General features: G+C 39.0%; 1 protein-coding gene across 1 annotated transcript; it reads right to left on the minus strand.

Moving 5' to 3' along the window:
* Positions 1-3458: 3458 nt before the first annotated feature.
* Positions 3459-44474, minus strand: LOC120537308 (coagulation factor IX-like). Its single transcript, XM_039766161.1, has 8 exons — positions 44284-44474; positions 18971-19140; positions 16417-16441; positions 15380-15493; positions 14538-14672; positions 10037-10260; positions 6658-6778; positions 3459-4156 (listed from the first exon to the last, which is right to left on the minus strand). The coding sequence occupies exons 1-8, from the start codon at positions 44471-44473 to the stop codon at positions 3609-3611; spliced, it is 1527 nt and encodes a 508-aa protein (XP_039622095.1). The 5' UTR covers position 44474; the 3' UTR covers positions 3459-3608.
* Between the last annotated feature and the right edge of the window lie 27615 nt (positions 44475-72089).

Consider the following 72089-nt stretch of genomic DNA (forward strand, 5'->3'; position numbering starts at 1 on the left):
GAAAAGTTCACGTAGATTAAAGAAAGGGGATTTCCAGAAGTTGAGTATGTCAGGAGATTTCCAGCCAGACTGGTTAAAAATGCCAGCTGTGACAAAGCTCTACTCATAGAATCATTAAGAAAGAGCAAGAGCTGCTTATGTCTTTCCAATGATGTACTGTAGGTTGTGGAGGAAGCTCAGACAGTGACCCTATGTGTGTCCAATAGGGCCTTTCTTAGATGAAATAGTTCAGATCAGTGGGAAACTCTGGAACTATGTAATGGGATTGTAAGTGGCAGTGTGACACCACAAGATGCTATGCTCACCAATGATTATGAACAAAAGATTTGCTTTTCAGCTGCAGTCGTTTCCCGTTTTCAACCCTGAATGCCCTCTACAGGATGCTCTTCACTGCACAGCCAATAATCTTTTAGTATAACCTGTCAATTTGTAAGGTCTTGAAGAGATTGGCCCAAGTGCATCTGACCTGCGTTGGAGTTTATATCCGCCCCACGGTTATTGCATCATCTAACTCCAAAGGAATGGCCGACTTGCAGCATTTCATGTTAACTTGCCTCCAGTTAATCGTTAGGAGAGACTTCTTGAATAAATTCTCATCTGCTGCAGGATTCATCATATAGTATTTATTCCATTCCAAGAACGACTCTGAAAACTTAATCAGTGTGCATCCGTAAGAAGTGGGTATTATGTCTGTATAATATGGCTTTGCCATGTAAAATTGATGTCTGTATTTATATATATATATATATATATATATATATCCATCCATCCATTTTCTAACCCGCTGAATCCGAATACAGGGTCACGGGGGTCTGCTGACTCAGATAGCTGTACTTTTAAACTTATTGTTCTTAGTAATAAGTGTGGCCACCAGAGGGCACTCTGGATACCCAACCCTAACACAGACAGACACAAGACACAAGTGCAACACTCACGCTTTTATTTTTTATTTTTTTCTCGTGGGAAATGCCTTTTCCCATTTCCCACCTGTACAGCACAGTTCAAAGTACTACGCAAAACCACAATTCTCTTCTTTCTTTTTTTTTCTTCTGTTGCTGGCAAGCTTCATCCTCTTCCATCCAATTCTTGCTCCCTGAAGATAGTGAGGCGGCCCCTCCACGACCTTCTTCTGGCAGCACTTCCGGGTGTGCCAGAAGTGCTGCAAAAAAGGGCTCAGCAATCGTCCAGCTGCCCCCTGGAAGTGGCCACAGACCCAGCAAGGTTGAGCTTCCATGCTCCAAGCCAGGGTGGGCTGCCCTATAGCGTTCCAAGGGAGGTAATGTCCTGAATATGTTCGCTCCTCCAGTCCTTCCATTATAGGTGTGTCCTGGTCATCCGCCACACCAGTAATACTTATGCTTAAATGTTACAATTCATGAATTGCGCGTCTCGTAATGTTTAAATTGTGTCATTACTTTCAAGCTTGTATAATGACAGAATCGTGTTTTAAGTACCAAATAGCATTTTTTTTTTCATTATTACCCTTTGTGGTATGTGACTGCTGGAATTCAGTTCTTCTCTTTGTAAATTAATTTTGTAATACTTGATAGAACAACCATCAGTAATAACATCTCCAGCACTGTTATGCTGAGCACTGGTGCCCCTCTAGGATGCTTGCTCGGACCACTTATGTTTGCCTTGCTAACTCATGACTGTACAGCTCCAACAACCTTATCAGGTTTGCTGATGACACCATGGTAGAAGGTCTTCTCGTCAGTGATGGTGAGACAAATCACAAATGGAAATGGAGCAGCTAGTAGACTGATGCAAGTGCAACAACCCTGTCTCTAAACTTTGATAATACTTAAGAGAAGATCATGAACTTTGGTATGACCCACTATGACCACACTCCACTTTACATCAAGAGCTCTGTGGTAGAGTGGAAAGCACCAAATGTCTTGGTGTGCACCTGGGGGAGAAGCCCATGTGGTCCATCACTACATCCTCTTTGACCAAAGAAGCACAGATCCCCACTTCTCATTTGGCTGAAGACATTAAGCCTTCCAATGCCATATCCTCACCACCATTGAAAGCATCCTGACTAGATACATCACTGTCTAGTATGGTAACTGTCAATGTACTGTAACTGTACAATGGATAGTGCAAACTTCAGAGACCATCGTCAGGATTTCTTTCTCTTTGATCTTGGACCTGTTTACGAAGTGCTGCTTTGTGGAGGATCCCTCCCACTACTCCAACAATCTTTTTTTCCTGTTTCTGTCCAGCTTAAGGTATTGGAGTGTGGAGACCAACACTGTCTGATTGAACAACAGTTTCTTCTCGTAAGCAGTTGAGCCACTGTACACACTGTTACTCCTGTCCCTACGTGTGCCCCCTCATCATAGGCTCATATCTAGTTACTGTTCTGTTCTGCATTCGTTTATGTTCCTTGTCCATTGTACACCTTCTATGATCACTGATCATGGTTTGTTGATACAATTAATTTTTTTTACAGATGCTGTTCCTTGTTCTACATTCCTTGAGAATCATAGTGCCTATTAAATTAGGACAGCAGGAACATGCATATCAGAGTGAGTAAGTGGACCAGCTACCCATTGGGATATGTAGGTCCTATTATAATAAAACCCAAAGGCTTTCATTTTCTTGTGCTCTTCACATGGTGCTCTATATCCTGTTGTTATCTCTTTATTTAATACACTGCCTTGGTTAGGAAGAACAGGAAGATAAATGTTTGGATCATTTTCTCTAAATCAGTAACAGTGATAATACTGCCTTCACCTTAGAGATAATTTTAAGTCAAAAAATCTACCCTTGTTTTTAATATTTGAGGTCCAGATCAAAAATCACTCCAAGATTTGTAACCTGCAAAACTGTGGCGAGTGCTATAGGTTTTTATAGAACCTCACAATACTTTTAGGCAAACCAAACAGGACTGAGCCTACTTTACTTTCATTCAGCTGGAGAAAATGATTCACCAACCAGCCTTTAATCCCCCCAAAATATTCAAAAAGGTCTTCAAAGAGCAGATATCGTTAGGACACACAGGCAAGTAAAGCTGATTATCATCAGCACAGAAGTGAAAGGAAATATCGTGTTTCCTAATGATCTGCCCTAAAGATAGTATATACATTGAAAAGACAACAGGGCCTAAAAGAGAGCCCTGAGAGATTCCATATAAAACAACAATAGATGAAGAGAACTGATCTCCAGTACTGACAGAAAAGGTCCTGTGAATTAAGGTGGGAGGCAAACGAGTCCAGTGCTGTACCCCGGATACCAACTCAATTTTTTATTTATTATGATTTACCATATCAAAGGCAGCACTTAAATCCAGAAGAATCAAAATGGCACAATCGCCAGAATCAACACTAAAGAGCTGCAATGTAAACTAAAGTGTGTATACTTGAACAAAGGTCAGCAGAGCTGTGAGGCAGCCCTGTCAAAGACTCCACCACTGTGCCATCTTCTTTATCAGACAGTTCCATTAAGCTATTAGATTAGTGGGAAAAATGCAATTTAATCAGATTTATTCATAAATTTCAGTTGAAAAAAAAGAAAAAACAAATGACAGCTGCTTTAAAGCAGGGAGTCACATTTTCTTTGGGAACTTTTGTTTTTTTGAGGAGAAGTGTTGAAGAACAGAGTCTTTATTTCTTGGTAGTGCTGCTAATCCAGTTGTAGAAACGGGACACTCGTGTGTAGATCCCGTACTTTCCATGGACAGCACATCCCTCTCCCCAGCTGACGATACCAGTCAGGAAATGTGTATCCTTGTACTTGGTGGTGTGCGGCCCGCCACTGTCTCCTTGACATGCATCCTTCCTTTCATCAGCAAAACCGGCACAGAACATGGTGCTTAGAATCTCTTCATTGCTTGAGACCTTGCAGGCTAAGCGATCAACATAAGGTACCTCTACTTTCTGGAGGACTGAGGACTGCCGGCCTCCTTGAATGAGACGTCCCCAGCCACTCACCTGTGCCATGTAGCCTGACTGCATCAGATTTTCCGTGAAGTCTTTGGGCCCCAGACAAATGGGCACAACAAACTCAGTGAATAAAATAGGTTTCTTGAGGTACAACAAGGCTATGTCACTATTGTAACGGCTTCTAGTGTAATTATAGCGAGGATGAAGGAAAACCTGCTGGATGTCATACCGGCTTTCTGTTCCTTCCTTCTTGCTGAGGTCAGTTTCCCCTGCAAATGAATATGGTTATAGTTATTAGAAGGGTCTCAGTTATACATTGTAACGTGTATATAACATGTACATACAGTACACAGCTTTCTATGAAACATTAAATGAACCAAACATGGACACCACAGGTCTGCTGCTAAAGTTGTAATGCAACTGGTGATCATAGCAATGAGCCTAACATGTTTCCTGCACTACTACTGTGCTGGAGTGGCATGGTGGTGTGTTGATTAGCACTGCTGCCTCACAGCTCTAGAGTCCAGCATTTGCACCCAGGCCTGTTCCTTGTCTGGGTTGTATTCCCAGTGTCTGATCCCCGTTTTTTAACATTAAATTGACCTGCCATCACTTAGAGTGTGGATGGAGTCATACTCCATAATTCATTGGTGCCCACTACTGATAGTTTCTATCTTCTGCTCAGTGCTACCAGGTAGTGGTGCCAATGTTTTTGTTGGGGGATGAGAACATTTGCCCTGAGCTCTGGGATGGTGGGGGACCCAGGACAGTCTGTGTACAAATTCATTGTTCTTATAACGGCACAGCCAGTAACAATAAACTGTGATTTGATGATAGCTTCTGACTGTCACCTGAAGTGTCTGAAAAAGGTATAATGTGCCACATTTAAACTTGAGCAGACCCCTCTAGAATTTCTTAATGCCGTACACAGAATAAAGCTTTGTATATTTAATCCAGATGTGTGTGTTGCACTGGATATGTTTATATGTTAGAAGTCACTGTGGCTGTTTTAATGAAGTGAAACTCAACGTTGTACCCAGAAAGACTGAACCACCTTGTGTTCCCATCCATCAGATAAGAACTTTGTGATATAGCGAGCCCGCGGCTCAGAAGGAAAGGACAGTTTTCAATAAATAATCACCACACTCGCGGCTTAAAGAGGCGGCATGGTAGTGTGGCCAGAGCAGTTCCCGGGCGCGATGTGGGCTTGGGTGTATCTGAACTGAAGTGCACAGTGTGTATCGTCTATGTCTGCAATTGATGCCGAGAGCTGCTAATCGGCGTACCTGTGCCACGGCCTCATTATAAATAGTAGGAGCGTGAGTGTGGACGCAGAGAGATAACAAGAGAAGGACGGAGGTTAAGAGGAAGAAAAGGAGACAGTAGGCAAAAAAGCCGGAGCAGGAGCGAGCAAGTGCAGGCTTGCTGTAATAATTACAGGCAACTGGGAAGTGAGCCATAGCGGGGTGTTTGGCCGGCACTCGGGGCGGATGGATTGGGTCACACCTGCTGAGTTTCCCAGAGTGACCACGATCGAGGACGGCTTGCCGCATAAGGCCACGGAAGGTGGAGGCTTGAGGGACTGAAGCATCAGCGTGAGCGCCCTGGTCGCTGGGGAACCTGAGTCTCGGTCTGGAGGGAGCCATACGGAGCCAAGGCTTGGAAAGCTACCAGACCAGTAGGAGAAGGTCAGCTGCAGGTAGGGCGACTCCCAGAACTGGGGGAGCCACCAACTAAAGAAGGCATCACGTTTTTTTAAAGGACTTCTTCCAGCCATTATTGATTTTTAACCTCATTTTTAAATGGAATATTTATTGGATTATTTTAACCTCCACATTTCACTCTGATTTTAATGGATTATTTATATATTGACTTTTTGCAGCACTGCACTTTCTTTTGAACACTGTTTGGATTTGTTTTATTTGTTTTTAATAAAAACACTTCTGCACTTTGCACCTTCCCCTTGCTTTGTTTGATGTTCTCGTTGTCCATCTCATCCGATTACTTTACCGACGGTGTTGGGTTCAAGGGCTCCCATCGTCACAATCTTGCGCATCAAATGAATTTTGTGGATGTTATTAATAATTTTGCAATAGCAAAAACTCAGAGATAAATTTTACAGTCATTTACTAGATTTATTTTATGTGATGTTCCAAGGATATTTTGTAGTTTTTTTTTTTTTTTGTAGTGTTACAAAATAAGTGCTGAATCTTTTAAATTTGGCTTGAAATGTAAAAAAAAAAAAAATAAGCGCTGGCAATTTTTTGCATTTGGCTTGAAATGCTGCAAAATATGCATTGATAATGTTCTTTACATCACAGTTTTGTTAAATTGTAATGACACTGAGGTGGGTCCCATTAGGACATTTGTGACCCAGGGCCTGACATGCGTAAAGCTGGCCAAGATACACTGTAACTTGATGTAGCACAGAAACACTGGACATAAAACGGGAAGAAATCCTGAATGGTACAGCACTTTTTGCTGAGCACCCTCACAAACATATCAATATATTCACCCAGACCACCAGTGAAGATTACCTCTGTGTGTTTGAGATACTCGGCACTCAACAACCCAAACTACCCAAAGAAAAGACACAGTGAGAGCATGCAGACCCTGTGCTGTCACACTGAACCCAGATCTCAGTAGCCATGAAACAGCAGTGATATAAAGTAGCTCTTTTTAAATAGTACCAGATGTGTTTTTCAGAAGGAAATAAGTATAGATATTTATGATTTATTTGTTCATGTTTTTCCTAGTATAGTTTTCTTACCCACTGCAATTTCGGTGGGGACTATCTTTACAAAGCAGTGAGCTGCTGTCACAATCCAATTTTCATTGATAATAGAACCTCCACAGAAACACTCCCCAGTGTTTTTATTGATTATGGCAACCTGCAGAGTGGAAAAGAAAGAACATTAGAAATATTTGGATGAAGACATGCCGTTCAGCCCGACAAAGCTTACCAATCCTATCAACCTAATTCCTATAAAATAACAATGAGTCAAGTTTTGAATGTCCCTACAGTCCTACTTATGTACCAAGCTTATTAGCAATTTATTCCATCAATGGTCCCCTGTGTGACGGAAAACATCCTAATGTTTGTTTGAAATTTACTCTTGCTCTTCATTCTTGTTGAACTCATTTTAAATTAACAACATGGATCCACGGCACTAATTATATACATAGTTTTCATGTTACCTCTTAATCTCTGTTTTCTTTAACTGAATAGGTTCAACTCCTTTAATCTTTCCTCATATCAGTCAGTCCTTTAGTCAGACTAGTCACTCTACTCTGGACTTTCTCTAGCCCTACTGTATCTTTTCTTGTAGCCTGGACACCAAAACTGCACACAGTACTCAAAGTGAGGCCTTAGCAGTGTGTTATAAAGATTAAGCATAACCTTTGTGAGGGACGGCTGGGGCCCATGCCCGGTCGGGAGGCCCCTGCTGCATATGTTCTGGGGGAGCCACCATGGGGAGCTCAATACCTCCCCCAGGACACTTGGTGGCAGCCTCCCTGGCCGACATTGATTCCCCGGTCTCCCACACGGCTCCATGGGACAGGGAGTCCTCCACAGCTTGAATGGCAGCTGGGGTGGCCACTAGGGGGTGCTGCCGGGACTGAAGAACTCAGCTGGATGAGTCATCAGTCCCACCCGGAGGTGCAATTGGGACCAGGTGGTCAAGCACCTGGAACACTTGGGCTATAAAACGGGAAGGCCTCCACCACTTGACAGCCAGAATAAGGAGGAAGAGGATGAGGTTGCCTGGAGGAGTGGTGGTGTAAGGTGGAAGTGTTGTTGGTATTGTGTGTACGTGCTTTTGGGACTGTGTATTGCCTGTGGGGTTCACGGGGAAGACGTGCCCCACAGGTGAAGAAAAATAAAAAGTGTGCTGGTTTTTACACGTGCCTCTGCGTCAGTCTGTGCCGGGTCGGGTGCTATATAGCGCCTTTTACACCTTCTTTGACTTGCACTCTCCACATCTTGCTTTCTAACGTAACATTCTACTAGCCTCCTTAATGGCTTCTGTGCAATGTCTGGGAGTTGATAGTTTTGAGTCCACTACAACTCCAAGGTCCATTTCATTAAGGATATGTTCAATTTTTAGACCTCCCTTTATGTAGTCAAATCTAACATTTTTATTTCCTACATGTAATACATTAAACTTTCAACTGCCACAAAACTACCCAAGCTTGCATTCTGTTCAAGGTGATTCTAGATAATCTGCCAGTCCACCTAGCTTGGAATCATCTACAAACTTAACCAGCTTTTTATTTATATTCCTACACAATTCATTTATATGTACAGTGGTGCCTCGTATTTTGAACAATTCTAACTGCGAACATTCCAGAGTTCAAATGCTAAATTCAAGAGAAATTTGATGTGGAGTTAAAAAATATGTTTATATGTTCGAACTGTGAGTGCAGTGAAAAGATGCAGCAACAGATGTCGCTTACACAGTGAGAGTAAACGTCATCTATTGTGCACCCAAGTCATCTCTCGCTCTCGCTGTGAAAGCACCTCTTGCATTATGCTCATATGTTTTCAATGCTTTTTTTGCTTTATTTTTGGTGTGTTTGGTTGTATATATAATTCCTATCTATTAACCATGGCATTCAAGAAGAATGTTGAAACAATGAAGCCTAACAGGAAGGTTGTAGTATCGATGATTGAGGTGAAAAGGAACTTATCCTGAAGCATGTTTATGGAAGGTGACTCCCATTCCAAACAGTAACCTTTCTCTTCCTCTCCACCAACCACACAGGACTTCAACACTCTTCACTAAGGTACAATAAATACAATTTTCATTTTATGATACAGTATTTACATATTTTATTTATTGTTTTCATGTTTTAATTTATTATTTAGGGAATTTTATTGTGTTACTTTTACATTAAATTATGTGCATTTGCTGTTTAAGTTTGTTCGAAATGGGTATTGTTCAGGGTCTGGGAATAGATTAATTCACCTTCCATTATTTATAATGGGGAAAACTGATTCAGACTTCGCACAATTCAGAATTCAAATGGTCTCCTGAAACAAATTAAGTTCGAAGTACGAGGCACCACTGTATTAAAAATATCAGCGGCCCTAACACTAACCCCTGTGGGATACCATTCCTAACTTCACCAAGTTCTGATAAGGTTCTTTGCACCATAACCCTTGTTTTTCCTGTGTCTTAGCTAATTCTGCACCCATCTACACACTACACCCTGAACTCCCACCTCTTTTAGTTTGGTGCCCAACCTCTCATGTGGCACCTTATCAAAAGTTTTCTGAAAGTCCAGATAAATAATATCATATGCACCACTCTGATTGTATCCTTTTGTTGTTTCCTCATTGAATTTCCAGTATGTTAGTAAATGACAAACTCCCTCATCTAAACTCAGGTTGACTCTTCCCTAAAACTCCTGTTCTTCCCATGTGTCGCTTATCTGTGATGTATGTTAAGCTTACTGAACTAGAGTTACTTTTATCTGAATGATCAACCTTATAATATAATGAAATAATATGTGTTATTTTTTATTCCTTTGGAATTTTCCCAGTATGCAGTGTCTTTAGAAAAAATTGCAGGAAGTGTTTATATACAGTATGTACTCACTAACATAATAGAAGATATATGTAATCTGATCCCAGTGATTTGTTATATTTCAGCCTATTTAATTTGAGCAGTACTTCTAAAAAATTTCCAAATTATTCAGTACCCCCTTAGTAGTCCCTGTTGCCGCTGGGAGGTTATCTATTTTCTCAAATGTGAAGATCTCAGAAAAAATTCAAGTTTACAGCATCTGCTATTTCACTGTCTGTATATTTTAGTTCCCCCTACTGCTCCTGATTTACTTCACCTCCTCCTTGACTTTTCTATTACTACTAAAATCCTTTTTATTTCTTATGCTCCCTGCAATATTTGAAGCAAGTTGTTGATTCTTTTAGGATTTCTTTTAGGTGGAGGTCAATTATTTTATTTACTTCAACCTCTAGAACATTTTTCTTGGTGTAAAAATGAAAATTGAACAAAATCATAAGTTACACACATTACAATAAATAGGAAGCCACCATGTTTTAAGCTTATACTTCATACCATTCATACTGTTACTAGCGTTTGTGACCATTAGTCACACAATAGAAAAAGATAAAAGTTCCTTACCTGCCAAGGGATTTCTCCATGAGCACAGCTGGTCCCACCTACAATGCGGTCGTCTTCGTTGACTTGTGGCTCACTTGTGGCTTGGAGTAGGCTGCTGTTTGTACTGTTTACTAGCTCAAAGGCCAAAGAGTTATTACCCGGGCTAATTTCTTCCTCGTCGATTAGTGTCCGCACATTGAGACGTTTACTCACGGTCTCCCCTAGTCTCCCACAGGGAAATGGAACTGGCATCACATGAATCAAATAAAAGAGCAAGTGAATAATCTCCAATGTTCTTATGGTAACAGAAACTAAACTGTAGGTAAGTTATTTAAATGTGTTTTAGTTATTTGCTTGTGCCAGGTCAATTGGTTACCTATGCATACAATTGTTTGGCACATCAGAAGAACACACATTGGAACATGAGTAAAACATTCAGCCTTCTGCTGTTCATGCATGGATGACCCAACTATCATAAAACTGTTTCCTAGTGCAGCGTTTCTCAACCTTTAAGTATCTGCGACCCGAGTTTTCATAACAGTTTTAGTCGTGTCCCCCCCCCAACATTTATTTGAAATGCAGATGCATATTTAATTATACCTACTAAACTTTTATCGACATTTATCTAACTCAATATTTATTGTTTTAGTATCAGAATGTAGTTTAAGTTAATTTGTTTTGGTTTCAACAGATTTTTTTTTTCATATTTTTGATTCTTGTTTTCTTTTTTTCACATCTTCACGCCCCCCTTTTTGTTACTTTGCTCCCCCCTGGGGGAACCTGTCCCACAGGTTGAGAACCACTGTCCTAGTGGGATAATTGAAAAATAAGAAATCTTCCACAAAAGGATATATCATCGATGGTTACTGATATCATCCTAAGATCTAAATGAGTACAAAAATGAGGGTCTGCCTCCAGTATTGCTCTTTTAGCAAATAAAAATATTCTATCCATTTTCTAAGACTCCTAATTACATTTTTGGGGCACAATGAAGAGGTAACTTATCTCCGCACCATTGCAAGGCAGGAACATACTGTACCTTGGATGGGAATGCCACAGTACTGCACGACCCACTCCGTCACACAGGGCCAGATTAGAGTTACAGTTTAGCCTAACACACATCTCTGAGTTGTAGACATGGACAGCTGATGAATGTACACAATTTGTGTGTGATAAGTCTAGGATTCACATGGGCAAGTTAACAACTGGTGCCCTGTAAAGGACTGTTTCCTGCCCTAACGCCAGCCATTGCGGCTTAATTTCTTGTTAGCATGTAATAGGAAAAAGGAACAGATGGATTGCTGTATCGACGATGGTGCTAAGCAAAAGTCAAAATTGTACAAATATCAAAACAGACCACATGGTTGAGGATTTAAAAAGGTCTGAACAGAGTCATTTTGGTATAATCAGAACATGGAGGTTGGAGCCTATCCCTGCAGAAATGGCTGCAAGGCTGGAACCAGAACTGGACTGAGAGCCAGTTCATCGCAGAACTATAGGAATTATTTTCTGTAAAATGTCTTCCCATGTTACTCTTTTAGGCCTTAAAATATATCTATTATCTGTGGCCTCAAAAACGTTCTGCTCAGAGGATCCCTTCAGGCCAACACAACTCACAACTGCTGTCCATGTTATGAATCCAAAATAAAACCAAGACAAGATCTGAAAGTCCTCAATGTTTTGCTTTCTGTTCACTGCTGTGTAAATATTTATATTTACCTGTGTGAAGAAATACAAGTATTTTTTAAAATTTTGTTAACATTTACACTTCATCAGCTGCCATCTTTAATTCCACAAATATGACATATCAAAGAAACAATTAAGATTAACATTAACCACAATTTGTAATGATGTGGACTTTATTTTGTTTTTTCAGTTTTTTGTTTTGGATTCATTTAATGGTCAGGTTGGTTATCTGATTTAGAACTTTTAAAAGAGCTTCACTTGCCATCCCCTGGGCGGGCGCTACGTGCTAACCACTTCACGGCTCTGTCGCTTGTGTTTGGGGAAGCAGATGTACAATTTAGACAGATTGTTATTTTAATGGGAATTGTTACATATGCATAATAGAACTAAGTATTTTACATTACAGCGAGTAATCAACCATAGTAAAAAAAAATAGTCAAATGTAATAAATTGAAAGAAAATTATGTTTCATGTTGCGTTAGAGGTATTCATTGCGTTAAATGTTTTTGTTCCATTTGGCTTTGAAATTAACACGTAAATACTTTTTAAACTTACACTTTTACTGTAAAACTTATAAAACAATATTTGGAATTAACTGTTTGTCAATATCACATTGAATTTTGATTCTGTGTTTGGATTTACATTGTGACAATGCAACGTATAACTTCCCGTGAGTGAATATCGTTTCTTTCTCTCTAATAAATAAACAGTTTTTTTTCAAATGTTTGTCCCTGTGATTTGTTAATTGTCATAGCAAAAGCTATTCTTATGGAAAACTGTAAAGTTTTAATACAAATGGCATATCAGGATCTCCTTTTGGCGTCTAATGTTATCCGCAGAAGATGTATTACATTACCTTTCTTGATGACTGCTAAAATTTTACGTCAGAATTGTTCAACCAATTTAGAATACAACTAATCTTTTCCATTAGGTAATTTTCACATTAATTCGTTTGACTTCATCGTTTCTTGGTGCTAGGATTTCCTGTCTGGTCATTTCTTCCGTTGATAACAGTTCGGGATGAAAGTTTTCAATAAGATTTGGACATAATACGTCTTCTTTCTCTGGGAACTTAAAGTGAGGAAAACGTAAAAATTTTTAAGAGCTGAGAGCGCAGGAACTGTGTCAAAAGCATTACACGAATGAGAGGTGAGAGGACTGTGGGCATGGGCTATTAACTGGAAATGGTTGAGAGGAGTTCGGGACTTGAAAAAATCTCTTGGCAATACTGTAGTCTCATCTCATCTCAAGATTATCTTTTATGATAGAGTGATGTTATTTTCAAAACATGTCTTGATGCTGCGCCATTTTGTTTTTATTATGGATGCCACCATTATTTGCTGTTTGTGATGAAGAGTGGCCAGGCTGTTGCTAGGCAGGATGACCAGGCATGTGCGACACATGATGTCATTACCGCGACTGCATAGAGGTCAGCATCATACGCTTTCTGACTGTCCACGTGTGGGGATTAATCAAAACTTAAAAAAACTTTGTGTTATTATTCTTTAAGTTCTTCCTGGTTATAAAGTCTTTTCTCTTCTTTGACTTTGATTTACATCTTGCATTTTGGCTTTGGCTGTGTGAAATATTCTGCTTTCTAACTCTTTGGCTAGATTATTATAATCTTCAGTTTTGTCTCACATCCTGACCTTTGTTTATTTAATTTCTGCGTTCGCAGTTATGACCTTGGCTAGTTATTACTCATACGGTCCATCTTCTGATTCCATCTTACTTTAAACTTCTGCTGCCCTGTGCATTCAGTGCTTGAAACTCCACACTTGTATCCAGTACAGAGAGCCATATGATACGTAAAAGCCATATTATAGTTATTCATTTTAATAAAGACACCATAAATTATAATGATACATAGGCAGGAGAAATTTGAAGTACAATGGACATGTAGCTTCTCAACTTATTCCTTTCTAAATTATAATGTCTTCTCTTGTTTTCCTCTTATTTGATTTTCAGGTTTGCTCTAACTTGATGAACTGCAAACACTTCAAATAATGTTTGTCTTGTATGCAGTCCCTTAAAAACCACACATGGTAAACTGTTACTTTATTGGGTTCTATTTTTACCCTGACGGTTCTATTTTTTTTTATTGTATTTTTACCAGGCTGCTGAGATACTGATTAGCTTTACAAGTAAGAATTTCACTAGACTGTACATGTGACAATGAAACGAAATGCCAAGGCCTGTGTTATGAAGGACAGTGTTACAGTGGTTAGCAGTGCTTCTTTGATGTTCAGAAGTGTATGGAGTGTCCATGTTGCCCCTGTGTTTTACTCTGAGCCGTCTAGTTTCCTGTTCACATCTCAGAGGCATGCATTTTAGTTTAACTGCTGTTTCAAAAATGGCCCCATGACATCGTGTATGGGTATATGCATCAGTTTGTCCTGTGCTGGACTGAAACCGCATCCGAGGTTAAGAAAGGGCTCAAGTCTCCCATTGCCCAGTAATCAGATTAAGCATGGAATATGGATGATAGGCTGGAAAAAATGTCACAAGCTGCACTGTTGTGAATTATTTATGATATATTGAAAGTGATAGATATAAAGAAAACATGGCAAACAATGGATGAAGTGCAGAAATATTTACAATCATCTGGGGACTAGCACAGTATACTTGCTATATTATCTTCCATATTCAAGCTAAGAGTAAAAGTGTTAAATTGTCATTGTCGATAAACACTTTGGACACACAATTGCAGACTTTCTCACCAATCAGTAATCAGCATCTTCATTCAGAATACAGCTGTGCTTGCTAAATTGACAATGACTTTTGAATTAAAACTACAAATATAAACAGCCAAAAAAGCAAAGTGTGTTCATACTACCTTCAGATGTGCATGTCTTCCCATCCTCCTCAAGTTTGTAACCCATGGCACAAGAGCAATTGACTTGTGTCTGGGAAACAGCGGTGCAGAAATGCATGCAACCTCCATTGTCCAAATTGCACCTTTTAATATTCTCTGCAGTGCAAAACAGACCAAAATTCATTAGCACAATATTCTCTCTCTCTCTCTATATATATATATATATGTGTGTGTGTGTGTGTGTGTGTGTGCGCGTAGTTCAACAAGGCTTACACCTGAAAGGGCAAACGAATTTACAGAGCAGCTGTTAAAAATTCAGCTCATCAAAATAAAAAGTCATTTGAGCAAATGGAGCTACTCAAAGGACATTCATGTGAATCCTTAAGTGGCAAAAGAGAAAGAAAAATACATTCTTAAAACATATGAATTGGCTAAAAAATAACTGTCTATGTTTCTGCTTCCAGTGAATATTCACAAAATGTCATTTACTAAACACTTGTTGTTATGTTACCGACTGTGCTCCCCGTCTTTCAGAGGAGCAATACAATCAGGTTCCCAGAGCACATCTAATGTGCTAATGTAAAGTACTGCAGTAGTGTCACTTTTTAGCCGCTTTGCTTCTCTTCTCTTTTCTCTCTCTCTCATTGTCTGGCTCTGAACCCCTAATTAACTGGAAATACTGATGTGAGTTTCTTCATCTTTTTCACGTGGAATCATATTGTAAAAACAGAGCCCTGACCCACTGCAGGCTAATGACACTGAGCTGCTACAGTACATTTTACTTAGGCATGCTAATGGGAATGGGAAAAAGGAAAACAGGACTGCACGTACTGTATGTATCCAACTTATGAATCCTGCCTTACCTAGTTCACAGTTTTTCCCTTGATATCCAGTAGGACACCAACATATATAAGATGCAATGTCATCTTTACAGCTGCCACCATTGTGACATGGTGATGACTGGCACTGATCTCCATCTGAAACACAGAAACCAAAAGAAAAAACTGATCATGGCTGGTGCATCTCCCGGCAGAGCCTCTGAAAGAAAATTGCATTTAAGAACCTCTGCAGACATGCAGCCCTTACGGCTTTGAACTGACAAGCAGGTTGTGGCTCGTTTAAAAGGATTCCATGATTGGTGCATCTTATTTTGTTGATATTATTGATTTTATTTAAAATCAAATAGCATTCCATACAAATAACTCAAGTTTTACAAAAATAGGTTAGAAACAAATCAACCTCCACCCCTGAGAAAGAGAGCTGGGCCAGCAGAGTAAAACTTTAAGCTAGTAAAAATAAGTAAATAGACAAATTAATAAATGAAGATAAGTGATAGGGACTGAATACTTTCTGAATCCACTTTACAGTACATATGCATGTGGATGTATGAGTATACCTCATAACCTGGGGTCAAAATTAGGTCTCTGACCCTCTAGCGTGTCATTAAGGGGCAAGTAAAGGTGGTTAGCAGAGCCACCAAATCTGGGCGAACCTGGAAAATGTCTGCTAACCCTTAGAGAAATATGCAGTATAGGTGTGTATTTGTTTGTACATATTTCATGGTGCATTGATGTTTTAAGGTGTACTTTTTTCTGTGCTGTTTACCTATATTTTTTACAATATTATGAACGATATTACTCTATAAAAGTGTTGTTCATATGTTCTTTATTCACAAATTGATTAGCTGGTAGCTGATCAATTAATTGGAGGAACTGGTCTCCTCTTTTGAATTTACTATACCTATTTCAGCTAAAGTCCATGTAAACTTATAAAAGATGTGACAGACAGATCAGGGAAGAAATTCAAATCTGTTTGAATGAACTAATATCAATGCAGACTACTGCCACTTGTAGTATTTTTGATTGATTAACGTGTTTTGTAAGGAATAAAGATTGCTTACCAACATAGCGATACCAGAAGTCTAGCTAGAAAAAAAAAAAACAAGTCAAAATGAGATGACAGCTAAATCCATATTATACTTTAGCATTAAGACTACTGAATAAACTTAGCAGAAACATGTATCATCTAGAGCCGGCCTCTTCAAATGGCGGCCCGTGGGCCACAAGAGGCCCTGAAGCAATCTCTGAGTAGCCCACTGGCCCAGCCTATGGTCCCATCAGAAATGCAGAGTAAAAGCAAGAAAAACACATTTTGCGAGCCTTCAGAAATTTTTACATAAATTCCTACAGTAGTACAGATAATGAATGTAACACACCACATAGCTTGGCAACATTCAACCTACAATGCAGCACATTGGTGTGTGTCTAGAAGTGGTGGTAGTAGTCTATGAGTGCTTTTTCTGTAAAAGTACTTTGGCCACGACAGCTGGCCATGGCATCGACTACTTATTAAATGATTCTGTAATCAATTGTGTGATGTGTCTTAATTATATCATAGTTTCACCAAGTGAGTGTGAACATGGGTTTTCACAAATGAGTCGAATTGTTAGTTCAGTGAGAGCCTCGTTACTGACAAGCACTGTCTCCGCACCTTCTCATACAATTTGTTGGCTGTCCAATCACACGCTTCAATCCTGGGGATTCATGGCCGTTACGAGGATGAAAATCAGTTATTGGTGCTCAAAGCAAAGAACAAGTTAGAAAGACTGCATTTGATGAAAACAGGCAGCAAGTTTGGAATGTTCTTTAAAACTCAATCAAATGAAGCACTGATTGCTTTGTGGGACTACATAACTTTTTTTGTAGAATACAGAGCTCTTTTTTATCATGCAGTTAATATTCTTCAATTTCTGAAATTCTGTGTTTGTAATTTTAAACTATCAAGCAAAATATTATGCAGTACAACGCTTCTATGCTATGCAAGTGGCATATTGGTAGTCCCGGGTCTTCCTGGTGGGAATTTGCAAAGCATTTTGAATAGTGAGTAAAGCATTTTATAAATATAAAGAATTGTTATTATACTTGATGATTTTTCAATTTCAAATTTTAAATGTTATGTTTTTATAACAAATAAACAAAAATATAGCGCTAGGATTCTTGGCCTCTATATACCTCTATATGATCTAAATGCACTATATACGTACCGTCACCTTTTTGTTTTTTAAAAAAGAAACCCACTGCTGATCACACATGTGGTGACATAAGACGAGCCTGTGTCCCCTCAGCGTGCAGCAGACATCATATTCACGTGTGTTACTCACTGTTACCACTTGTGATGGGTTTGACAGCATTGATAGTTCTTTTTTATTGTGTTATACTGTATATTGTGTTATATATGACCAACATATTTCTTTTATTTCAAAAAGTAAACAAATGTTACTGCTAGTACTGTGCACTTTATTTGATTTTAGGAACTTTGTGATGTGCCTGAGTCATATATGACCAAAATATTTATTTTATTTCAAAAGGGAAACAAATGTCATTGCTAATACTGTGCACTATTTTCTTTTATGTACTTTGAGATGACCAAAATGTTTATTATTGCTACTACCTCAGATTCTGTTCAGTTATAACTTTTTCCTGCTCTCCTGGCCATCAGACCTTACTTTATTCTTTGTTATTTAGTATTGCCTAATCTTATTTTTATATTTTTAATTTTAAAAATCTTTCTTTCTTCATCTTGTAAAGCACGTTGAGCTACATCATTCGTATGGAAATGTGTTATATAAATAAATGTTGTTGTTGTCTTTTATTGCTTTTTTGTTCACTTTTTGATGAACCAATGTGTTCAACTTTAAAAGGGAAACAATGAGTAAACATTACCTGTTTTCCAATACAATGGTTTAAAATGTTCTTACCTGCTGCTTGCCGGCTGCTACAAATGTCTGGCTCGGCTAGATTTCTTGGTTTGAAAATCTGACTCAAATGAATTTCTAATTGAATTGCCCTGATCTAGAGCATTTGTTTAAAATGTTAGGCCAACTTTTAAGAAAACAACTGTACTTCATTAATGCTAATCAGCTGCACAACAATTGTGATCATGTGGTCAAAATACAACTGTAATAAAACTTACTTTTTAAATAATAAACCAATTGTGAAACTGACATTTAAAATAAAAAGAACACATATAGAATCCAAATACTAGATGACACAGCCACACAGGTGTCAACCATATACAGTACATTATATTAAATGTCAATTACTTAATAAAGTACTCTGATGTGTGCTGAAAACTTCTGGGCTTTATTTTCTTGTCATCTTCTAATGTCTAAGAAGACATTCTCTATACATGACTAAACATCTTCTTAAGTTACAAAGTGTGCCATCGGTGTGTGGTTAAGTTTTCATGACCAGCCTCTGCTACACAAAATGTGAAATAGTGGTATCATTTTTTTTTTTTTGTCTTAACATTTTTAAATCATACTGTAGTTGTCGTCTTTCTACACAAGATGTTTATGTGTATATTTGTTGTTTCCCTCCTGTTTTCTCCACTAAGATTACCATGTTTCTACTGTAGTCATTGCTCACAAAGTCGACACTGATTTGCTACATAACTGCTTTGCCTTTGTCCTCGAAGATTTCTCTGGCCTCCTCAAAGGTGCATCTCTCCTCAAGGCACTCTCTCTCCAGATTTCCTGGCTTCAGTTCCTCAAACAGCCCTGTGTTGTACCTTCTGGTCCTTGAAAGAATGGACTGGGCAGATTTAGAGGAGAGAAAAATGCTGGCTGAAAAAAATAAAAGTCACTTTAATTAGTTTGTGTAGCTTTTTTTACTGTCGCTTTACTTTACCTGGCAACCTAGAAAGGTTCATGGTATTAAAAAACTAAATTAAACTCCCGTTTGTTATAAATAATGACCAGGGTCTCCTGGGAAATTCCTTGTTGATCTAATAAAGATGAGGAATGAAGTCCCTGTGGTGTTCAATGTGCAGATGCTTTAATTGTTGTGCTCAATGCCCAGCCTCACTACTCATTTTTTTTTCTTCTTAACAGACTTGTCTGATCCTCACTCTGTCACTTGGGTAGAACCTCACAAACCTGCAGAAGAGCAATACGTTTCCTGCAGCTACCTGCCATTTCATTCTTTTTAGGTTCTATTTAAACTTCATTATGAAAAATGAGAAAGGGGCAGTTACAGGACAAATAAAGTGCACTAAGTGACCAGGAGATGGAAAGGAAGTCAAAAGATGTGCTCAAAATTAGTAGCAAAGGATCAAAACTAGGAGGACAACAAGAACCGAGTGAGCAGAGACAAAACAAAGCACAAGTCAAAGACAAAATGTCAGTCATACCACAAATTAGAAACTAAAGGGATAAAATCACATCTCGTGACACCCTGAGCACGACAAATATGATCACTTGAGCAAAGTCATGTTGGCACTGCATACTGTAAATAAATTTCAGGTGTTACTTTGAAAATGAAAAGTACACTTATAAATGACCCAAAACAAGTAACAAATACTATTTATGACAAGGGTTATAAATTGTATGGACTGTTAATTCCAGCGATACCACTAACATTACCTGTGCTGTATAGATTCCAATCCAAAATAGTCCAGAGAGAGTTTGGGTTCATTTTGGTTCTCTTAGTATTAGACACAAAAAAAGAACTTAATATGATGCATGTAATTTGCAAGCACTGAAATATTAAAATCCAGCAACCCAGGGCACTACAAAGTTGGACTTCCTCTTCAACTCCAGCTGGCCTGTACGCTCGATGGCTGATTTATGCTGAATTTGGAATTCTCCACACACAAAAACAGATGTGACTAAAGTTGGTTTCAAGAAACCACAGGAGAAACAGATAGTTACATACAGCCACAGAGTTCATGGGTGTCTATGGATGCTTTTCATGCTCCCTTCCTGAGTGGCCAAAGTTCATCAATGTAAATCTGGCCTGTGTAGCAACAAAATTTGTTTCAAATGCCTGTTCTGCCATTGAGGACATAGAGATAAATCCCCATTCTAAACCTGCTGTCCATGGTTACCAGACTCTAAACAACATAGTGATAGATAGATAGATAGATAGATAGATAGATAGATAGATAGATAGATAGATAGATAGATAGATAGAGGATCGGATTTGTCCAGATGACCATTTAAATGCATTTACATTTGAATACAGCAGGTCCAGCTTGTTGTGTCTACAAAAGGAACATGCCATAAGAAGTTTGTTCCATCCAAATTTCCCTTCCCGAAGACACCAGCATTCAGGAATCATCAACTCTGGCAATCCATCAAACTGTACCAAGATCTGATTTGACCTAACTAATCACTGACTGGTAAAGAGCATTGAGTTCAGCAACTCTGTTTACCGATGTGTTCAGAATACTTGGATCCAATGGCGCAACTAAAACACTGTTCATTGTACTTTTGCAAAAAAGTGCTCTGATACCAGGAACATTTAGAGCATACGTACATTAGACCTGGGTGCGTATTGTACTGTGGACAGTGTGTTGTTAGCATAGATAAACAACAGCAGTAGGTGGCATCCTTTTCAGCAGCACACTTGTCTTGTACAAGAATATCTAAATATTTAGAAACAGAAATGATCACCTTAAAGGTTCATAAATGTACATTGACTATATTGGGGGTCATTTGATAGGTCCCTAGTTTTAGGGTCAAATCTTGCACTGGACCTTGTCTATAAGAAATGTAAGTACTTTAGTTGTTGATATCTTATCCCAAAAACATTAAGGTTAAGTTGTATGGTGACCCTAACACTGGCGCGAGTATGTCTGCGTGTGAATGTGTTTAGCATGAGGTAGATTTACACTTTTTCCATGGCTAGGTCCTGATTTAAGCCTATTTCTGATAAGATCCTGTGCTTTATAATATAATATTTTACATGGGTAAAATTAGTTAAATTATCTTTCAGATGTATCTTGGAAATTTTTTCTTAATGTTCAGTAACACTGATTTTGGGTTCTTTTAATGTTTTTGTGGGTTTGGTTTTGCCCACCACCATGAGTGATGTTGCTTATGCATATGCCCTTGTGACCCAGGCTAGAGAACAAAAGAAAAAATTTGAATACATCCAGGTATAGTGACTTTCTGTTAGCTGTAGTCGAAGCTGTGTTCATACAACTTCCAAAAGTAAATGCAGAAAACAGAGTACTTTCAATAAGTGAATGTGTCTGATTCTCACTATATTATACACAACCTCACTTGATACAATTCAGGGTCGTGGAGGGGGCAGAGCCTTTGCTGGCAGTATTGCAGGGACTAACCCCAGATGGTGTACTAGTCCATCGCAGCACTCATTTAAACACACATCCAAATGCACAGGGAGACAATTTAGGGTATCCAATAAACCCCTCAAACAGGCCTTGGGGACATGGACGGAAAACTGAAAACTCTGGAAAACAAACCATACTAACAGATGGAAAATGTGCAAACTCAACGCAAACAGAAACTGGCCATTTGATGCAAACCTGGGCCACTAAATTTGTGAGACAGCGGCACTGTGCCACCGGGTCATTCCTCTCAACATTCTAAATCGTAAACTTTACAATCCATATTTACAACTGGAAGGAAAGATGCTCTGAAATATCACCACCCTACTACTCCAGTAATACTGTATCAATGAATCCATTTTCTAACCTGCTTATCCATAATATGCAGTAAATTCAAAACAAGAATATGTGTTAAGAGTACAATGTGTAACACTCTCACTTATGAGATCTTACATATTGACTGAACTGGTAACAAAATTAAATGACATTTTGTTTTTCTTTTATTTCAGAGTACCTCACCAGTCTATAATGGGCTGATGACTTATTCACACTGGAATGTATGTTGTGTCTCTTAGTGGCACTCCTGTGGCATCCTTTTGAGATCAACTGAGATGTGTGGGTGGTAAAAATGAATAGATCAATAGATAGATCGGCAAATACTTCAGAGTAACATATACATGTTCATATACATACTGTACAGTATATGTATATATATTAGGGGGCTTCGCTTGGCCACCCCCAGGTTTGGTTAACCAGATATACAATTTTAAGAGACTTTTATTTTCATGGGAATTGTTACATGTGTATTATTTTCACTTTTACTTTAAAACTTTAGTAAAATCAATATTTGGAATGAACTTTTCTTCAAGATCGCATTGAATTTTGATTCCGTGTTTGGACTCACATCGTGACAACGCAACGTATAACTACCGGTGAGTGAATATCGTTGCTTTCTCTCTAATAAATAAAATGACTTTTTTGAATGTTTGTCCTTGCTCTTTCTTCTTTGCTTCGTCATTGATGTGTCATCTAAAATGTATAAAATTGTTGTCCTGATAAAATTTATTAGAGCTGAGAGCACAGGAACTGTGTCTGACAAAAGCATTCACACGACTGAGGTTAGATGACTATGGTCTTGTCTGAAAATAATTGTAAGTAGGGCATGGCTTGAAAGAATCTCATGTTAAAAGTCTCCATCTCAAGAGACTTCATACCGCACCAACATTTTTGGAATCTTTTAATTCTCACTGGCAACATGAATTAGACGATCTACAAGTCTCCGACTTAAAGTTTAAATCCAAACAATATATTTGATCTCTTTTTGCTGTTTTGTTATTTCGCCAAGTAACAATTTCTGTTTGTTTGCACTAATGCGATCTTTACTATCCATTTTTGGAGACTTATGAATTTTCACACTTCCTTTATCTCTAACCTGCTCTGCATGTGTATGGCGCCAACATTGTTTAAATCTTTACAATGTTCTACTTTGTCATCTACTCTTTGTCTTTTACTTTCAGCCCCAGGCATGGACTCGTCTCACGGGACATATAGTTTAGGTGCATTGGTGATTCTAAATTGTCCCTAGTGTGTGCTTGGTGTGTGTGTGTGTGTGTGTGTGTGTGCGCGCCCTGTGGTGGGATGGCGCCCTGCCCGGGGTTTGTTTCCTGCCTTGAGCCCTGTGTTGGCTGGGATAGGCTCCAACTATATCTGTAGTTAGGATATAGCAGGTTGGATAATGGAAGGATATATATATATATATATATATATATATATATATATATATATATATATATATATATATATATATATATATAAGAGAGAGAGAGAGTAATGACTGTCCACAATACATGTTTATGGGTAAATTGTTCCTACTTTACTACTAGCTCAATTTGTGAACATACACTGCACTGCACAACTCCCGACAGAACCATATATGTTTCCTTCCCCTATCTAAGCTTTTCCTGCTTCCAATAAAAATCTATATACAGTATACATACAGTATATACTGTACTATAATATATATATAGGAAAAAGGGGTATTGTAAACAAAGACATTCATTTATTATAAAAATTTCTGACATACATTAACAATATGTAAATACTATTTAACTAACTACTAAATACTTTCATTCCGGGATGAAAACTGAGATGATAATGTTGATTATAAATCTTAAAACTTTATATAGTAAGGTGAATTACTAAGTACTTTTTAAACACTCAATTATGTAGAAACAAGTCATATTTTTAGCAAAGCTATTAATTGACATTAGTACTTTAAAATACTTTATGTTTCTCTGCCAAATGCTTCAGCTCAAATGTTTTAGTTAATTCGTTAAACCAATCTTTTTCTTACTGGACAATTTTTCAAGGTGTGCAGAAAAAAAACTTCAAGAAATTATAAAAGAACGTATTATACCGTAAATAAAAGGCAAAATGGTTTGTGGGTCTTCTTTGGGGGAAAGCAGGTGTAACAAATTGCCAAAAATGAACTTCAAAATGAAACGTTTGCACCATCTAAGCTTTTTATATTATTTGCAGATTACCTTTCGAGCCACTAGAGGGGTGTCGTCCTATTCTAACAAGCTTAAGCCTCGTATCTACAAATCCATTGACGTTTTATTTTCTGTTATTGAGTATATGTTCATACAGTATATCTGATCATAAATTCAAACACCATTCAAGCTTTACTTCGGAAACTGGAAGTTATAACACTTGCAACTTTATACTGAAACGAACTCTTTAAAGAGTACAAGGCATACAGTATGTGGCCGGGGAGCTGAAGCTAAATGATTGTTCAGACACGTGTTTTTGGCTCGCTTGACACCCACCAATTCTTTTATCAACATGAACTGCAGTCTGCCACTTCTGTGCTGACAGTACAGTACACTGCGTCTAATAGACTGCAGTTTCTCACACTTGCAGCACGATTTTTTTTCCTGGCTACTTTACGTAATCAAACCAATTTGCTTGCTTCTCAGTTTAACGGCTTCGTCTTTCGCCATTTCGTGTAAAAGGAGGATGCACAACTCCGCCCCTCCTGTCCCGTCCAGTCCTTCATCGCACCGACGCTCACGTTCCTATATCATTAAAGTCCTGGGCTTTTCCTCATTTTTGTACGCTTAATTTAAGTTCACTCTCAGGTTCCAGCTTAAACCAATTTAGGGGAACTGGGGGCACTGCGGCCGCAAGAAACGGGGTGCCAGTCCATCACAGGACCTCGTCGCGCGCACACACACACTGGGACAGTTTACAATAAACCACACTTGCACGTGTCAGCGAATGTGACCAGAAGACACTGAAAATGCCTGCAAACTTCAGGCACACGACTTCAAGACTCGGGGCGCTGGGGTCGCAGTGCCACGTGCAGTCACCATGTCGACCTCACTTTGCAGGTATAATTTACATTAGCAGTTTTTTTCTTCTTCAATCCTTAAAATGTGGCACCCTGTAAAGAAACTTTTTTAAGGTTTTCCGAATAATAGGCTACAGTTCGGAGCATTCGACGCCGGCCAGGTGGCATCAGTCATTGTTTTAATACTTTGGATAGGAAAAGCTTCCAGTTTTAGTTGTACATTTTTATGTATTTTTAATTTAAATCAATCACTCAATAAAGCAGATTGCGTACATTGTTAAGTAATTCAACGACACTCGTGCCGCCTTCCTTCTCTTTCGTGTGTTACGATCCTAGACGAACTTTCACTCCAAGATTTCGCCTTGGCTTGGCTCGAGACGAATGAATCCGCCGACGTCTTATGGGATTGTTTGACAAAGCGGCTTTTGTTAAACGTGCTCATACTTTTCTCAGGTAAAGTTCCAAATTTTGCGAAACGAGCTCGTTTTTTTGGGGTGGCATTCGTTGGACTTGTTCATATGGGTCCAAGGTGGCACTTAAGCATTGGCCATTAGGGCAGTTGGGTAATGCCCGGTGGGCCGCGGTCTTTGGTCTGGTCATGGGCCGTCCGTTTCATGAAATAAATTTGATGTACTGGTTACTGTTTGACTTTAAAATTAAGTTTCTAAACAACTAAACTACTGAACATTATCTGTCTGGTACTGCGATTTATTTAGTTCTATATAATATACTGCTGCGGTGGGCTGGCGCCCTGTCCGGGGTTTGTTTCCTGCCTTGCGCCCAGTGTTGGCAGGGATTGGCTCCAGCAGATCCCCGTGACCCTGTAGCTAGGGTATAACGGGTTGGATAATGGATGCCTGGATGGATAATACTGTATTACGTCAATCAAGTTGTGTTAGTTGTCAGTACACAAGTTTGCTGCAAAAAATTTGGTCAAACCTGCCTTTTGCCGATTTCTGTTTCGATATAAGGGGCTGGGGCCATCGTCCGCATCCGCAAGGATAGATGACACTGTTGGAGTAGGGGAGCCGTACACTATTGACCAATTGAGGCAGTTACAGGCGAGCGATCAAGCACTAGAAAAGGTAAAGGGCTGGTTGGAGACACAAGAACGTCCCGACTGGCAAACCGTGTCGTCACAGGGGCCTGAACTCAAAATACTCCACTCTCAGTTGGGCAACTTGGAGTTGCACGATGGCGTAATCTACAGGCGGTGGCACGCACCCGGGGGAGGAATTGACCGGCTACAACTACTGGTTCCCCAGGCTTTGCGCCGAGGTCCTCCGATGGGTCCACGGAGCGGCTGGATCCGGACATTACGGACGCTAAGACAGTGCGTCGACTACGGCAGCGGTTTTATTGGCCCGGGGGTCGGCAAGACGCAGAGCTACACGTCCACTGCTGTGACGTCTGCACTGCACAAAAGGACCTGGTCAAGCGTTCTCGCGCGCCATTGCAGCGATACCTGGTCGGGCACCCTGGCGTGGACATACTGGGTCCTTTTCCTGTAACGGAAGCGGAAATCGCTACGTTTTGGTAGCAATGGACTACTTTACCAAATGGCCAGAGGCGTATGCAGTTCGGATCAGAGTGCCCCACAGCTGCCCAAAACTCGTGGATGAAATGTTCACTCGATTTGGAGTTCGGACGAGCTCCACAGCGATCAGGGCGGAACTTTGAGAGCCGTTTGTTCAGAGAGGTGTGTCAGCGACTGGGGTGAAAAGACCGGACCACCCCTTCACCCACAAAGTGATGGATTGGTCGGCGATTTAATGCACCCTGGCCACTCAACTGGCAATTCTGACCAGTCAACACCAGCGGGACTGGGACCAACATCTGCCTTTGGTCCTATGGGCATATCGGACAGCAGTGCAGGAGTCGAGCCAATGCACGCCAGCGGGGCTGATGTTTGGAAGGGAACTTGCACGCCGGTGGATTTAGTGTTTGGCTCACCCCCTGAGCCTGAGATTATTGGTGGGCCCGAAATGGATTATTTTAGACGGCTAAAAGAGCGGCTGGACACCGTTCATCGACTGGCCAGGGAGGCCCTGGAGGGAGCTGGAGCACGCCAAAAACGACTACTGCTGCGGTGGGCTGGCGCCCACCTGTGGACAAAATATCGGAGGTAGTTTTCCGAGTTTGTTTCCTGCCTACCACCCACTGCGCCCATGGCTGAGCCCGACACCAGGACCACTACATTTCTGTTTTGATACCACTACATTTCGATACCACTACATTTCGGCTAGCATATACATTATTGCAATTTATTTTACCTCATATCAAGTATTTCAATTATTCGGTAATTAAGTTGTTTAGATTATGTATTATGCATTTTATTGTTCTCTGGTCGTCGACGTGAGTGATAATTAGTTGTTTTCAGCTGTGATTATTAGTATGATGAAATAAAGTTATAAAGCTCAGGATAGGAATTTTTCATATTAGGCCGGAACATTTATAGTTTATCGTTAAGGAACATTTCAATCATGTGAGTTTTTCATTGTAACTTCGGTTATAATTTATTCCATTGTAAATGAGCAGTTTGATTATCGAGTAGAGTTCATGTCATAGGCTCATAGCAAGTAGAGAGCCACGTACTCATCGCAAATTTTAAGAAAATTACAATGAATAATGGGCTGAGTGGGTCGACCTCGTCACCTCAATCGTTGAAGGATGCCCGGGCCGGTTTTGAGACCCAGTCCGCTCCTGCACTTGAGTTTTGTATATTGAGTGTTCCAGAAACCCCAAACGTATGTCGTGACTGGCACTGATGTCTGTGCCACACTTGACTAAGTAGGAATATCGCAGACAAAAGGAAATTAATAAATACATACTCATATAGATAAAATAACTGTTAATTGTGCCACTAAATACATACCATCCTGAAAGGAGAAACAATGTAATGTATAACAAAATATATTTTGTTACTTATTCCTTTATTTACTTATTAATTTATTTAGGTCTTCCTTTATTTATTTCAGCGACATGACACCGGCCTGAAATGAAAACTGTCACTTTCACTCATCAAAGTTGAGTGAGCAGGTTTTAGTGAGCACAGATTTATTTGGTGACATATTTAATTATTTACACTAATTTTTGCATTGTTATTTATTTATTGTCACATTTCACAGTACTTTTATTTGTTGTGCATTTATTTAATTTTTGTCCAAAATATTCCAGCATACACAGGAGGTGAAATACACCTTGAAATGAAAACTGCCATTTTCACCCATCAAAGTTTAGAGGGCGGGTTGTAGTGAGTTGTGTGTTTTGATTGGTGGATTGTCGGTGCTTAAAGTTGTGATTGTGCGCATCTGTAGAGGACACGAGTGCAAGACAAAGTTGCCCAGCGTCACTGCCTTAAGGAACTTCAACAATTCCGAAAATCCTGAATTTATCATCCTTTCAGGAGTCTGCATCTAATGTGTGGTGTCTGTCTATAAATGTAGCACTGGATGGCCAAGGATTTCTGTATGTTCTACCGACAAAGCACCAATCAAAGCACACTACCTCCTGGAGTCTGCCCTCTCAACTTTGTCCAGTGGAAATGACAGCTTTCAATTCATTGTGCATTTCAAGTTGTCTGCGGTGTAACTGAAATCAATAAATGAAATAATCAGATACATACATAAATAAATATGCAACAAAAAGAACATTTCATGATGCATTTGGTTATTTATGCTCTCCTGTCATTGCGCTTTGACTTATTTATTGTCACATTTCACAAAGCATTTCTTTATGTGCGTACTTCTTTATTTATTTATTTATTTGATTTTGTCTAAAACATTCCTCGCTAGACTTCTACAGTGTGTTCCCTTTTTGGACTCTGCAGTGTTTCACTTGCCATCTTGTTGAGGTTGGGCACTTGGCAACACTGGGCAGTGAGAGGTGCAGGCGGGTTGTAAGGTCTGTGAGTTAGGAGGTAACAGGTTGGAGCTGGAGATGAGAGTGGAAAAGAATTGGGCAGCAGTAGAATCTAAATCAGTGAAACAGCAAAAGAAACTTCGTACAGGGATATTTTGAAGGACGCATTGGCTTAAAAAAAGAAAAGAATTTAAGATTTTTTAAACTACAATAATGCAATACATCAAGTTAAATTAACAAAAGAAGTAAAATCTGCATTTGCATATATTTATAGCACTCGAATCTTGAGAGGTGGATTTTTTTTTTCATATTTTCTTAAAAAAAAAACTGTGAAAAAAACTTTTGAAAAACAGACAGCAAAGAAACAGACTGAGATCAAAAAGGTTTGGTTGGAAAAATAGAGGTCTTGCTACCAAATGAAAATAAATGTTTTAAGGGGTAATGAGTGTCATTCCTCTGGAGTTTTTAAATGAACAAATTAAATTCTAGATAAATGGAAATATTAATTTTGGTTGCGTATTGTTTGCTTTTTTTCTCTGTAAAATGACATGGATTCACTGTTTTGCAGACTTGCGTCAATACTTGACATATTCAGTAAGTTTTAAGGCTTTAGTTTTTACGTTTGGATCCTAGCTCCATCACCACCATTTAAAATGCATGCACATGCTAGTTTCTTTTTTATTATTGTGCAATGTGTATAAAAAAAAAACTCCACACTTTAGAACCCAATGCCATTCATGTGGCAAAATAATATACACCGTAACCTTTACTCGGGAAATACCAAACCTATCCTCTGAGTAGTTTAAGTGACTTCTGCACTTCTGAAGAGGTCATTCACCTCAAGCTACGCGTATTTGAGCCCGGCCAGTACTTGGATGGGAGACCATCTAGAAACAGGTTGGGTTGTTGCTGGAAGAGGTGTTGGTGAGGCCAGCAGAGGGCACTTACCCTGAGGTCTGAATGTGGGGTCCAATGCCCCAGTGCTGTGACTTAGGCACTGCGCTGTAAAAATGATCAGATGTCAAACCAAGGTCCCGACTCTCTGCCGTCATAAAGAATCCCTGGGCATGCTTTGTAAAATGTAGGGTGTATCCCGAGGTCCTGGGTAATTTGTCCAGCACCAACTAGTCATTCTGGCTTCCTTATCATCCCCTGTCTCTAATTTGCTACCTCTCTCTCACCACTTCACCACCTAATAGCTAATGTGTGGTGAGCATACCGGTGCCAAAATGGCTGCTGTCACATTGTTCAGGTGGATGCTACACATTAGTGGTTGTTGAAGTGACTCACAAGTCACTACGAAAAGCAGTGAGTAGTGAGAAAAGCACTATATAAATGTAAAGAAATATTATTGTTAACTTTTAAAAATGAAAATAAATGGGTAGTTTACCAGTATTATTTTATTCTGATAAAGTAGAACTGGTAGATGGAATACATTTAGGAATATTAGTTTTCCTGTATGTGAATATATTCCTGTTCCTCTTAGGTGTTATAAATATCAAAGACTGTTTGACATTGCTGCAGTTTGCTGTGATAAACTAAGGTTTAGTAAATGTGTGAGTGATCACTAGGTTGGTGAGGGTGAAGACGATAATAAGACAAAATGTTGTAATTGTGGTGGATAACACAGTGCTGCGTACAGAGGATGTAAAGTTTTTATTTAGAACAGTACAAGAACAAGAACAGGCCATCCAGCCCAAGTGAGCTCACTAGTCCTATCCACTTGACTTTACCCAAAATTACATCCAGTTGAGGTCTGAAGGTCCTTCTCTGTACCACACTAAGTGATCATTTATTCCACACAACTATGATTCTCTGTTTGAAGAAAAACTAGAAAACTGTGGAAGCTGAGAAAGGTAAAATAAGATTAGTAATATGTATTGTTATATGCAGGGCTTTTGCAAACAAACAAAAATTTCATTGTCTTAAAAATGTTTTGGTGATAAAAAAAAACAAACAATCAATGAATGTTTGATGGCATGGTTGTTTTATTACGAAAGCTTGTTTAATAGTGAATAAGATAAAATGAGTTATGTTTATAGTGGAAGGTATAGATTGCATGGCCCATACAGTACATGTAGTCATACTGAAAAAATTGAACTTCTTGTCAAAGCTGAAGACGGCTGTTACATGGAAATGTGTGAATGAAACTTTGATGGGTGTCTTCAGTCTAACTGTGAAGGGACACAGTAGGATTTAGAATTGTACAGTGGGATGTTAGACGCTTACTTCCTAATGGTCTGGAATTTAAAACGTCATTTCTGATGTGTCAGGTCCACCTGAGGTCATTTCTATTCAGGAGACTAGATTTTTATCTCATACTAGCCAACCCGCAGCGTACCATACGCCGCATAATCAGGCCGGTTTTTTAATGATTTTTAAGCACAGGGAGAAAATTAACATTTGAAAAATCGATAATGTAATAAATCAGCAAGAAAAGCAACATTGTAACAATGCATGGAACGAAGCAACACACAATTGTCCGTGACTGAAAACTGGCGGACCGCCATCGCTCATGTGCCCACCTCCAACTCGTCACTTGAGTCGTTGTCGTCTTTGCACAGTCCAGATACACCTGTGACTCACGTAGACTTTCCGTGTTCCTGCAGGAGGATCTAAGAACACGCATGTTTGTTGCGGATGCGAATTGCTGTATGTAGCGTGTAAAACAGTTTGCTATGGTGCACGCGTTCGTGCGTCGTAACCAAAAACTCGCTTTTTAAAGACTGCTTACTTCATTGTGTTTTAACCTCATTTGTAAAGGATTGTTTTAAGGATCCCATGGGATACCCCTCGCAAACTGTTTTACACGCTGCATATGGTGATTCACCTCCGGTGTGGCTCCTTCCTGCGACAAGTAAGGTATCTTACTTCTCGGTGGCTTAGTGAATCCACGCCCTTTCCGGCGTACTTTCCATGGGTGTCTTGCCTTAGTGAATTATATATATAGACTAACAGAATACCTGCGCCTCGCAGCGGAGAAGTAGTGTGTTAAAGAAGTTATGAAAAAGAAAAGCAAACATTTTAAAAATAACGTAAGATGATTGTTAATGTAATTGTTTTGTCATTGATATGAGTGTTGTTGTCATATCTATCTATTTATATTATATATATATATATATATATATATACACACACAGACACATATATAAACATATATATACATATAAACATATATATAAATATATATATATATACACATCTATACACACTGTATATACAACATATACATATCTACATATATACTGTATATACACATATATATACAAATCTACATATATATATCTACATATATATATATTAGGGGTGGGACTCGATTAAAAAAATTAATCCAATTAATTAGAGGCTGTGTAAGAATTAATCTTGATTAATCGTATGTAATCGCACACGTAAATTTGCCCCAAATGCAAATGTTTTTTTTTTAATTTAAAACGGTTTTAGTGGGCACAGAATCAAATAATAGACATGGACATGAATATTGTAAACTGAAGCTGTTTTAATTTCTGAAAAAAAGCTTTTAAACTGCATTTGAATTCAAAACAGAAACAAAAATATCATCCCTGGTTAAAATTGGGCAGACTTAAAAATAAAGTGGTAGTTTAAGTACTTTAAGTACATTTTCAGAATAGTATTGTCTTTAAATAATAATAACCAAAATTTCAACATAAAGTGCAGTTTTCTTCTTAAAAAAATAAGTCAGAAACATAAAAGGTAATTTGACCAACTTACTCTTTAAACTCTGAGTAACATTAGCCAAAATTATTTTGTACATTAGGCTAAAACAGTGTGATCATTGAACATTTTGTAATTAGATGTATTTAGAATTACTAACGGTCACGGAAGTCCAATGATCCCCAGTAAGAGCCACAAAGTCCGCTTTCTGTAATGCATCTAATTTTGCTTGCTTTTCAGTGTGCACAAAACCATGCTTTTATCAAGGCTTCGCTCGGTAGTCGAAATGATCAGTCGTAGGAACGCGCTTTATTCCGACTCTAACATTTTTGTAGCTGTGATGTGTGCATCAGTGTAATGGATGTACCAGGAAATCATGCATTGACAAAAGTTCCCGTTTGCTTGGAATTGAAAGTGTGATTAAATGCGTTATTTTTAAAGCGTTATGGAGTACATGCATCGAAGCTTCTCAGCTGTGCTTGTGCTAAGAAAGGGAAAATTTTAAAAATAGCGTAACATGATTCTCGTTAACCTAATATTTTTCATACGTCCCAAACCAAGGAGATGTGAAGGTAAAATGAATCGGTAGCGCGTACATAGTCAGTACATCCCTCTCGGGAATCGAACCTCGAATGTCGGCGTTAGAGGCGAAGACTCTACAATTGCGCCACAGCGTGTGGCTTGTCTATGCTAAAGTATGTATTGTAGATCGGGGTATATATATACATTTATATATATACCCGTGTACGCAGTGGAGAAGTAGAAGTTATGAAAAAGAAAAGGGAACATTTTAAAAATAACGTAACATGATTGTCAATATACAGTAATTGTTTTGTGAGTGTTATTGAATGTTGCTGTCATCAAGGATTTGATTATCATTATTTCTTTCAATCAGGCTCGTATTTGTAGGATGTGTTCAAGTTACATTCCGTGTTTGTCAATCGTTGTAAAGATAAGAGGTTTCATTCATCGATTAGTTCCTTACTGCATCAATAAACAGCTCGTCTTCCTTTTTATCTGTGATGTGACAAACTGCATGCACGGGTTTTTTTACACTGTCTTCCTTTAGCAGGAAATTCACTTTTTCCACCGTGTGCTTTGTTTCGCAGTAGCTGCACTTATGAATATGATTCTATGTATAAGGCGCTTCATATTTTTTGCTGCCTTCTCAATTGTGTAATTCGGTTTTGTTCAGCACTCTTTGGAACTGTTGCTTTTGTCTGCACTGCGTCAGTTCACGTGAGCCGCTTGGTGTTCTTGCATCGAAGGTTCCCAGCTGTACTGGTGCCATCTCGTGTAATGTCAGCTAAGACCCGGCACTTAAAAGTTTCTCTCGCAGTTTCAATGAGTTTGTGCCAAACACCACCCTGACCATCTCATCTTCCTCTGCATAAGCACAGTCCTTCACCCGTGAATATTTACGGCAGTGTTTGTATTGGATTGCGCTGATGGGCGGCCTTATATGGGCAGGCACTAAATTACAAACGCTAGTGGCAGCCTGTCTATGAACTTAATTTAATATAAACTTACGGTTCGTGCGCCGTGCTTTGTTTATGCTTGTATGCATCATTTGCTTCATAATGTTTTTCTGCCTTCTCAATTGTGAAATGGCGTTTTGTGCTCATCGCTGTTTGAGTTCTTCCTTGTTCTCTACGTACTTACGTAGGAGGCGTGATGATGTCACACGAAACTCGCCCCCCGCGGCCATCTCCAACTCAAGACTCCATTACATTATATGGGAAAAAATAGCTTCCAGTTATGACCCTTATGCGTAGAATTTCGAAATGAAACCTGCCCAACTTTTGTAAGTAAGCTGTAAGGAATAAGCCTGCCAAATTTCAGCCTTCTACCTACACGGGAAGTTGGGGAATTAGTGAATGAGTCAGTGAGTGAGTGAGTCAGTGAGGGCTTTGCCTTTTATTAGTATAGATACTATATGTTTTTATTTACATGATTATATTCTTGTAAAACATTATGGATTAACTGGTAAATGAGGTACTGTCGTTAGTTTTACAAGTCAATGTTTAAGGTATATAACGGTATTTTTAAATTAAAAATATGAAGCACCTGTAAAATTCTTTGAGTCCAAAAGTAATATGATAGTGGTTCAGTTTTATTATCATTGTGGATTATTGACACTTACATTTTTGGATACAGTATATTGGATTTTTAAGATCTCAATGATTCAGATCATTATGTGGTTTTATTGTCAGAATGACTTAGTAATTTAAGATTTTTAGATGCATATAATCTTGTATCTGTTAATAAAGGAAATAGAACAAGATTTAATGTGCATAATGGAACTGACTCTGCTACTGATCTTACATTACTTTCTAGAATATTGACTTTAACTAGCATGGGGGTAATAATGAAAGAAGTTACCTAAAGGAGTGATCATTATCTTATTATTGGCTTTAGGCTGGCATTAAATAAAAATAGAGCCTTTAGTATTAGTAGGTGGAACTTTTTAAAGCTAGAGTAATTGAGACAAATTCACAATTTTATGTGAGGAGGTATAATAATATTAGAGCAGTCACTTTATATTGAACACGTTATGAAAGTGATGACAGTCGAAGAGCTATTGTTGGTTTTCCCAGAGAAGCTAAAAATAAAATTGTAACTTGTCCTTTCAGTGTTTTTAGTTATCTTTTGTAATTGTAAAGGGATTAAAATGATCACAAATTAAAAGGAGATTTAGGATCCAAAATTATCTTGTATTTGCAATCTATAAGTGTTCGGCACTTTTCTCACATTCATTTCACAAACAAGAAATTCAAAAAGTTTGCCTAGTCCTTTATATCACACATCTGTCTACTGCATATCTCAGGGAGCATGTGAGTGTAACAAGACACATAAGTGTATAGTACGTTATCAGTAGACATGCATGCAAAACACACGACACAAGTCATTTCTGTTTTAAAATGACAATATATATCCTCACATATATTTTACTCTTTTACCTAACAGAGCACATCTTGCTGCTGCAGTTATCAATTAGTGAGAAAAATGACACTTTAATGATCTAATAATAGCAGTGATATCAGACTCCTAAGTTGTCAGAGCAGTACAGTGGTATTCATATACAACAGTGCCGACTCACATATGTATGTTGAGCTGAACATTGTTAAGATAAATGGTGTAACTCTCTTTCAATGAGGAACACTTTTTAATCAGAGTATAGCATCAAGTCTATGAAACTTCTGGGCTATTGATCTGGTCAGTTAAGTAGCAGAAAGGGTTTCAGCTGCTTTGGTGTTTATGAAATGAACAGCAGGTACACTAGAGGGGCAACAATGAGACGACCCCCAAAACAGGAATGGTTTAACAGCTGGAGGCCATGGACATTTTTCTCCTCATCTGTTCTGACTGTTTTTTCACTAGTTTTGTATTTGGTTATGGTCAGTGTCACTACTAGTAGCATGAGGCAATACCTGGACCCTACAGAGGTTGCACAAGTAGTTCAACTTCTCCAGGATGGCACATCAACACATGCCATTGCCAGAATGTTTTATGTTTCTCCCAGCACAGTCTCAAGGGCATGGAGGAGATTCCAGGAGACAAGCAGATACTCTAGGAGAGCTGGACAGGGCCGTAGAAGGTTCTTAACCCATCAGCGCTATCTGCTCCTTTGGGCAAGGAGGAACAGGATGAGCACTGCCAGAGCCCTACAAAATGACATCCAGCAGGCCACTGGTGTGAATGTCTCTGACCAAACAATCAGAAACAGACTCCATGAGGGTGGTCTGAGAGCCCGACGTCCTCTAGTAGGCCCTGTGCTCACTGCCTGGTACCATGGAGTGTGATTGGCATTTGCCATAGAATACCAGAATTAGCAGGTCCACCACTGGTGCCCTGTGCTTTTCACAGATGAGAGCACGTTCACCCTGAGCACATCTGACAGACGTGAAAGGGTCTGTAGAAGCAGTGCAGAATGTTATGTGTCTGTAACATCGTTCAGCATGACCACTTTGGTGGTGCGGCAGTGATGGTCTTGGGAGGCATATGCATGGAGGGACGCAAAGACCTCTACTGGCTACACTATGGCACCTTGACTGCTATTAGGTATCAGGATGAAATCCTTGGACCCATTGTCAGACCATATGCTGGTACAGGGGGTCCTGGGTTCCTCCTGGTGCACGACAATGTGGCGAGAGTATGTAGGCAGTTCCTGGAGGATGAAGGAATTGATACCATTGACTGGCCCCCACATGCACCTGATCTAAATCTGATAGAACACCTCTGGGACATTATGTTTTAGTCCAGGTCCTTGGTCCAGATCTGGGAGGAGATCCCAGAGGACACCATCCACCATCTCATTAGGACCATTGACAGGCATGCTTACAAGCATGTGGGAGCCATATAAACTACTGAGTACGATCTTGAGTTGCTACAATGACATTTCGGCAAAATGGACAAATGGGACGCATCATTTTTTCACTTTGATTTTTATGTCTTTGAATTCAGCCCTCTGTAGGTTGATAATTTTCATTTCCATTAAACGATGTGACATCCTTTCGTTCCTAACACGTTACCCATTCCATATCAGTAGAGATATCCAGCAGGATTTTTTTCCCATTGAGATCTAATGTGTTTTCAAAGTGATTCTTTTGAACAGTTAATTTTGACTAGTTCCTGAAGTTTCTAAATGCTGAGGAAGGTTGGTGTTGAAGTTAGAGTGGGTTGTCTTAAAATACCTCAGAAAGTTATTACTTCTTCTTCACTGATAAGATTTCACTGCACAGTAAACCCACTGCTTCATTTTAATTGGAGCAAACAAGTCTCTTTTTGTTCACTTGCTATTAAAATATCATTTTTTTCTATTTTAATGTATAGAGCAACATTCTGGCAATAGGACTGAGTAGGTAATTAAAACCTGGAGAAAGAAGCAGGAGATGAGAGAATGGAATAATATGTGGCATCAGCTTGAGCACTTTTGATATTGCTTGGGTAACGAGTTAAAACTGACTGTTAGCACTGATAAGTTGGGACATGAAAGAATAAGTGACATTATAGGCCTAATAAGTGCACACAAAAATGAAAGTTCAAAATTATTTTTCTTTTGATTAGTTGGCCAAAACTAAGCAAAGGGCTAGTAAAAATCTATTCAAGGGCCGAATCCAGCCCAGGAAAGAAATTGTAATGTCATGTATCAATCTGTGTCAGAAACAATATAGCGTAATTAACTTAAAAACTGTTCCATTGTGGAATTGAGCAATAGTATGAGGCAATAAGGGAAATGAATAAAATGTTCAGGAGAATTAAGAAATACCCCTTAATGAGCATTCTTATTCTTTCAGTTTAAGGGTAAAACACATACTCAAGGATGCTAGTGGTAATTAAGGGATAGTGCATTTATGGCTGAAGCCAGAAATCACTTCTTTATAGAAACAGTTGTAGAAATCTGGAACTGACTACCGAGGCAAGTAGTTGAAGAGGAAACCTTAAAAACCTTTAAGAAGTATCTGGATGAGATATTGAAACAGCATATCTATTAGTTAAACAAATAAGCTGATGGACTAAATGGTCTTCTCTCATTTGACAAATTTCTTATGTGCTTTTGTTCTTATTTATAAGAGAACTCAGGTGGTCATGAGGAAAGTTGTACAAAAAGGATTTATTGTAGAACACAATGCAATAGAATTGAAGATGTAAGTGAAAGAATTAAAAGAACAGGAGGAATTAAACTGGATATTAGACTTTCAGTATTGATTGATGAGGGTAAAGAGGATGGTAGTGAAGATGAGAAGGGTCAAGTACTTGCTAGATAATTTGTTACATTTCATAGAATGAAGATTTGAATTTTAAAGCTAACATAAGCAATTGACTTTAAGTAATTTTCTTAACATATTAAAATTAAGTTATTTTAATAATATTATTTTATTATTTAAAAAGTGTATTGTAAATGCATTTTAGACTTCACTTGGAGTTTGGTATTTGTAGTATGCTGTATGGTCTACTGTGACTTTGCCTATAACTCTGCCCTGGCTTTTTCCTAACCCAGTAGTAGTTTTTAGGCCCTCTGACTTAGTAAAATAATTTATTCTAATGTGCCTGAAAAATTGATTCTGTTTCAGTACATACTGTTAATCAAAACTACTATGGAATTTTATCTTATTTATGGATTGACTAGCAAAATACCCGCGCTTCGCAGCAGAGAAGTAGTGTGTTAAAGAAGCAATGAAAAAGAAAAGGAAACATTTTGAAAATAACGTAACATGATTGTCAATGTTATTGTTTTGTCACTATTGTGAGTGATGAGTGTTGTTGTCATATATATATATATATATATAAATATAAATATATATATATATATTTACACACACACAAACATATATATATACATATCTATACATATACACATACATATACATACACATACATACATACACACACATATATACACACAAATACATATATATATACATACACACACACATATATAAACATATATATACATATACATACATATCTACATATATACACACACAGCTATTTCGTATCAGTGCAATACGCTGCTTGTTAAAACGGATAACTCCCGCTCTTACGTGCAAGTCTGCGTGGATATTATGAACTATCGTATTTGTTCAAGTTCTATTTAAATTTTAAATAGAAGGAATTTTTATTTAGTCGACAGAAATATCTTTGGTAGGAATGGTAAAAACAGACAGGAATATTATTCCTGAATAAATCAACTCAAACCTTAAACAACTTATAATATTTTGCTCTCCATAAAATATATCCTGTCTAAATTATACAAGTTAGAAATAAAGTAAACGTTAAAAGAACAAACATTCAAATTTCTTTACTCTTATGTAATTTTATATAAAAATAAACTTAGATTTTAAATATCCCAAAAGATTTTTCTCTCCATAAAAATATATCCTGTCAAAATTATACAAATTCAAATATGAACATGCTGCATAACAAAACCTGGAAATATAAATAAAATGTGTTCCTTTCAGTAATAACAAATCAAATCATTCAGTTATCTTTGCTCATATGTCATTTTAGAGCTGGACGCCTGGCATCTTTTTTTGGCAACAGGTTCGTTTCTGTTTGCTGTGAGGTTCTGTGTTGTGGAGATTCTCAGGATGGATTGCAGGTGCTCATCAGTGAGGCGACTCCTGTGTGCTGCTTTGTTAGTCTTTATCACTGAGAAGAGCTTCTCACACAGATATGTGCTACCAAACATGCACAAGGTTCGAGCCGCATGTAGACGGACTTTTTTTGTTCTTCAAAGTCACCAAAGCGCCGTGCAAACTCAGTGCGCAGTGCGCTCAGTTTATCAGTAAAGTGCGTATTTGGGAACACCGTAGTGACGACTTGGTTTAACATTACTTGGCAACAGGGAAAGTGGGGCAAGTGGTTGTGTCTCCCATAAAAGCAGCCTCAATTGAAATCACTTTGTGATTGTGCACGGGTAAAAACGTCCGCTGAAGTGTCAGATTCTTATTTAATTCTTCTGCTTTCTGTATCTTCTGCATTGCATTCAGGTTACCCTGATGTTTTGTCTCATAGTGTCTCCGTCTTAGATTAAATTCTGTAATTACAGCCACATTAGCTCCACAAATGAGACACACGGGTTCAGTAAACATATACTCAGCCTCCCATTGGTTTTTAAAGGCTCTATTTTCAGAATCAACTTTTCTCTTCAGCATCGTGTGAGCTAGCTTCGCAATAACTTGCAGCATCTTAAGGTAGACTTGATTAACGCGGTAAGTGTTCGGCAAGGCAGCTGAAGCGCTGCATTATGGGATCTGTAGTTTATTGTGTTACCAGCGCTTCATATACCCGGGCTTTAATAACAATAATACAGTATATAAAATGATCTCGCGGGCGGATATAATTACGCCGGGCGGATGTGGCCCGCCGTTGAGTTTGACACATATGGACTAAATAGAACTTGAAAAGATATATTTTTTCAAATGTGATCGCGCAATTCAGATAGAGTTGACGCGCACTACAGCCTGCATGCCTCAATAAGTCATCCTCCCTCGCCCTTACTTTTTTACCGTTCATCTAATGAATACACTGAGTATGGCTTTACCAAAACAATCACTGATGGCGAATAAAGTATCCATTATTCGAGTATGTAGATCGGGTTATATATATATATATACATATATATATACCCGCGTATCAGGAGAAGTAGTGTGTTAAAAAAGCTAGAAAAAGAAAAGGGAACATTTTGTCAATATACAGTATTTGTTTTGTGAGTGTTACTGAGTGTTGCTGTCATCAAGGATTTGATTATCATTATTTCTTTCAATCAGGTTCGTATTTGTAGGATGTGTTGTGTTCAAGTTACATTCCGTGTTTGTCAATCGTTGTAAAGATGACAGGTTTCATTCATCGATTCGTTTCTTACTGCATCAATAAACAGCTCGTCTTCTTCTTTATCTGAGACCTGACACACTGCATGCACGGGTTTTTTTTACACTGTCTTCCTTTAGCGGGACATTGACTTTTTCCAACGTGTGCTTTGTTTCCGCAGTAGTTGGATTTATGAATATGCTTGTATGTATGAGATGCTTCATATTTTTTGCTGCCTTTTCAATTGTGTAATTCGGTTTTTGTTCAGCGCTCTTTGGAACTGTTGCTTTTTATCTGTGCACTGCGTCAGTTCACGTGAGCCGCTCGGTGTACATGCATCGAAGGTTCCCAGCTGTGCTGGTGCCATCTCGTGCGATGTCCATGGCTGTATTTAATGTTACCTTAGTCCTGGCACTTAAAACTTTCTCGCAGTTTCGCTGAGTTTGTGTCAAACACCACCCTGACCATCTCATCTTCCTCTCCATAAGCACAGTCCTTCACCCGTGAATATTTACTCGTGGCAGTTTGCTATTGGATTGCCGCTGACGGACGGCCTTATATGGGCAGGCACTAAATTACAAACGCCAGCGCAGCCTGTCTATGAACTTAATTTAAAGTGTAGGTTTACATCGTGCTTTGTTTCCGAAGTAGCAGAACTCATGAATATGGTTGTATATGTCACTTTCGCCGCTTCTTATTGTTTCGCTGCCTTCTCAATTATATAATTCATGTTTTCTTCAGCGCTTTTTGAGGTCTTCCTGGTTTTCTATGTACTGCGTGATTACGTGGGAGGCGTGATGATGTCACACGAAACTCCGCCCCCACGGCGTTGAAGCTCATCTCCATTACAGTAAATGGAGAAAAACTGCTTCCAGTTATGACCATTACGCGTAGAATTTCGATATAAAACCTGCCCAACTTTTGTAAGGAAGCTGTAAGGAATGAACCTGCCAAATTTCAGCCTTCCACCCACACGGGAAGTTGGAGAATTAGTGATGAGTCAGTGAGTGAGTGAGTGAGTGAGTGAGTGAGTGAGGGCTTTGCCTTTTATTAGTATAGATCTAAAATTGTCTTGATGGGAAGCATGAAGGTAGCTATTTTTTCCTTAATTTTAAATTTTTATAAAGAAATACTAATCTAAATCTAATATTTGTTTTTGATATATACAATAGGATTGACTGCGGTGGGCTGGCACCCTGACCGTGGTTTGTTTCCTGCCTTGCACCCTGTGTTGGCTGGGATTGGCTCCAGCAGACCCCCATGACCCTGTAGTTAGGATATAGCAGGTTGGATAATGGATAGACAATAGGATTGAATGCTGTTCTTTTGGGTTTAGAATGGATTGGGGAGCTTTGTCCAAATAATGTAGTTATTTATTCAGATTTTTTTTTGCAGAATATTAAAACAGGTCATTCTACATCTGTCAATCATGGAGAATCCACTGCATCCACTGAACAGTGTCATCTCCAGGCAGAGGAGTAGCTTCAGTGACAGACTTTTGTCACTGCCCTGCTCCACTGACAGACTGAGGAGATCGTTCCTCCCTCACACTATGCGACTCTTCAGTTCCACCCAGGTGGGTAAATGTTAACATTATACAAAGTTATTGTATGTTATACCTGCTTGTTATCACTTTAATTTAATATTGTTTTTTTTATCAGTATGCTGCTGCTGGAGTATGTGAATTTCCTCTTGGGATTAATGAAGTATCTATCTATCTATCCATCCATCCATTATCCAACCCGCTATATCCCAACTACAGTGTCACGGGGGTCTGCCAGAGCCAATCCCAGCCAACACAGGGTACAAGGCAGGAAATAAACCACGGGCAGGGCTCCCGCCCACTGCCATCTATCTATCTATCTATCTATCTATCTATCTATCTATCTATCTATCTATCTATCTATCTATCTATCTATCTACAGTATCTAAACTCGATTTCCTGTTAGAAGAGAATCGGGCAATGTACAGTTTGCAAAATATAGGCTTATACGCTTGTTTTTAATGGATTTCAGCAAATAAGTGAGATAAAGGGAACGGTATGGTTGGTGTTTTGGCAAAGAAAGTTACCAAACATTGTAATGAAGCTCTGCATTAAAAATGAGGTAAATCAAGAAGTGGTGTTGTAGTTAAATCAGTGGAATTTATACCTGCAAAGTTTGCAGTTTAATCTTCACCCCTTAATCAATGTGTAACACTGAGCAAGCCTTTTAACATGTCTGTGTTCCAAATTTAAGAAACAAAATCATGCAGACAATCACACTATATTCTGATCTTGAAAGCTGAACAACGGTATCAGCCAAATATCTAACAGTAATACATACAATAATGAAATACAGTATATAATTACAAGAATTTCAAAACAAGTGTTGGAAGACACAATCTAGTAGTAGTATATTTCATTAACATTCCGCTTTAGAAACCAGTTGCAAGAAAACTTTGCCTACCCCAGTTTGGCTGTGTGCTTATAGAGTAATCCATTGACTAACTTTCTGAAGTGTTTACCTTTGATTCACTTTAGTAGAAGGGAACATTTTCTCAAATAAATTTACTTCTGAGGTCACAAGAATGCAATGTGAATCAGTCCTTACTGTTTGTTAAGATGTGATTGTCCTGCTCTTCCAAAATAGTTTTAAAGAGGCAAACCCGTTAAAGAAGATCAGAGAGAGACACTCATTGAACCAGTGTGTTTTATCTAAAAGTGCCCTACTTTTTGAAGAAATAGACAGTTTGAACAAATAGTGGAAACATTTAACTTGCTAGCACTCCACAAAATCAAGATGCAGTTTTTGTAGTAATAAAAATATATTAATACTGATATTGGTAGACATTTAACTGTCCAGAGTTCAGAATGAAAAGTATCAATAGTCCGGTTTAAGCAGAAGGGTTATGTGGCAATTTTTTATGATTTAAGTGTGACTAAAGAGTCACATTTACTATGAATTATTCATATTCAGATATATTAGAATGGGTTTTCCTTTCACTTACCCTATACACAAAAAACAATTCTGTTTTTAATCATTTTTCAGCAGATTTAAACACTAAGGAAATTTAGAATTTGTACGTTTTAATAACACAAACCAAGGACTAAAATGATCATTTTTATCAGCAATCTGTAACAAACCAAAATTTGTCACGAGTGAGAAGCAGAGGTGAATTTCCCAAAATGAATGGCTCTCCTGCTCATGTACAAAGCAGCTGGTAAGATTTTTGTGAATCTGAAAATGCATCTAGCAATATTAATTTGTCTGTTATGACTACATGTGGAAAGGTCCTGGCCCATCATTTTGAGCTTTTCCTTCAGCTGTAATGTAATTCTGCTAATATCACCACATGATGGGAAAGAAAACCAGCATGCAGGCCCTTCGTGTTACTTTTTCAAAATGCTCTGAATTATGAGGAACAGTTAATAACAAATTTCGAAAAGCATCTTACCTTCACAACCTCGGTTGTTCACCTCAGCCACAATGAGAATTAGAAACACCTGGCAAATTTTTATCATTATGTCTTTCGTTGGAGGAAAAAAATAACTTTTTGACAAATGCTGAAAGTGGGAAATATAGTATCTTGATCTGTGTGCAGCTCCAAAGTGCATCAGGATGTTTGCATTGGTAAGCAAAAGCATACAAAAGGTTAGCTAAACTGATGGCAGAGCTGCACTGTGCATGCGCCTCCTTCATGGGGGTGGGCTTGTTTTTGGTGAATGTTGCCCAGTGAGTTATGCCTTCTGTTACTGTCAAAGTTCCTTGGCTGAGTGAATTTGTGGCCTATAACAGTAAAAGGGAGGCTGTACTTATCACAATACAATGAGCCCAGTGCCTCCTTGTTCTGTTGCTTATTTTATGGTCGCTTATACATTTGTAGTAGTAGCAGTAATATATTGTGAGTCATGTCTTGACATTTAAGTCACTTGCTTCTGTATTACTGAACACCTTCTTCTCCTGAACCACCCACTTTATCTGACTATTGGTCAGACACGTTCGTACAGTAGACACCTAATGCTGAACGCAGCATCCGACAGGAAGAAGTGTACTGGTGTGTACCAAACAGTAGATGCCATGCACTGTAATGGCAGAACAAAGTACACAATATTCTGTCAATTTCCCATTAACGCAAAATGGTTAAAAGCAACCAAAAACCTGTTCCTGAGGTTAAAACCACCCAAACTAAAACATCAGTTCATTTCTGTTTACTTTTTACTCTTCCATATGCAGGATTTATCACCTTGACTTTGTATCATGCTCTGTGAAAGGTGCTATAATATGTAGCTATAGTAGAGAAGGCACTGAAGTTGCATACAACAAAGATTGGTCACACATTGGGTTGTATTTGAAAAGAACATCGTACACTGGTGGGCCCATCCTGGTTCCAGTGTTGGTAGGTAGTGACTACCTGTTTTTCTAAGGAATTTTGGTGAGGGCATTTGAATAAGACAGAGAAAGGAACAGTGAGGCAGATATCCAGTGGAGCTCCACCACGCCAATGCTGGACAGATAGGAACCCTGCTTCTAATTACTGGTGGTAGGCAGTTTGAGGAGTCCCCTGTTTTTTTAGTCCATGAAGCGGCAAATGTAAGAAAATCTGAGGTTGCTATGGGAGCTCTTTTAGAATATCTCCAAGATTTTTGTGAAAGTTTCTCACCACGGAGGTAAGAGTAAATCTGAGTGGGGTTTAACATCCATTTCTATCAAATTGCTCATTGAGTTTGGCCTGAGGAGGTAAATTTGTAAAATTGCCAGTGAAGTGAGAAAGCTAATGTGGCCAAAGATGAGAGAGAAATAGAAAAGGGGCATGTGGAGGGCAGCTTGTTGCCATTTGCTTTGAGTACTACACTCACCTAGGATTATTAGGAACACCATACTAATACGGTGTTTGACCCCCTTTCGCCTTCAGAACTGCCTTAATTCTACATGGCATTGATTCAACAAGGTGCTGAAAGCATTCTTTAGAAATGTTGGCCCATATTGATAGGATAGCATCTTGCAGTTGATGGAGATTTGTGGGATGCACATCCAGGGCACGAAGCTCCCGTTCCACCACATCCCAAAGATGCTCTATTGGGTTGAGATCTGGTGACTGTGTGGGCCATTTTAGTACAGTGAACTCATTGTCATGTTCAAGAAACCAATTTGAAATGATTCGAGCTTTGTGACATGGTGCATTATCCTGCTGGAAGTAGCCATCAGAGGATGGGTACATGGTGGTCATGAAGGGATGGACATGGTCAGAAACAATGCTCAGGTAGCCAGTGGCATTTAAACGATGCCCAATTGGCACTAAGGGGCCTAAAATGTGCCAAGAAAACATCCCCCACCCATTACACCACCACCACCAGCCTGCACAGTGGTAACAAGGCATGATAGATCCATGTTGTCATTCTGTTTATGCCAAATTCTGACTCTACCATTTGAATGTCTCAGCAGAAATCGAGACTCATCAGACCAGGCAACATTTTTCCAGTCTTCAACTGTCCAATTTTGGTGAGCTTGTGCAAATTGTAGCCTCTTTTTCCTATTTGTAGTGGAGATGAGTGGTACCCGGTGGGGTCTTCTGCTGTAGCCCATCCGCCTCAAGGTTGTGCGTGTTGTGGCTTCACAAATGCTTTGCTGCATACCTCGGCTGTAATGAGTGGTTATTTCAGTCAAAGTTGCTCTTCTATCAGCTTGAATCAGTCGGCCCATTCTCCTCTGACCTCTAGCATCAACAAGGCATTTTTGCCCACAGGACTGCCGCATACTGGATGTTTTTCCCTTTTCACACCATTCTTTGTACACCCTAGAAATGGTTGCGCATGAAAATCCCAGTAACTGAGCAGATTGTGAAATACTCAGACCGGCCCGTCTGGCACCAACAACCATGCCATGCTCAAAATTGCTTAAATCACCTTTCTTTCCCATTCTGACATTCAGTTTGGAGTTCAGGAGATTGTCTTGACCAGGACCACACCCCTAAATGCATTGAAGCAACTGCCATGTGATTGGTTGATTAGATAATTGCATTAATGAGAAATTGAACAGGTGTTCCTAATAATCCTTTAGGTGAGTGTATTTCAATTGGATGATATACCAGTGTTATATAATGTTAAAAACAGATGTGTGGGGCATCTAGAATTTTGTTCTTTTTTTTTCCATTGGATGTCTAATCATTATTTGTGTTTTTCTAAAATAAGCTTTGGCAGTCTTTGTTCAACTTAAGTGTGATATATAGTACATAGATGTCATTCACAGTGCTGTATAAGAATGGAAATTCTGTTTAAAGGATATATACTGTATTACAAAACACTTCTACAATACCTCAAAAGATTTACCGGATCACGGAAAAAGCAAAAAAAAACTGTATTTCAAGTTAAATGTAATTTGCTAGTCTCTTTTGAAGGCAAAGGGAATTGCTTGTTTTCAAAGAGAATAAAATGTTGACAGAGAAAGCATAGTAGAAAATATCAGTCTTTTAAATACATTATTACCTGCAACATTAGTATTGGATTTACAGTACATGTAGGATTTCTTATTCTTTTGCATTTTTCATTAGTAGTTTTTTGTGCAATAACTGCAATCAAGCGTTTGCCATAACTTGCAATGAGTCTTTTACAGCACTCTGGAGGAAGTCAATTGAATTCAGGTCAGGACTTTGACTAGGCCACTCCAAAGTCTTCATTTTGTTTTTCTTCAGCCATTCAGAGGTGGATTTGCTGGTGTGTTTTGGGTCATTGTCCTGTTGCAGCACCCAAGATCGCTTCAGCTTGAGTTGACGAACAGATGGCGGACATTCTCCTTCAGGATTTTTGGTAGACAGTAGAATTCATGGTTCCATCTATCAAAGCAAGCCTTCCAGGTCCTGAAGCAGCAAAACAACCCCAGACCATCACACTACCACCACCATATTTTACTGTTGGTATGATGTTCTTTTCTGAAATGCTGTGTTCCTTTTACGCCAGATGTAACAGGACATTTGCCTTCCGTGATGCCTTGCAATCAAGAAGTTGAGACAAGCCCATGATGTCTTGGAAATCCCTAAGCTAACTGAGTAAGGAGTCAGTCTAGATGTTCCTTGTGTTTGGTTTATTTTTTCCTGGGAAGGTTCTGCTGTGATAATTTAATCTATTTTATGACTGATAGATCTCAATTACTTCTCCACTTCAGCAGATGAGGTTTCCTTAACTCAATGTTAACTTTTGTGTATTTCACTGTGAGCCCATACACTGAACATACTGAGCAATTTTTACTCTAATAACTGTAAATGCTGTCTGTTCAAATAGAAGAATGTTACATGCATCTGTAAAATTTTAAAGAAACATGAAATGCACAGAAAGCAATCAATTTCATTTATACTTTATATCTTTACCTCACTCAAACCTCAGGGTTTGTTTCCTGCCTTGCGCCCTGTGTTGGCTGGGATTGGCTCCAGCAGACCCCCGTGACCCTGTAGTTGGGATATAGCGGGTTTGGATAATGGATGGATGGATCTTTACCTCAGATTTCTTTTTGGAGGTGCAGTGTTGTGTACCAAGGCAGCTTGCATTTCCACTGACTGCTGGGAGGGATTGCTATATACAGGAACTCCATACACTGCTGAATTCCTGCATGACAGCAGGGCTGATGTCATTGGTAACCATTGGTAACAACATGAGATGGCATGGCACTCTGTACTGTACACAGGAATTTCTGTATTTATTAGCCTCATTTTATTCACAGCGATTACATTCGTAGTATTTCAGCTAGCAGCCTGGGAATGTGCTTTTCTAGTATGATGCTAGATTAACTGCATGTATATCTAGTGGCATAAAAGAATATTTTTGTCTTTTTCAGTGCTGCTACTTGTGTTACTGTTCTTCATTTTTACGAATACATGTGTTGCATCGAAAATGTGTTTAAAGTGAAGCTGTTTATGACAATCTTATAAACGTCTGAAAAAGCATGAATTATTAACACAAAAATAAACCTGGCAGATATGCAAAACTAGTAGAAAATAATTAGGGAATGCAAACACAGTATTAAACAAGGTTTAGTAATATTGTTGTTGTATTAATTGCATCACAGCGGAGCAGTGATTTGTGTTGCTGTCTCAGAATTCCAGAGTCGTGGTTTTAAATGCCTTTTTGATCATTCTGTTTGTGTAGTTTGTCTGTTACTGTAAGTGTACAGGGTCTTCAAGGTTTTCTTCTACATCCCACACATGTCCATGTTAGGTCGATTCTTGACAATTAATGGATGAATTGATGCAAAGTTTCCTAATAGTCATTTGCTATCTATTAAAAATAATTGGTTCTGACTTAAACTGGACTATTTCAAAAGAGTTAATTGGATTACTATCTGAAGGGTTGTTTTTTTCTAAAGAAATATACAATATGTATATATTTTCAATGTACAAAACTAACTTAAAGAGTTGTAATTCTGTCTTATAAGGTCAATGTGCATTTTATCTGATACGTTTGCCAGTTTTTAAACTAATAGCATGGTCTGTGGTTTTTTCCTCATATCAGACTGAGTTTACCTTAAGTTTGAACTTTTACCTTTTTCCAATCCAAGGATTTTTGTTTTGAATTTTCACCGTGTTTGATTGATGCCTATACGGAAATTGACTGTATTGACAATAGTTTGGTTTCCTTTAGCTGCCTTCCTCTCTAATCTGGACCACCTTCATAAATGTACAGCTGTCTTTCTTTCTTGGCCATCTCATTTGCTGTAAGACTGTTGGTGCAGAGCTTGACACTTAATGGGTGCTAGCTCATGGCGTTCTTGGTAGTAACAATCCAGTTCTTGAGAAGATACAGTCCATTTTCTAAGACTATGAAGCTTGAGTTAATATCTGTTGATGTAAATAAAAAATAAGGAAGCTATAGTTGCAATTTTTGTACTTTCACAAAAAGATATTCCTTTTTTTATTTATTTTTTATCTCTGTGATGTACAATATGTCTTGTGCCGTGAAACATTGCAACTTACCAAACACATGAAAGTTTGTTAGTTGCATTTACAGTATGTCCCATGAAGTCCAGATAGAGCAATGCTTGATGGGTTTATATTTAAAAAGGCCTTCATGCCAACCTTAGATTACAGCAAAGCAAAGAGCACACATAGTCGGTTTTCTTTGCACAAGCAATGCTTCAAATATCACAGGAAGTAAGAGAGAGGACCATTGGCATGCTGCAGGCAGAAATGTCTTGTGGAAGTGCTCTACATCAAAATATGCTAAGGATTAAGCTTCTTTGTGGTGTCCTAACTGTGTGCCTAGTTTTAGTAGACTGATAAGACAAATATCATCCAAGATCTGTTCACCCGTGACTTACCACACACCACAGCAGAACTGACTTATCCGACTGGTCCATTTGATCTGCCAACACACTGATTCTAAAACTGTTGGCAGACACAGTGCTGCTTCAGTGACAAGACAGTTAGGAACAGTATCAGTGCATTAGTATGCATTAGAGCCTATCGGAGCCCCTCTGTGTACACCTTCTAGACACCACACCCAAATAGCATTAGCCAAACAGAGCCTGTGATGAACTCCAAAGCAGTGGCATAAGGCCCTCATCACAGATATTTCAACATTTTTTATTGGATTGCCTTCTTTCCAGACTTTTGGATGCTTAGAAGACAACACTTGGAGATGTGACCCTCTGCTTTTCAGACCCAGTCATGTCTTTCTACAGGAAGGAAATATTATCTCCCAGCTACAGTCTCAGAAGATCATTAGCTGTATGCACCAGTGCTGTCTAGAAGTAATACTATAAAGAAGCAGTCACAAAATATACTGAAAGATGATGGCTAATAATGTTTACAGTTGTTAATACTTCCCTGTTGTTTTTATTGTTCTGTTTTGTTTTCTTATTATTCTTTTTATATTGGTGCAGTACTTCCACAGTGAAGGTTGGCACTTTAGTCTGAGTGTTGTGTTTCTTTTTCATATACTCTATACAATCATATACAGTGGTGTGAAAAACTATTTGCCCCCTTCCTGATTTCTTATTCTTTTGCATGTTTGTCACACTAAATGTTTCTGATCATCAAACACATTTAACCATTAGTAAAATATAACACAAGTAAACACAAAATGCAGTTTGTAAATGGTGGTTATATTATTTAGGGAGAAAAAATCCAAACCTACATGGCCCTGTGTGAAAAAGTAATTGCCCCTGAACCTAATAACTGGTTGGGCCACCCTTAGCAGCAATAACTGCAATCAAGCGTTTGTGATAACTTGCAATGAGTCTTTTACAGCGCTCTGGAGGAATTTTGGCCCACTCATCTTTGCAGAATTGTTGTAATTCAGCTTTATTTGAGGGTTTTCTAGCATGAACCGCCTTTTTAAGGTCATGCCATAGCATCTCAATTGGATTCAGGTCAGGACTTTGACTAGGCCACTCCAAAGTCTTCATTTTGTTTTTCTTCAGCCATTCAGAGGTGGATTTGCTGGTGTGTTTTGGGTCATTGTCCTGTTGCAGCACCCAAGATTGCTTCAGCTTGAGTTGACGAACAGATGGCCGGACATTCTCCTTCAGGATTTTTTGGTAGACAGTAGAATTCATGGTTCCATCTATCACAGCAAGCCTTCCAGGTCCTGAAGCAGCAAAACAACCCCAGACCATCACACTACCACCACCATATTTTACTGTTGGTATGATGTTCTTTTTCTGAAATGCTGTGTTCCTTTTACGCCAGATGTAACAGGACATTTGCCTTCCAAAAAGTTCAACTTTTGTCTCATCAGTCCACAAGGTATTTTCCCAAAAGTCTTGGCAATCATTAAGATGTTTCTTAGCAAAATTGAGACGAGCCCTAATGTTCTTTTTGCTTAACAGTGGATTGCGTCTTGGAAATCTGCCATGCAGGCCGTTTTTGCCCAGTCTCTTTCTTATGGTGGAGTCGTGAACACTGACCTTAATTGAGGCAAGTGAGGCCTGCAGTTCTTTAGACGTTGTCCTGGGGTCTTTGTGACCTCTCGGATGAGTCGTCTCTGCGCTCTTGGGGTAATTTTGGTCGGCCGGCCACTCCTGGGAAGGTTCACCACTGTTCCATGTTTTGCCATTTGTGGATAATGGCTCTCACTGTGGTTCGCTGGAGTCCCAAAGCTTTAGAAATGGCTTTATAACCTTTACCAGACTGATAGATCTCAATTACTTCTGTTCTCATTTGTTCCTGAATTTCTTTGGATCTTGGCATGATGTCTAGCTTTTGAGGTGCTTTTGGTCTACTTCTCTGTGTCAGGCAGCTCCTATTTAAGTGATTTCTTGATTGAAACAGGTGTGGCAGTAATCAGGCCTGGGGGTGGCTACGGAAATTGAACTCAGGTGTGATACACCACAGTTAGGTTATTTTTTAACAAGGGGCAATTACGGTTTCACACAGGGCCATGTAGGTTTGGATTTTTTCTCCTAAATAATAAAACCATCATTTAAAAACTGCATTTTGTGTTTACTTGTGTTATATTTGACTAATGGTTAAATGTGTTTGATGATCAGAAACATTTTGTGTGACAAACATGCAAAAGAATAAGAAATCAGGAAGGGGGCAAATAGTTTTTCACACCACTGTACAGTCAGTCAGTCATTTTCTAACCTGCTATATCCCAACACAGGGTCACGGGGGTCTGCTGGAGCCAATCCCAGCCAACACAGGGCGCAAGGCAGGAACAAACCCCAGGCAGGGTCCCAGCCCACCGCAGCAATCATATACACTCCCCTTCAAAAAGGTAGATTTTTTTTTAAGAAATGCTTCTAGTTTGCCAGTTATTAATTATCAATCATACTAATTGAGAGAAGAGGTTTCGAATATTGCCACAGGACTGTAAAACAGTGACAGTATGAAATCAGAAGTCCAATAAATAACAAACAAGTTATTTTACAGCAAAACACTTAATATTTTTATGTGAAATATGACATATTTTGCTATTTACTATATGTTGCATATCATTTATTAGAAAACAATACTACAGTACATAACCCTATCTTTTGTAACAAGAAATAAGTAAATACTGAACATTATGTAGTCTACTCAGAAGAGGAATTGGTTTGTTACTCTTCTGTGTTTATTTTCGAGCGATTTGCTAGCAAATCTACAGTTTACTATATAGGCAAGAACTGGTATCTCCACTGAAAAAGAAACATTTCTCAGCAAGCGTATGTTATTTCCAGAATCTGAGGTGGTAAAGTGGTACAAACATAAGGAATAGAAAGTACAAACACAGAAGTCAAAATAATCTGCTGTTGACTTCATGTTTGTATTTTGTATCTTGAATTTGTAAATTCTCTAACTATACCAGAGATTGGTGCTTGGTTATTTTTTGGTACAGTTCTTTGTTTCCCATAACTGCAATTGAAAAGGAATTCAGAGACTAAAGGTAAATAAACACACACCAGGGAGATGTAAATCATTATATTTAAAAGTAAATACTGTATTTGTGCAGTTATTCTGTAAACCACTAATGCTCTTAGTGTATACTGCCACAATAGAGACTTTTTTCCAATTGCAGTACATAACACCTATTCAGCTTGAAAATCTCTGCACTTTTGCAGCCAGCAAAGCAGAACCAAGTATCGATTAATCTGCCTTGACTCTGCGGTTATCGTGACGTTTATGATTAAATTCAGACAGTCTTGTCTGTCTCAACAGTCTTTGTTAATAGCTTAGTACTGCAATGATCATTCATTGGGAAACCTTCAGCCCTTCATCCTGTAAGGAGTAAATAATTGGGATCACAAATCTAAGGAAAGCAACATGTGAAAGATGCAGGCCTTAGGTAATTGGTAAACTGAAGGTTAGCAGAGTAGAGGGAATCTGCCCATATTATATTGTAGAATACTAACAATCACTTCTCTTATGAGAACTCAGCTCCTTTTTTTATGATGTATGACCAAAGAACAATAACACTTACTATGTTAAATTTCACTTTTTCATCTTCGAAAATACAAGAAAGAAAATATGTAACTTTTGTATCTGTTACTATTGATGGCAAGAAAAACTTTTAATCCCATGTATTCACGGAAAATGGATATCACAAAAGTGTTGATATAAGGGTCTTGAACAGTGGCAAACAATATCAGAATGTTCATAAAAAATCTATTCTGATTACTTGTGTTGCATAATGTGTCACGTTTCCAATCATATGCTCATAGTATTCCGAATAGTGTTGTAATTTTGTGAGTGAAGGAGCACACGAAATGTTGGGACACCAACCTGGCTGTCTCCATTTAATTTCTCTTCAACCTTAAATAAACAAAACAAAACGTTGGCCTAATAAGGTAACCATCCATCCATCCTCTTCCGCTTATCTGAGGTCGGGTCGCGGTGGCAGCAGCTTGAGCAGAGATGCTCAGACTTCCCTCTCCCCGGCCACTTCTTCTAGCTCTTCCGGGGGATTCCCGAGGCGTTCCCAGGCCAGCCAGGAGACATAGTCCCTCCAGCATGTCCTAGATCTTACCCGGGGCCTCCTCCCGGTTGGACGTGCCCGGAACACCTCACTAGGGAGGCGTCCAGGGGGCATCCTGATCAGATGCCCGAGCCACCTCATCTGACTCCTCTCGATGCAGAGGAGCAGCGGCTCTACTCTGAACCCCTCCTGGATGACTGAGCTTCTCACCCTATCTTTAAGGGAAAGCCCAGACACCCTGCGGAGGAAACTCATTTCAGCCGCTTGTATTCGCGATCTCGTTCTTTCGGTTACTACCCAAAGCTCATGACCATAAGTGAGGGTAGGAACGTAGATCGACTGGTAAATTGAGAGCTTTGCCTTACGGCTCAGCTCCTTTTTCACCACGACAGACCGATGCAGAGCCCGCATCACTGCGGAAGCCACACCAATCCGCCTGTTATCTCACTCTCCATTCTTCCCTCACTCGTGAACAAGACTCTGAGATAGTTGAACTCCTCAACTTAGGGCAGGATCTCGCCTACAACCCTGAGAGGGCACTCCACCCTTTTCCGGTTAAGGACCATGGTCACGGATTTGGAGGTGCTGATTCCCATCCCAGCCGCTTCACACTCAGCGGCGAACTGATTCAGAGAGAGCTGAAGATCACAGCCTGATGAAGCAAACAGGACAACATCATCTGCAAAAAGCAGTGACCCAATCCTGAGTCCACCAAACCAGACCCCCTCAACACCCTGGCTGAGCCTAGAAATTTTGTCCATAAAAGTTATGAACAGAATCGGTGACAAAGGGCAGCCCTGGCGGAGTCCAACTGTCACTGGAAACGGGCTCGACTTACTGCCGGCAATGCGGACCAACCTCTGACACCAGTTGTACAGGGACTGAACAGCCCTTATCGGGGGTCCAGTACCCCATGCTCCTGGAGCATCTCCCACAGGATTCCCTGAGGGACACGGTCGAACGCCTTTTCCAAGTCCACAAAACACATGTAGACTGGTTGGACAAACTCCCATGCACCCTCCAGGTCTCTCCTCACCTCCTCGAACCGCCACCTTATCGTGGTGGAGGGGTTTGCATGTCCCAATGATCCTAGGAGCTCTATTTTCCGTGGCTTTATGCCCCTGGTAGGGCTACCTAAGGCAAACTGGTCCTAGGTGAGGGATGAGACAAAGAGCGGTTCAGCAGACCTTCTATGGTGAATAAAAAATTTGGACAGCATTTTCCTTTGCCAGGACACGGGTCACAGGGGACCTTGGCAGTCCGATCCTTGGCTACAGAAGCTGGCTCTTGGGATGTGGAATGTCACCTCTCTGAAGGGGAAGGAGCCTGAGCTAGTGCGCGAGGTCAAGAGGTTCCGGCTCGATATAGTCAGGCTCACCTCGATGAACAGCTTGGACTCTGGAACCAATCTCCTTGAGAGGGGCTTGACTCTCTAATACTCTGGAGTTGCCCCCAGTGAGAGGCGTCGAGCGTGTGTGGGCATACTTATTGCCCCCAGACTTGGAGCCTGTACATTGGGGTCCTAACTGTTGTTTGTGCATATGTTTCGAACAGCAGTTTGAAGTACCCACCCTTTTTGGAGTCCCTGGAGGGGGTGCTAGAGGGCATACCTTCTGGGGACTGCCTCGTACTGCTGGAAGACTTCAATGCTCACGTGGGCAATGAGACCTGGAAGGGTGTGATTGGGAGGAATGCCTCCCCCCCGATCTGAACCCGAGCAGTTGCTTGTTATTGGACTTCTGTGCTTGTTCAAGCATGTTCAAGCATAGGGGTGTTCATATGTGCACTTGGCACCAGGACACCTTAGGCCTCAGTTTGATGAATGACTGTGGTCATGTTGTCGGACTTGCGGCCACATGTCTTGGACACTCAGGTGAAGAGAGGGGCGGAGCTGTCAACTGAACACCACCTGGTGGTGAGTTGGCTTTGATGGTGGGGGAGGTTGCCGGTCAGGCCTGGTAGGCCCAAACGTGTTGTGAGGGTCTGCTGGGAAAGTCTGGTAGAGTCCCCTGTCAGAAGTAGCTTTAACTCCCACCTCCGGCAAAACTTCGACCACGTCCTGAGGGAGGTAGGGGACATTGAGTCCGAATGGGCCATGTTCCGTGCCTCTATTGTTGAGGCGGCTAACCGGACCTGTAATAAGGTAACTCAAATGTCAAAACAGAACAATTAGTTCATCTTGGTTTAAGCATTTCATTGGATCTCTGAATACACAGAGCTTAGTCCTATAGATCGCTGTGGTCATCAACATCTTCTTCCATGCACTCAGAATTTATGGAGCAACGGCTGAAAAGGGTGGAGTCAGTTTCTATCAGTGGGCTCCTTCTCTGGACTGTGGAGGGAGAAGGAGACAATATGGTTAGGAAAAGCACCAACTCTTGCCCTAAGATGGCTTTTACATACTGTACCTCAGATGAGTCTGGAAGGTTGATCCTCTGGCATGCATGAGTGACACTGTATTTTGACTAAAACACTGTTACAGTAAACAATTGTAGCGGTCCGGTGCTGCTAAGATTCACACCATCAAGATGACGATGATTTATTTACAGGTATTTTTATAGAGGATCCTAGGGACGCTTCCAGCCTTGGCCGGATCCGCACACACTCACAATCTGAGACAAAATAAAGCACACTGGGAACTGACAACAATTAAAGAATATAATGAAATTATATAATATAAATAATACCACTCCAGTACCCCTACAGTGATATTACAATAAACACAAAAACACAACTCCACACAGCAAAGTCCAAGGAATACCACACCAGATGTAATGAGAGATGATGAGAGTCCAGAGATCTGTAAGGGAATGAAAAAACAGTCCTACCGGTAGACACTGTAAGGGTGAAGACAGATGGATGGTTCAGGAGCACTCCTATTCTTGCGAGAAAACTGTGAACCCACAATCAGTCCTCAGCACACAGGTCGACAGACGATCCAGACCCCAACAACGGATACAATCCAGGACACAGTGACTAAATATGGCTTAATTGACAGAAGACAGTCCGACAGGTAAATGAAACACAAAATACAACAACAAAAAAACACTTTTCTTCTTCCTTGGACACCTGCCCTCCTTTTAAACCCCTCTGACCACCTTTGACCCCAACAGCCCCTGCAGGGACTTCTGGGAGATGCAGTTTTAACTCAAAGTAGCACTGCAACACCATTTCTAAAACATACATAGGAGAAGTTGATTTAGTTAGCATCAAGCTTTTCAATTGAAGACTGCCATTCCCCTCATTCATTTAACAGATACAAAAATACTATTTTTGAGTGGAGTTTTCCTTTACTATTGTTGTGATGCTAACAGATGGTAGACACATTATGTCAAGAAATTGGATGGTATGATTAGGCAGCTATTAGTGTAATGGATTCACAGCATCTGAAACATTCTTTTTTAATTGATTTTATTTGAAGAAAACAACATTCCATACACAAGTCAAACTTAAACCAGAATTCAACTCTCGCCTAAGAGAAAGATAGGAGAGCCAACAGCATGAGCAAATCTTTAAAACAACAAAATAAGGATAATTTCCTTTAAAACATTCTCAAAGTTAAGAATATAAATTCAAAAAATAAAACAATTTCTGCCAAAATTAGTTACCCTGTTTTTCATGTGAGCTGCTTGACTGCCTGCTCAATGATTCCAATTTTCCTTGACTAGAATTTCACACTTCTAGGTCTTTTTGGTCTTTTCGCTGATCAACATTTGCAGCATTTCTTGCATCTACCTTTAATGTTCCAGGTGGGGGGGTGATAATTTATAGTTTAATCTGTCTGTCCTTTCTAGGGTTAGAGACCACAGTAAAGAGCTCAATGTCATCATGCAGTAGACAATGATAAAGGTTAAGTGGGTCAAGTGTTGTGGCCATCTTGGCTGCATAATCCCAGTCGAAGAAAAATCCATCCATCCATTATCCAACCCGCTATATCCTAACTACAGGGTCACAGGGGTCTGCTGGAGCCAATCCCAGCCAACACAGGGCACAATGCAGGAAACAAACCCTGGGCAGGGTGCCAGCCCACCGCAGTGGAATATATGTAAAAAAAAAAAGCTAAAATCCTTAATTCTGGTGATTTCTAGACATATTAGACTGGCTCCTGGCATGTCCAGGGCAAAGGAGCCTTTTAAGGATGCATGAAAATGAGTATTAAACCATGGCACAGACAATGCACGTCACTGCATAAGTTAAAGATGTCTTGGGTAAAAACTCAATCTCCAGGGCACGTAGGACTAATGAAACCATGGCCATTTTAACAGTGAACTGCTGTCATGACTTGCGCTGACTGGCAGAAATTCTTGTTAAACCAATTCAATAGTCTCCTATGCAATAATTTCCCCTTGTCTTTATTTATCTGAAATCAAATCAAATCAGTTTATTTTACTTTAGAATCTTTGCTGAATAAAATGATAGGTCATTTGTAATGTTGACCCTTTCTTCTACACACTTCTTGTATAAGGGATCCATTCTAGCTAGCGTAGTTTTCCCCCAGTTGTACTGATTTTATCTGGCCCTTTCCTTTTATCACTTTGTTGATTTACTGCCAAATGGTATTCTTGAACAGTAGTTTTATAATCTGACCAGTAACGGCCCACTACACAATAACATGCAGTGAATACACTTAACTTGAGCATTCCTAGTTTTCTTCCTCTTTCTCTGTACGTTTAGCATTCGTTTGCTCAGAGGTTGATGCGCTTGCTGCTTCCTGAGCAGCTCTTCTTTTCTCCACCCTAGCAGTCCGCTTCTTCTTTTCTTTCATCGGCATCTTTTCGCATTAAAACTGTTTAAGTCAGTGTTTGTGTTGCGAATACTTAGCATGTTTTTCTTAATTTTTCATTAAGCTGTCACTTAAGTCTTCAATCTGCATCAAGAATGATTTATGTTATGAAGAGGTAGGGGAAGTGACGGCGAAGGTGGTAGGAAATGAGAACGGCGCCCGTACGCATGTGCTGCACGGCCGCCATGCTGGCTGCTGCCGAGAGTTGATTCTACAATAAAATATAATAAAAAAATAAAAAGGAATAACCTCGAGGTCAATCATCACCCGAAAGCGGATAGTAGACGTCACGTAGTATATGTGTACCAAATTTAAGCTAAATAGGTCAAATGGTTTGCGAACTACAGGTGATTTAAAATCCTGGACAGACAAACGAACAGTCGTGGTAGCGTATTATATATAAGGACACCTTATCCAGTATTACTTTTCAGTTGACTACACCATAATATTTAAAAATATTTATTTGAAAATAAATAGTTTGCTTTGGAAAAGACAATTGGAAAGTCTTCAATATGAAAGACTGAGATGGATAGATTAATTGCTATTTGCATCTTGCTGAAGTTACTGTCATATCCTCTCTGGTACTAAAACAAAAGGCAATGTTCTGTGCCAGTACATTGTCAACACCTCGAAAACACCTACATACTAATTAGATACCCAGATTTAATCTCTACTTTATAGTTTTGTTTTTGTATTTCAAACAAATAAATATGCAGTAAAGGATTGATACATGAGATCAGACCCCTCCTAATATAATGCACGATTGTGTACAGTAGATGACAGCCTCATAGCACACATTGCTGGAATTTTACTTTTATTCTCAATGTTTCCTGTTCTATTTCTTGTAGTTTCTTCAAAAAGTCTTTGATAACATTATTCTAATTATCAGTTATTATTCTAATTGACATCTATCCAATGGTAACTGACTTGTATGCTTTTTGTTAACATCTCTTTAAGGGTGTCAAAAAGGGAGCTCCTTTCATTGTTCACCTTTTGTTTACCCAGGTTTACAACTGAAAAAGTACAAAACAGACACCCCAAGGCAGGGTGCACAAAATCACATGTAGAGCATTGAAGTTATTATTTTCTGCTGAATGAGGATAAAATAATATTTTCGACAGTATTAAAATGATGGCTTTCCAAAATAATATGTCCATCTATTGCATAAAATTGTTTAATCCAAATATTGGGGGGCAGGAAACAAGTTAGAAGGGGTGCCAGCTCATAGCCAGGGTTAATTGCACACAACACCTACTCTGTGCCAGTTTAATATTGGAACTTGAAGGAAAAGGTGGAGTATTTGTAGGAAAACAATTAACATTTAAAATCCAGGGATAAGGCAGTGACGTTACACAGACAGTAACTGGTATGAAATGAATTTGACCCAGTTTTCTGGATCTGTGAAGCCGCAGTCCAAACATTTCAGTAAACATCTGTTCATTTACTAATCCCACTGTATCCTGTTTGGTATTGCAGGTTCCAGAGCCTACCCTGACAATCTATGCATAAAGCAGGAATCAACTCCAAAAGGAGTTCATCTCAAATTCTCTTTCTCTGCCAGTGATAACGGAGGGAGATGCTGCAGTTAATAAAGAATAAAAACTGAAAAGATAAGACAGGCTTCAAGGAAGATACATGAAATGTTGGATGAGTTTTATAATGAGCCAGCAAAACTGCTGAAGGGCAAATTTAATATTCTATAATTCACAATTTCCCACATCAAAATTTTATTTGGCAGGCAAGAGTTTCATGGACAAGAATTAATCCAGAAAATGCTGTCACAAAGCTGAATCCACACTAATCATGGATACATATACTTTGATTTCACATTGCAAGGACATATTGGGGTGCTCTTGACATGGCAAAGAAAACCTTAAGCCTTTAAAAGACTACAGGTACTTCCTTAGACTATTTGGATTTCTTTTTCTTTATTCAGCGTTGTAATTGGAATAATATTGTACTAAATTCTGAATAAAATGACTAGTATTTAGCAAGACACACTAAGTGCAACAACAACAGCATTTATTTCTATGGGACATTTTCATACACAAGATGTAGCTCAAAGAGTTTTAAAGGATATCAAAAAAATAGTTACAAGAAAAGATAAACAACTTAAATTAGGTATGAAAAATAATGAATGAATAAGTAACAAAAATAATACCAATATGAGCTTACATAACATACATGTTTAATTAATAGAAAAGTAGAGTCCTTATGTATTTTTTGTGTTCTAATAATGTTAGATGGCCAGTAGGAGAGAAAAGGCAAAACAAGTTAAGCTGGAGGAAAAAACAATGTGCCAAAAGACCACCCAGTCCTCACTGGGTTTTTCTACGAAATTTAAATGTTCTTAAGTCATTACTCATTGTTTCCAGGTTTGTCCCTGGGGACTTGATGCCGTGGCTCGTGTGGACAGCTGTGGTACCTGCTTCACTGGTGGCAGCACAGTGCCTTGATCAGTTGGTGGACACCACCACAGAAAGCCACAAAATAAAGGAGATAAATGTAGAGATTAGTAATGATTGTGTGGTGCAGTGGGTCCACAGCTCAAATCAAAAAGGCCATGGTCGCTGCACTCGTGGCTTAGAGAGGGGGAAGTGGTATGTGTGGTTCCCAAGTGATTCGTGATGTGGACTGTCCTTACTTAAGTGCACAGGTGAGGGGTCGTCCGCATCCGTAATTGATGCCTGGAGCTGCTAATTGCCACACCTGATACACGTCCCCGTAATAAATACAAGTGTGAGGTGGCTAGGGGAAAAGAAAAAGATGGATGGAGGTTGAGAAGGAGAGAAGGCAGGAAGTAGGGAGGAGAAAGCCAGTGCATGAGCAACAAAAGGTGTTCGTAGTTGAGAACACCTGCAGCTGAACATTGAGCCTGGGTGTTTGGCCAGCACCCTGGGAGCAGTTGATAGTGGTCGCTCCCACTGAGCATTATTGAGGAGTGGAAATAAGGCCGGGAAGGCAGCAGGAGTCGGGACTTGGAATGTGAAAGCCCCAGCGTGAGCGCCCTGGTCGCTGGGGAGCCCAAGTCACGGTCAGGTGAAGCCCACCAGAGCCAGGGATCAGCGAGGTGAACACACCAGCAGAAGAAGGCAGAAACAAGGTCAGCTGCAGGTAGGGTTGATCGCCTGGTGCATAGCCTGGACGGGAGAAGCAGGGGAGTCACCAATAGAAAGGCACCGGGATTTGTTTTAAAAGACTGCTTCCAGCCATTGTTTTAACCTCGTTGTTTTTAAAGGATTTTTTTCTAGCGCGTTTTTAACCTCCACCTATCACTCATTTTTATGAATTATTTATTGACTTGTTTGTGAAGCACTGCACTTTGCTTTGGACATTTTGATTTCGTTGATTTTAAATAAAAGTACTTTTTGCGCCATCCCCTTGCTTCATTGTTGTGCCTCACTGTCCAGCTCATCGGTAACATTACCAACGGTGTCTGGGTTCAGGGCTCCCGGAAGCAAGACTGGAGCATGGAGCGGAACCCGCATCATCACAGACTGCCAGTCTCTGAAGATAATTCTATGCATGTATAGTATAATGAGTACAATTAAAATGTAGCTATAAAAAAGCCAAAAAGTGGGTTTTTAGGGTTTTTTTATTTTTTTAAATACAACATTTATTTATATAGTACATTTTCATACAAAAAAGTAGCTCAAAGTGCTTTACATAATGAAGAAAAATAAAAGACAAAATAAGAAATGAAAATAAGACAACATTAGTTAACATAGAAAAAAAAAAAAAATCTGCAGGGGTTCCAGGCCACGAGACCGCAAAGTCCCCCCTGCACATTCTACCTAACATACAGTAAATGAAATAGTCCTCTTTGTATTTAGGGTTCTCACGGAAGGACTTGATGATGATGGTCATGCAGACTTCTGGCTTTTAATCCATCACTGTTGGAACATCACGGTGCTCTGAGTAGATGGTGGTGGCGTAACCACCAAAAGGACACCGGAAAAAGAAACAGAAGACAGAGTAGAGGTTAGTACAGATTTTAGAGTCACCATGAATAGTTATTATAATGAATTGGATATACAGAGTAATGTTCCAAAGTACAGTGATCCCTCGCTATATCGACTTTCGCGGCTTCACTCCATCACAGATTTTAAATGTAAGCATATCTAAATATATATCACAGATTTTTCGCTGGTTCGCGGATTTCTGTGGGCAATGGGTCTTTTAATTTATAGTACATGCTTCCTCAGTTGCTTTGCCCAGTTGATTTCATACAAGGGACGCTATTGCAAGATGGCTGAGAAGCTACCCAATCAGAGCACGTATTACATATTAAATAAAACTCCTCAATGATACACAATATGCTTCCCGTGCGGTGCTTCGCATACTTGAAAGCCCAAACATCACATATTGATTTTTGATTGTTTGCTTGTCTCTATCTCTCTCTCTCTTTCTGACATTCTCTGCTCCTGGCGGAGGGGCTGTTGACAGACCCCTGTGACCCGGCAGTTAGGATATAGCGGGTTGGATAATGGATGGATGGAAACAATGATGCTTTTTAAAGAGTCTTCCACTTATGGCTTGATGATATTCTTTTAACTCTTCAGAAATTCTATTTTTGAATAGAGAAATGAGGATATTGTTCCAACCTGAATCTGTAGTGCAGATTGTAAAATTCACAATAATTTCGATAACAGTCTGATCTTTTGTTTTAAATTTAGAAGTTTGTGAATTCCACCTGCTTTACTTTTGGCAGACACACGTAGTTCAAAACTCTCTGAAAACTTTCTAGATTCTCATAGGTGATTATTGTATATTTTTTGTCATTGATAGACGTTTTTACATTTTAAAGTTTTTTCTAACTATGAAAAAAATGATAAATCCTGTTTTCAATTTTTCTTTTACAAACAAAGCTTGACTGTAGTAATTAATAATGTTTAAGGTTTCTTCTTGTTCGATGTTTATTCAAGTGCATAATATGATGAGGCAATTCTGCATTTAGGCGCCCCTCCTGTTCCAGGTGTTTTGTTTTGCCAAAGATTTAGACATTACTTTGGTCAAAACGCAAAATGTGAAAAGTTCGATCATCAGGTTTAAGGGAGTTCTGTAAATTTTAATGTCAGCATTGATTTTTGCTTGTCCAAACTAAAGTACTGGTACTTAGTAAAATTATAAGAGCATGTGAAATGAATCCCAAGGGCTTCCCTATGTTTATACTACATTTTTTCATATGTTAACCAGTTACCAATGATTCCTACATCCTTTTGAACATAGTGGAATTTGTATCATTTTAATTCTAAAAAGATGTTAGGAGACAATGAAGCATTGATTGCCAATACTTATTGGAGTAGGAGTGTATCTTACTCTCTTGACACAAGGATGGTAACTTTTTCGTATCAGAGATGGAGAGAGAGGGTCAATTCTAGAAATAAGAGCTACTTAAATAGCAATGAGAAGAACATTTCATGCTTTCATGAAAGTAGAGTCTGTAAGTGCATTTTGTATTAAATTCAAATAAAATGCATTAGAAAAATACAAAGTACAATATTACGTTGATTATACAGACATATTCAGTAAATAGTACTTCTGTGCAGAAAATATACATGTTACTTTGGATGGAAATGTGTCAACACTGAAGGCATTTGACAGTGGCATTATTTAAAGGTTATAGAGTATTAATCATTGAATGAGCTAAAGAAGAATTTATTAAAGGAGTATCATTGAGACCTAAAACAATTGTTTTTCTGGTCTTTGACAGCTGGAGACCACCATGGAGCACTATTACATTGTAAACTTTTATCTTTTTTGGAAAGCGATCAGCCAAGTCGTCTTCCATAGACAAAGCTGCATGTTGAGGTGAGTAGAATGAAGTGGATTTATTAATGCTGTTAAAGACAGTATAATGTATAACCAAACATGTTAAAAACGCCACTTTTTTTTAAAAACAAAGTGTCCAAATTCTAAACACCACAACTTAAGAACGGTAGAAAATATGAAATCACTGGAACAAGCAGGATAATTTCAGTATCATATGCATATTGTAAGCAGTATTGTCACATTCAAGGTATTTATTCATGTGTGGACTACTGCGGTCACATATGAACTTAATTAAATCATCATAAACACCCCAATCATATATACACATCCTTAACAAAGTGGTGTTTTAGAATACTTTTTGTTTTTTAATCACTTTCCCCTTTTTTTTAAAACTAAACATCACTGTTTCTGATCAGGAATATAAACATTTGCACTAATTTACAATTTGCCTTAACAATGCTAAATTAACATATTACTGTAAATAATTTCGCAATATAAAACACATTAGTAATTGCTTAAAGTTGAGAAATGATTTCTTCACTGGAAGTGTAATTAAATTGGGACATATTTGAAAACTTCATAATGATTTTATTCATCTCTGTTTTAATATTTAATTTTCATATTTCTAATTTTTTCTTCCATATGATTAATTTCATTGTTTGCACACATAAAGCTCTTTGGTTTCTTGAAAGCAGGATTCTAACTGGACAGCAACAGCTTGACCTTTTAAAGTGACTGCAGTAAAATAATTGCTTTTCCCTCCAGCTGTGGTGAGTCTGCCTCATCAAGTCAGTGAAAGTGTTTGACCATTCAGTTATTTAAAACTAGTTTTCGCATTAATGATGGCATGCAGGCAATGATTTCTTTTTCCATACAGCAAGATTAGGACACTGAAGGAATTGCTCCTTAAAATGGAGCTTTGCAGCCATATGTGAATAATAAATTAATAATTAGTAATTCTGAGCACTAATGGCCATTATACATACTAATAATGCCTTGGGTATATTTTTAAATCAATTCCATGGTATCTACATAAGAAAGGTAAGAATTCCTATCAAAAACATGAACATTTCTGGGTGACTATAAACATCTGAAGTGTGCATTTACTATGTTGACTCAAAACTCACAACATACAAGATATAAGGCATTTCGTCACTGTCAGCATGAATCATCAGGCTACCTTTTTAGCACCCTAACCAGTTAAAGTTTGGGTTTAAAGGCTGTAGTGATGCTGTTGTGGCTTTTTAATATAATTTATTAAGGACATTACAAACATTGAGTAACATTAAACAAAAGAAAAAACTTGTAAAAATTTAAAGGTTATATTTTTATCAAAAGGCTATAGGAAAAAAATGGTTTATTTGAATTATTATATGTAAAATTAGAAGCTTTAACACATTATATTGCAATTTACATCTAGTCATAGTTGATACATTTTTACCCACTCTGACTCCAGTAATCCAATACTTGCTTATGACTCCTCAACTCTGACTCCACAGCCCTGGAACTTCAGTAGTGGTGCTCTCAGTAAAAGTCACTTGTACAGTTACTACACTTATGATGTGGCAATACTAATGATTTTTGTTTGCTGAACATGGCAGGGAATTCAGGATATTCCTTCAGAATGGTGGTGACAGAAAAACAATGGTAACTAGGATAGGATTTGCTAATGCTAATAATACAATTCCAAAAAGAGTTAAATTTCTAGTACTGCAATTCATTTGTTTTCTGTTAAATTATGGGAATTAAGAAAAGAATACATGAAAACGCCGTTTGCAATTCAAGACTTGATAATAAGTAGTAAATTATTTTATGATGTAATAATTGACTGGACATTTTAAAGCTGGCATGAACTACAAAATAAATTGTGAAACAGTTGGTCCTCAATGAATGATATTTATTTTTATATAATGATTTCCATTCATCATCCAACCCACTATATCCTAACTACAGGGTCACAGGGGTCTGCTGGAGCCAATTCCAGCCAACACAGGGTGCAAGGCAGGAAACAATCCCCGGGCAGGGCGGCAGCCCACCGGAGGGCACACACATACCCACACACCAAGGACAATTTAGGATCACCAATGCACCTAACCTGCATGTCTTTGGACTGTGGGAGGAAACCGGAGTACCCAGAGGAAACCCACACAGACAGAGGGAGAACCCGGGAAGCAAACCCAGGTCTCTTAACTGCGAGGCAGCAGCGCTACCCACTGTGCCACCGTGCCGCCTATGTAATGATTTGTAGGAAGAAATGTTTCAATTAAATTATGTATTGAAGCTTATTCCCACCACTCAAAGATATTTTTTTTACATAAGTATTTTGTGATTTCATAATTATTATTGTGTTATTTTGCAGAAATATTGCATACTTTCGCACCACTGCCAGCTGCTATATTACACCCAGAGTTTTTTTCCTGGCTTGTATTTATTTTCTGTTTTTGTTAACATTAAATCATTATTAAGTACATGTTTATTGTAATTATGTATTATTTGTTAAAATTTTCTTATTTGTTTTTTACTTACTTGTTATGTGTAATGAGTTTTTCTCCTATGGTTCTTGTACTTTGTAGGTTTTATCCCTAAGTGGTGGGACCACTCTGATGTTCAATGTTGAAAGACCACCCTCAGTCTTTATATTTTTCAAGCTGAGAGTGGATCCTTCAGTGGTTCATTAAAGTTCTATTGACAACATATTTTTAAGTATTGGATTTTATGGTTTGTTGGAATTATTTGGTTCTGCTCTTGTTTGTTTAATCTTTAGATTGCGTAAGATTGTATGAGGCCAATTCTAGGCAGACTGATAAGGCCTGGCTAGGCTTGTGGAGCCTTTAGGAGTCCTGATAACCTATTCACTTTAATGGTGCACTTTATTTAGACTCCATCTGTGTTATTGTGTACATGTATACTCTGGTTGTCTAGAGGAGTAAATTCTTCCCTGATCAGTTATTTTGTTTTTTATACTGGTAACTAGGGGGTCCCCCCCTGCCTGCTTTGCTCGTCAGCCACTTCGCATCTCTGCCGCTCGTGTTTTGAAGAGGGGGGCCGAACACACCCCAAGCAGATGCAGTCGCTCTACCGAAACCCTCTCTTAAACAGTGATACAATGGGAAACAAATAGAGTTTTTTTTTTACCTCCTCTGTGCTTGATCACCTGCTGGCTTGCTGGTGCTGCTGCTGCCAGTGATCTGCATCTCGCGAGATGCTTCGAACATTTAAAAGCCTGTACAGCAACTGTCCTACTCTTTGTCTTTTATTTCCTGCCCCAGGTGTGGTTAAATCTCTTGCCACTCTTGGTTAAGTCTCGTATTGCGGGACGGGAGTTCTTGATATTTTGTAGTTTATAATTTAAAAATGGAATAAGAATCTGAAAATCTAACAACATCACATTAAAGTTCCATAAATTCTGAAAAGAATGATACCAAATATATATATATATATATATATATATATATATATATATATATATATATATATATATCACTGTTGCACTTTTAGGCTTAGGATTTTATATATATAGAGCAGATTAATTTAGATCACTTTGCCGAGATTTGTTTGACATTAAGGATTGTTTCTCTGTCTATCAGTTTCAAAGAAGGCAAATTAAATATACATTCAATGTTGTGTATCAATAAAATGAGAAAACTTAGCAGCGGGAGAATACTTTTGTTAGGCACTGTTTTGCCACATATGTAAATATAGATACAGTGGTGTGAAAAACTATTTGCCCCCTTATTGATTTCTTATTCTTTTGCATGTTTGTCACACAAAATGTTTCTGATCATCAAACACATTTAACCATTAGTCAAATATAACACAAGTAAACACAAAATGCAGTTTTAAATGATGGTTTTATTATTTAGGGAGAAAAAAATCCAAACCTACATGGCCCTGTGTGAAAAAGTAATTGCCCCTTGTTAAAAATAACCTAACTGTGGTGTATCACACCTGAGTTCAATTTCCGTAGCCACCCCCAGGCCTGATTACTGCCACACCTGTTTCAATCAATAAATCACTTAAATAGGAGCTGCCTGACACAGAGAAGTAGACCAAAAGCACCTCAAAAGCTAGACATCATGCCAAGATCCAAAGAAATTCAGGAACAAATGAGAACAAAAGTAATTGAGATCTATCAGCCTGGTAAAGGTTATAAAGCCATTTCTAAAGCTTTGGGACTCCAGCGAACCACAGTGAGAGCCATTATCCACAAATGGCCAAAACATGGAACAGTGGTGAACCTTCCCAGGAGTGGCCGGCCGACCAAAATTACCCCAAGAGCGCAGAGACGACTCATCCGAGAGGTCACAAAAGGACAACATCTAAACAACTGCAGGCCTCACTTGCCTCAATTAAGGTCAGTGTTCACGACTCCACCATAAGAAAGAGACTGGGCAAAAACGGCCTGCATGGCAGATTTCCAAGACGCAATCCACTGTTAAGCAAAAAGAACATTAGGGCTCGTCTCGATTTTGCTAAGAAACATCTTAATGATTGCCAAGACTTTTGGGAAAATACCTTGTGGACTGATGAGACAAAAGTTGAACTTTTTGAAAGGCAAATGTCCCGTTACATCTGGCGAAAAGGAACACAGCATTTCAGAAAAGAACATCATACCAACCATAAAATATGGTGGTGGTAGTGTGATGGTCTGGGGTTGTTTTGCTGCTTCAGGACCTGGAAGGCTTGCTGTGATAGATGGAACCATGAATTCTACTGTCTACCAAAAATCCTGAAGGAGAATGTCCGGCCATCTGTTCGTCAACTCAAGCTGAAGCGATCTTGGGTGCTGCAACAGGACAATGACCCAAAACACACCAGCAAATCCACCTCTGAATGGCTGAAGAAAAACAAAATGAAGACTTTGGAGTGGCCTAGTCAAAGTCCTGACCTGAATCGAATTGAGATGCTATGGCATGACCTTAAAAAGGCGGTTCATGCTAGAAAACCCTCAAATAAAGCTGAATTACAACAATTCTGCAAAGATGAGTGGGCCAAAATTCCTCCAGAGTGCTGTAAAAGACTCATTGCAAGTTATGGCAAACGCTTGATTGCAGTTATTGCTGCTAAGGGTGGCCCAACCAGTTATTAGGTTCAGGGGGCAATTACTTTTTCACACAGGGCCATGTAGGTTTGGATTTTTTCTCCCTAAATAATAAAACCATCATTTAAAAACTGCATTTTGTGTTTACTTGTGTTATATTTGACTAATGGTTAAATGTGTTTGATGATCAGAAACATTTTGTGTGACAAACATGCAAAAGAATAAGAAATCAGGAAGGGGGCAAATAGTTTTTCACACCACTGTATAAGAATAAAAATATCATTAACTCATTAAGGATTATATGGCGATTAATAGTAAATAGAGCCTTTCCCCATTATGTTTTGTGTGAAATTTGCACATTATCCCTGTGTTTACGTGGGTTTTAGCAGATGATTCTCTCTGCATCAACATACATCGTATGCGTTTGTATTGATTTGCTGTTTCAAGTATATCAGCCCATTATTAGAAACAGTTGTTCTCTCATTGGCGTCAAAAACTGAAGAAACTCCACATAAAGCAATCTGAATTCTTACAATAAGGATAACTGCTGTCACTAATAGCAATTGCCCATTCAAGAGGTTTTCGTGACTACAGTGAAATCATAAATTTAATCTTTGATTTTCCTGTTGCAAAGGCTTTTAGCTAATAAAAAAATATTATGATATAAGAAGTCCCTGTAACTATTTATATCACTGAAGTAATGATCCAGGTGCAGAATCTGAGGCTTTTTGATAACTACAACTGTTATGGAGTAGCAGCACCAATATCTCTTAGATTCTGTTGCAATCTCAAACTCCAGTACAAGATGTTGCACTGTAGCAGTTAGCACTGAGCCTTGTGCTTGTTGTTTTCTTAATTTATTCCTTAGCGCAACAATTTTTAAATTATGTTTTTGGTTGTCTGGATCACTCATTTTTAATGGTCTGAACTAATGTCAGCACCATACAAATCAATGAGTGAAAAGGGGGTGACAAATATCTTCATTTTAAACCATAAAGGGTTTATCACAGAGATAGTCAGGTAAAACAACATTTCTTATACAATAAACAGAGATCAGTATCTGAAATTCAGGACAAATCAAAACTTGGAAGTTGAAAACTAAAATGAATTGCTCCCAATAATGCATGCTTTTAACAGTAATGATAGGTAACACAGACAAGTTAGCACTGTGTAATTTTCTAGATCCTCGCATCTCCCTCTTCTAAATTGCTCATTAGTGTACTGCAATGAGATATCAGCCATGTACAGTATTTGTCACTTTGACACATTCATGACCTGGCTATAATGTTTGCATTATTTTTACCATTAACAGCATGTTTAAAAAGAATATTTGCATTTCATATGAGCCTATTATTATTATTATTATTATTATTATTATTGTAAATTAAAGAGCTACATGCATTGAATACATTGCTTTCAGAAATTGGACATCCTATATGCTAGGACAAGTTCATTTGATTTGTGTACAATAAAATAGTAAAGTCACACATATAACAATTAAAATATGCAAACATATCAAGGATAGATTTGTTAAAAACTACTTGCCTTTTTGTGAAAGTCATGGATATTACGTTAAACTGCATCCGGCCTGGCAAGCAGACCTCCAACTTGCTTGGAAATCATGGGGGTTGGTGGCAGGATTGGCACTCCAGCTACCATAAAAAAAATTCTCACAGATCTGAGACAACAGAAAGGACTCCATTCTGTTCTCCGCAGGAGTAGCTTACATTATGAAGGGGATGGGGAAAAGCTCTCGGGAGCCCCATCCCTGGAAGAGACAAAACCGCCGGAGAGCAAATGGGGTCAGGCCTGTCGGGGATCAGAACTGGTGTGGTGCTGAGGCGTCGCCTGCTGCACAGCAGCACGTAGATCCCAATCTGAGGCATCCCCAGAAGGAGATGTTTCATCTTGCAGCGCACTCTTGATATCATCAAGAGGAGTCACAGAGCATGTCCTGATGGCAACTCCAGTCTGTACCGGGAACTGAGAATGACGACTGTGAGGGCTCTGAGGGCAGATAAGGAGGCGTTTGTTAAGAGGAATCTGTGAGCAAGTGACAAACCATCTATGGTCTAGTGACCTATGTCCTGCTTACAGAGGAGCTGAAGCATTACAAACATCCAAATCTGTTCCTCGGAGAGTTATAGTCAGGCTGGCTGATTGAACTGTCCTTACGGATGACACTGCAGTTGTGACCTGCTGGGCTGGCTACTTTGAGCAGCTGTTTAAAGCTGATCCTCCAGCTAGGACATTGGATATCTCTGGGTCCATGGTTCTTGAGG

This window comes from Polypterus senegalus, chromosome 10 (genome assembly GCF_016835505.1).
Source record: "Polypterus senegalus isolate Bchr_013 chromosome 10, ASM1683550v1, whole genome shotgun sequence".
Classification (NCBI taxonomy): domain Eukaryota; kingdom Metazoa; phylum Chordata; class Cladistia; order Polypteriformes; family Polypteridae; genus Polypterus; species Polypterus senegalus.

Bases quoted from the DNA above. Each gene is read 5' to 3' on its own strand.
- LOC120537308 (XM_039766161.1), bottom strand. From the start codon at position 44,473: ATGCTTTTGCTTACCAATGCAAACATCCTGATGCACTTTGGAGCTGCA. The intron at 16,442-18,970 runs GTTATGTAGCAA...TTTTTTTTCTAG, and splicing joins TCGAGGACAAAGGCAAAGCA to CTAGACTTCTGGTATCGCTA. The intron at 15,494-16,416 runs GTAAGCAATCTT...TCTGTGTTTCAG, and splicing joins CTTCTGGTATCGCTATGTTG to ATGGAGATCAGTGCCAGTCA.